Source organism: Saccostrea echinata, unplaced genomic scaffold, assembly GCF_033153115.1.
Source record: "Saccostrea echinata isolate AGI-Se365-2 ecotype Australia unplaced genomic scaffold, CSIRO_AGI_Sech_v1 ptg000022l, whole genome shotgun sequence".
Taxonomy (NCBI): Eukaryota; Metazoa; Mollusca; class Bivalvia; order Ostreida; family Ostreidae; genus Saccostrea; species Saccostrea echinata.
In genome coordinates, this window is record NW_026889771.1 from 8035731 (window position 1) to 8107819 (window position 72089).

At 32.9% G+C, this 72089-nt stretch overlaps 1 protein-coding gene and 1 long non-coding RNA gene across 3 annotated transcripts in view; both read left to right on the forward strand.

The window, feature by feature from the left end:
• Positions 1-8953, forward strand: part of LOC133190855 (N-acetylneuraminate lyase-like) — a 10964-nt gene extending 2011 nt beyond the window's left edge. The window contains exons 2-11 of the mRNA XM_061326540.1: positions 1401-1465; positions 3039-3109; positions 3248-3335; positions 3427-3481; positions 3614-3689; positions 3814-3906; positions 4032-4177; positions 4422-4547; positions 8549-8588; positions 8757-8953. Coding sequence (XP_061182524.1) covers positions 1401-1465; positions 3039-3109; positions 3248-3335; positions 3427-3481; positions 3614-3689; positions 3814-3906; positions 4032-4177; positions 4422-4547; positions 8549-8588; positions 8757-8902 — 906 coding nt within the window. The 3' untranslated portion in view covers positions 8903-8953. The remainder of the gene's footprint in view (positions 1-1400; positions 1466-3038; positions 3110-3247; positions 3336-3426; positions 3482-3613; positions 3690-3813; positions 3907-4031; positions 4178-4421; positions 4548-8548; positions 8589-8756) is intronic.
• A 17754-nt stretch (positions 8954-26707) lies between these two features.
• Positions 26708-53413, forward strand: LOC133190333 (uncharacterized). 2 transcript variants are annotated; one of them, XR_009721588.1, is made up of 6 exons: positions 26708-26781; positions 29594-29689; positions 35960-36064; positions 36278-36375; positions 49123-49195; positions 51114-53413. It is a non-coding gene; the product is annotated as an uncharacterized LOC133190333 (long non-coding RNA). The 2 variants fall into 2 exon arrangements; XR_009721589.1 differs by having other exon boundaries at positions 26741-26774.
• The last annotated feature ends 18676 nt before the right edge of the window (positions 53414-72089 follow it).

A 72089-nucleotide genomic window follows, 5' to 3' on the forward strand; every position in this document is an offset into this window, starting at 1 on the left:
AACTTCCTGTTTATCCGTGCGTCTGTCCGTACCACACATAACAAACTTTGGTCGCAATTTTCTCAGCAACTACTCATCACAGGTGCTTGAAATTTTAACACACTCTTTGTTAGGCATGCCATATGGTGGGATTCATTTTTGTACAAATCCGATGTTAACTTCCTGTTTATCCGTGCGTCTGTCTGTATTATACATAACACATTTTGGTCGTAGTTTTCTCAGCAACTACTCATTGCAGATGCTTGAAATTTTAACACACTCTTTGTTTAGGCATGCCATATGGTGGGATTCATTTTTGTACAAATCCGATGTTAACTTCCTGTTTATCCGTGCGTCTGTCTGTATTATACATAACAAATTTTGGTCGTAGTTTTCTCAGCAACTACTCATTGCAGATGCTTGAAATTTTAGCACAATCTTTGTTAAGCCTTGCCATATAATGGGATTCATTTTTGGAACAAATCCGATGTCAACTTCCTGTTTATCCATGCGTCTGTCCATACCATACGTAGCAAATTTTAGTTGTAGTTTTCTCAGCAACTACTCATCGCAGATGCTTGAAATTTTAGCACAATCTTTGTTTAGGCATGCCATATGTTGGGATTCAGTTTTTACAAATCCGATTTCAATTTCCTGATTATCACTGTGTTTGTCCATAACATAACTTGTGTATTCACATCAGAGCGGGGGTATTATTAGTGAGCATTGGCTCACAGACTTCTTGTTTTGTTTCCCCTCCACACCCCTGGCCTTTACGTGAAAACACAACGCATGCATTGTGCTATAATATATAAATTTATATAAAAATCATATAGCTACTAATCAATATCTTTCAAAAACTAAAGAACATTTCCTGAAATTTCATCTACTAGAAAAGCAAGATTATCGGGCGATGATATTTTAAACCTCCCAATATCCGAAATTAAATGACTTCAAGTCAAGCAAAAAAAAAAAACACAAACAAACAAACCAAAAAACAAAAACAACAAACAAACAAAATCATGGGTATATAATGGAGTATCTTGTATAGCTAAGACTACACATGTGTTCCATATCCTTTTTTTAAAATACATTGTGAAAAAATACTACCTAGATAACGACACTTATATTTATAAGATGTGGGTATTTGCCTCTATTTTAAGGATGAAGAACGTTTGTTTTCTTTGAGATAGTTTCTGAAAGCCTAGAAATTCTTGTCATTTAAAATTTTGTAATTGATGGTGGTTATCAAGCAATTGTTCGGGTTCTTTTGTTAGGAAATAAAAGGATATAGAACACAAATGAAATTGATTTTTTTCAAACCTGCAGTACTTTATGAATAAGTATAACTTTATGAGAAATTGTTCCACATCCTTTTGTTACCAATGGTTTTTTTTAATAAAAAAAATTTTTTGTTGCAGATGTTTAAGAATTTCAAGGTGGTTGGATCTGTTGCTGCACCATTTACTCCCTTTCACAGTAATGGGTAAGAAAAAAATTAACGGCATCAGTAAAATTATTGAATTCCTTATGCAAACTAACTAGTCCTAGAAAATGTTGATTTCTGTCTCAAAATTTGATTTTGTTATCTAGAAAGACACAGAATATGTCCGGGGTATCAGTTCATCTGGGTCTGTGATGAAATCGACAAGGAGCACTGAGTGTTGGTTATAAATCTCTTTGGGTTCCTGTTGCTCAGATATATCAGAATAGGTTTAAGAAAAATGAGTGGAAGAAATCAGCTGGTCCCAAGACGAAAATAAAAAAAAAAAAGTTACTTTGAAATCACAAAATTTTTGAATTCATGTTCTCCACGAATGGTTTAAATCGTAACCAAGACAACTAAGCATTTGATCTAATCACCACAAACAAACAATCGAAAATTTAGTCCCGCGAACATGATTGATTTTACAGATTTTATTTTTCAGGCAAACTTACGTATATGAATTACGTATATGAATTTTTTTAATGCTGAAATTTTCAATGGTTGTATGGCTGTATGGTTATACGTTCATCGAACGGAGATAAATTTATACCTTATATAGTGTCAGCATCTTGCGTGTAGACAATACAATTTGCGTGGCAGCGCGTTTTCTAGAACAGCAGTATATGTGTGTCTTCTTTTTAAAAAAGAAACATGATATGAAAATACTATGTACCATATGTACATAAGAGTTGAAAGACAATATAATAATACATAATTATCGTGCAAACAAAATAGTAATACGGCATATGGCATTACATTTTTAATGACCATTCTGGTTTATTTTTCTCCCTTCTAAACACCTTTATTATTTTCCATGGCCTCAAGTTTGTTTGTTTGTTTGTTTGTTTTTTGTTTTTGTTTTTTTTTGTTTATTATTATTATTATTACTATTATTATTATTATTATTATTTTGGTACCTGCTTCGCATCCCATTTTTTATGTGTTTTCTTGAAGAAACTAGAAAATCTGATCATGGAAGACTATGGAACATTAAAATAAAAGATTTCCACTTGCAAGTTTGCTATGTTTAAACATAATTTATGCAATTGGTGTGTATGTGTGAGTGTGTGTGTGTGTGTTTAGATTCATTAAATTTAAATTCTATGAAACATAACTGATCATTATTTTATTTCCTTAAATGTTATCAAAGAATGCATTAAGGAGACTTGCTAAAAAAAAAATGGACACATGGATAGGTATATGTAAATGATGCAGATATCAAATTTCTAAAATATTAAGACATTGCAAAATTTTCAATGGTGTTCAAAATTCTTAAGTTTTGTCTTTCCTCTTTTAAATTATTGCGATTTTAATTTCAATCACTTTACAGAGAATATTTGAAAAATCTAAGAAAAAACTAAACTTAATGTTGCCAAACTTATTTATTTTTCTTAGTATCTTTGTTTCTTAGTAATTTTAATATCTGTTTTCGTGATTTTTCAAAAATGTTCTTTTGTAGCAAGTGATCTTATCTTTGACAGTTCCCTTTGTTATATAGTTCTGAAATAATGTAACAAATGTGCTTAATTCATGATAGATTCTGAAAGTAATTTATTAATCAAAAATATTTTAGAGATATCAACTATGACAAATTTGGGGAGTATGTGGAATACTTGACAAATCATCATTTTCAATACGCTTTTGGTAAGTAGCATTTTTCTTAAAAACGTATATAATTGTATTATAATATGCTTATAATTATATGAGTGCTTTCAATAAGTAGATGATATTAGTGCAATGTATACGTTTTACATTCTTGAGTTACATCACTTTTCAAAACAGTGAATGGGACTTTAGCGGAGGGAATGTCTATGACATTAGAAGAAAGAAAAAAAGTAGCTGAAGCGTGGATGAAAGCATCTAAAGGAAAGTAGGTACTGAATGTCACGTGACATCGATAAATTTTAGTTTGCTTTATTCTGGAATACAGAATCATTATGTTTTTTTTTCTTGTATGATAGACTGAAAATTATTCTGCATGTTGGAACCAGCAATATCAAAGATTCCCAAGAATTAGTAAGTTTTAATCGTTATTTCAATGTTTATTCAATATCAAATGCAAAACTTTCATTTCACAAGTACAACTGTGAACATTATATGTCATGACAGATATATTCAGATGAATGATATGACTACTTTTCTATGTAGGCTAAACATGCCAGCACTCTAGGAGTAGAAGCGATAGCATCTCTATGTCCTTCATTCTTCAAACCTGCCAATGAAGGTTAAGTGCTGCTTACTAATTATAAACTAAATTGGTTATTTCTTTCCTTCTATTTTATTAAAGAGATATAATTTTCAATTAATGAATAATGGCCGATGACTGTTTACTGTTTATGTTTAATTAGAAATACTAGTGGACTGTATGTGTGATATTGCCAGTGCTGCTCCAAATGTACCTTTCTTCTACTACTGCATCAACTTTGTCACTGGGATATACTGTAAGTAAAAAATGAGATTGTTAAGTGGGTCTCATGGCTTTCACAACAGACTGCACCCACAAAATGCATAAGCCAAGCCATTATCAATTTCTTCAAAAATGATTTTAAAGGAACATTATTTGCAGTGAATCCTTCAAAATTTCTCTCGCTGGCTAAAGAGAGAATACCGAATTTGGTCGGTCTGAAGCATTCATCTAGGGAACTGCCAAACGCATATAACTGTACTCTTGTGGATCCTAAACGTTTTCAAGTCTTAATGGGAACCGATTCAGTATGTATACCATTAATTCCTAGATAAAGTTATATCTGTATTTAAACACACGATTATACTTACATATGAAAATATGCCCCTTTTTCTTGATTCCTTACCAAACATGCATTCAAACTACATCATCGATTATAACACATCTCATAAACAATAAATTTCCATTCATTTCGATACACACTTTTTTATATTTTTATTATTGTTTCTTGAAATCTTTATTATTCATAATTTAAATGTATATTTTTAACAGCAATTTTTGCCCTACTTCACGCTAGGCATCGACGTTCCTGTGACAGCACCATACATGGGAACCTTATTCTACAAATTAAAAACAGCGTATGATACGGGAGACGTGAAAACAGCAGAAGCTATACAAGTTAGTTTTTGGTTAAATTGATTTTGTTGGGAAAGTGTGGCTTGTCAAAAAATCCTGTTCCATTATGTACACAAAAACTCCCAACCCAATCAAAGGGATAAACCTTCAAAATTTGGTTTATATCAACTGAGGTACCCCAACTGTACCCATTGCTTAGTAAGTGCAAATACAGTGAAAGCAAACAGAAGACAGAACACTGTGTCGCAAAACTTGGTCCCTAGGATGCTTTTCTGGGTCATGTACATTCCAAAACATCAATGATTACCAAATTAACGTGAACCTACAAAAACCCTAAAGAATCGGTTAAAAGCAGCACGGATATTCATTAAGTGTCCACATTAATATCGATATAAATGGTAATGTGTAAGCAATACGTGATTGGAATTCCTGGACCTGGAGATGATAGACGAAAACAGGTTCTTGCTTCATGTTACAGATGAACGAGTTAGATTGTGGTGACATAGGGTATACATACTAGTACCCAGGGACATCAGATCACCCTTTGGATAATGCTCACTTATTGTGCATCTCACATTAGGCCATTCCAAGTTTTTTCTATGTTTAGCACCCGCGTGCGCCTTGGTTTTTGATACCCCATATGAGAAAAAACAAACAAAATCAGGAGTCCTGAAATTGAATATTCTGGTCGAAATTACTGAAATCTGTCAATTTCTCAAGATATTTGTCTACAATATAGGAACATATTAGGAACATTGTAAACACTGAATACCTTGATTTTGCTGAAGAATAGTTTTTTCTCCGAGAAAAATAGATTAATGAAATCAAATCCTTTGAGTGACGTCATTTTTATGACTATAAGTCTGTGTTTTATTTTTTGATTTGTGTGTTTTTTGCGAATAGGTAGGTAGGTTTTTGAAAGATGGGTGGACGCTAAACAGAGAAAAAACTTGGAATGGCCTTATTGCAAGTTGCATGTACTAACAACAAAATCTGTGTACATGTATATAGATGCACGAGAATGCAGATACCATAGTTTTCGGTACGTACCCACCACATTCAGAATGATGCCAAAACCCGTTTGCTACTGTCGTGTCGCCCTTTTGGGTGATCGCACTTATTTTGGGAATTTGTCTAGCTCGCTCGCTTGTGAGAGACCCTTAGTTATAATGATTCCGCTTTTCAGCCACCAGGTCCAGATTAGGTTTGGTTGCACTGTAATACGGAAAAGCAAAGCGTGGATCAAATTAAAAACGATGTTACTTTATTCACGTCTCCAACTATAGAATATACAACAGTCACCAGGCACAATAAAATAAATCATTATGAGTTGCTCGTAGCATTACAAACAAGTGTGCCCTAACCTACCTAACATCTGGTGACTCATAGAGTGATTAAACAATATTAAAAAGACTCACTCTATATAATAAAAATCTAGACAATGTAATTTCCAACTGAAATACTAAAGCTCATACTTTTGTTTACACTGGATACATTTAAATTTACCTCCCTCGACTGGAGAGTTTGATAATAATAATAGAGCCAAACAAACAAAGGCATTATATTTCCGGTATAAAACCAATAGAAAGTAAAACGTGCCTAACTATAAAACTACACTCTACATAGGACTACAACTACCAAAATACAACAAAAATCATAAGAACACACATCAAATATAAATGCCCTGATCTCAATATAATACTTTAAAAATAGATTTCTATTTTAATGAAAACTCAAATTTTGTAAACTAAAGCTCAAATTTTTGTAAACTCTAGAAATTAATTGCAAATGTTAATAACTAATTAATTAACCTCTTCTTTATAAGTTTTAGAAAAATAACTTAACCAAATAAAACATTTTTACCATACCTGTAATAAGGAAAAGCAAAGCGTGGATCAAATTAGAAACGATGTTACTTTATTCACGTCTCCGACTAGAATGGCCGAGTATCGGGCGCAATTCCATTCGGAGACCCACGCTTGCCGTAAATTATTTTGTCCAATCAAATTAGTTTTTCTTTGTTAATTTGTATCAATAATAGCCGAAATATCGTATTTTGAAAAATCACGTGACATGAACTGACCATTACCTGAGTATTTGACCTGCCACTTAACAAGTTAATCCCCTAACAATAGGTTAATGGATTCTACTTCGTTTGATAGTGTTTTTGACACTAGACAAAAAAGATAAAAGAACCCATAAATAAATGTACAAAAAAACACATCACCTATCTACAAATTACTGCTGTTCTCTTTTTCCAGAAAAATTACATAATTGTATGGCTAAAGGCTTAAACAGTTTACTAATCCCTCATGCCAAATATTCTGAGTAACACATATTATTTATTTTAGACAATTACCTGTACTTATTTTTTTCTTCAAAGACATTCCTTCTTTTTCATCAAATAAAATACTATTACCAAATTTCTATACATATATCTCAAATTGTAACAGGAAATAAAATAAAGACTTTACTATATAATTCCTATAAGACGAGAATACCAAAATGTTATGTTAAAATATCCACATACATTAATCTTAACCCAAATTGAAATATTAATCGACTAAAATTCAAAGTGAACTTTTATCTTTAATCATAACTGTCCTTTCTGACATATTTCATTTTGTCAAATAAAATCTGCAACATGACTATTTCCCCCCTTGCTACCATTGCTTTCGTCCCTGAAAGCTCAAATTTTCCTCATGGAAAGAAAAATAGTTAATTTGAAAGATATCCAAGGCATCAATTACATACACTCGACAAAAAAATTATTACACTGTTTTTCTTCTTCTTCTTTTTTGTTTGTTTTATGCAATATATCACATGTTTAAAAACTACAACTAAACCTATGGATAAAAAAATATATAGAAAAAAAATATATACATGTATATACATAAAGGCAATATTGATACCCATATATGTGTTCATTTTGAATCCCTGAGATTTTTCAATACTTTATTACTTATAAGTGGGAAAAACGAACAAACAAATATCGTAAAATAGTCATCCAATATTAAAGAGTAAAAAAAAACAAAACCAAAAAAAAAGAAAACAAAAAAAACAATGAGGTCCCTGTAATAAAAAATTCATACAATAAATGGAAAAAGAAAAAAAATTATTGAGTTGTGCGATTCAATGCAATGTTGACAACAGAACATAGAAAAAAAAATTAAAACCATACAAAAGGAATTCATGTTGCAGATTTTATTTGACAAAATGAAATATGTCAGAAAGGACACTACTGTCCGCTATAAGACTTGAGATAAAATAAGCCATCTTGTCAACATATAAACTTTGGAGGCCAATACATAATAAGGGCATTTAGTAAAATAGATACAATGTATTGCAATTGTATTACTGAATCAATATTAAATTTTGATAAGTATAAAAGAAGTTTTATTTCCTTATTTCTAGAGTGTTAGACGGTAGCTCAGTCAGTAGAGCACTCGCACCATGATCGGAAGGTCGTGAGTTCGAATCTAAGTCGATGAAAGTCGATAAAAAAAATGGGTAGCAACTGTTCCTTAGCCATGCGCTCGGCACTTTGAAGTGAAAGTTGCGGGTCCTTCGGATGAGACCTTAAAAATCTAGGCCCCGTGTCACGACAGGCGTTGGCACGATAAAGATCCCTCCCTGCTCAATGGCCCTGAGTGCCGAGAAAAGGACCAAGTTTGAAGCCCTTCACCGGTATATGGTGACGTCTCAATATGAGTGAAAAATTCTCAAATGGGACGTAAACAACATACAATTAATCAATCAATCTAGAGTATTATGTAAAGAAATTTACATAATGAATGGCAAATCATATGAAAACACACTACTCAGAAGAATTGTGGATGGGGACACTTTTCTTTCTGTGTATATTTCGTAGGAATTTCAAATTAGTTTTAAAATTTTCATTTTTTAAAAATTTCTTTCGTTCTATTTTTAAGAGATACTCTCAGACCTTATCTAGTACTTTTTTCACTGTCCTCTGTACAAGTTCGTGAAATAGGACATCAGCTAGTATATAATTCAGTATTATCTATTTCATTTTTTTACAGGCTCGCATATTTGAACTGAATAATATACGTGGAGATTATGGTGATTATTTACATTTATATTCTATGAATAAGACATTTGGCAATCTTGTAAGCATTATGTAACTATACAAAGCACCCTTTGTATTATCATTAGTTTTAAAAAAATTTAAAAAAAAAAAATTGAAATATTGATTGTCTAGATTGTTTAAAAAATCTATTTTTGGAACAGGAGCCGGAGTAGAGATAGCCAAGGCCATGTTTGGTATCATAAGTGGAATCGACATAGGTCCAGTGAGACTGCCAATCACACGACTTACAGTAGACAAATTCAACATGCTTAAGAAAGATCTGACAGCCTTTGGTCCTGCAGAATAAAACGACAATTAACGAGCATTACATTTTTCCCCTATATTCATTTGTATTCAGTTCATGTATTTGATTCTATTGTAATATATGTTGAATATAAGACGCAGTGTTTTCTGAAAGATTAAAAGGCATTTTTCAAGAACATATAAGAAGTCTATATACATATACATGTACATGTCTTTGACCATGAAATATCAAGTGAATAAATTGTATTATAAAATGTGTCTGTAAGTCAACGTTATTTCTTTTGAATTTAAAAAAATTGTTAAATGCTTTAGAAATTTCGATTCTTTATAGGATAAATAAATAGGATTTCAAATCTGACTCAGGAATGAAAAGAAACCGGGACATTTTTAACTTTATTAGGTCATCTGAGTCACTCAGGTGACCTATTGCTTTCTGTTTTCGCCCGCCGTCGTTCGTCGTCCGTAAACTTTTGAACATTTTCAGCTTCTTCTCTTGAACCAGTGAACCAATTTCAACCAATTTTCGCAGATAGCATCTATGGGTGAAGGGGAACAAACATTGTGAAATTCATGGCCCCTGCCTCTGGGGCCTGAGGGGTGGGGCTTAAACCATAAAAAATTATTACAATCTTAGAAAAAGTCTTCTTCTTTACACCTGAATTGTAATAAACATTGAGACCTCTACCAAAATTGTGAAATTCATGGTCCCACGGTCAGGGATTTTGATGATAGGGCGGGGCTCTGTTGATTATATACTGAAAATGCATTAATTCTTTAAAAACCTTCTCTGCTCCTGGGTATTAAGCAAACAAACAAATTGCTAGTTATGAAGCAAGGGTGCCTCTCCTTAATTGTGAATTTCGTGGCCCCTGGATCAGGCCAAGGGGTTCTGATGTAAGGACAGGACTCTAGTGATTATAGTGAAAATGCAGTAATTCTTTGAATATTTTCTCTGCTACTGGGTATTAAGCCGATGAACTAAGTGTTTAGTTATGATTAGCAAGGGTGTCTCTTCCAAAATTGTGAATTTCATGGCCCCTGATCAGGAGTTCTGGTATTTAGGCGGGGTTCCATTGATCATATGGCGAAAATGCATTAATGCTTTGAAAATCTCCTCCTCTGCTCCTGGGTATTAAGCAAACTACTAGTAACTAAATACAATAATATAAATGTATTTTGTTTGTTTGTATGTTGTTTAACGTCCCTCTCGAGAATTATTCACTCATATGGAGACGCCACCACTTGCCGGTGGAGAGCTGCAAATTTTGTCCTATACTCGGCACTTACGGCCATTGAGCAGTGAGGGATCTTTTTCGTGCCAGCACCTACTGCGACACGGGACCTCGGTTTATACGGTCTCATCCGAAAGACAGGTCTCCACGTCCCACAGTGGGATTCGAACCCGCGACGTAAGGATCAACTCCTTACTTCGCGACTATAGAGCAGACGCTCTAACCACTGCGCCACACAGGCGACTAATATAAATGTAAATGTATGAATATAAGTAAATGTGCCTCTTCTCTGCTCCTTGGTATATAGGAGACAAACAGAATTCAAAATTGTAATGTGAAGCTAATGAGAGTTACTCTCCTTTACTCAATTGTATTAATCAAGAAATATTTGTATATAATTTAATTAACAGGTTATTTGATTGAATGAGAATACAAGAAAGAATGTTATATATATAGAAACAAAATAAAAATGAATGTTTGGTTTAAATGGGCAAAGCATGCTTAAAGTCGGATTCTTGCCTGTAAAGCATTATAAAAGATTGACATAGAGATTATTTATGTAGCAAAAATAGCCAATTGTACAGAGCGTATGTGTATACTGTGGTGCCCTGATTGACAATTGACGAGTTATTGTCAGGTAATCATGGAGACCATAGATTAGTTGGTAAAAGCCTGTATAAAGTTGTTTTATACTTTATCAAAGTGACCAAGTAATCACAGAGAGCCAAGGTGACTAGGGGACGTGGAAATTGTGAAAAAGTGGCAAATAGCCACTTTGTATAGCCAAGTGGTGAGTGCTGGTAACAAATACATGTATTATCAAGTTGTTTGTATACCCAAGAGGCAAGTGTTGGTACCAAGTGTAATCAAGTGGTAAGTAGCTAAGTTGTTTGTGTAGCCAAGAGGCATCACCTCGAGTAAATATACAGACAGCAGATATTTCTTTTCGTGTGCTTAATTATATAGTACTATAGGCAAGTGACAAAAACATATCTGTATATATTAAATACCTTACACAATAGGCAAGTGTTCATTGTATTTGTATATTTTGCATTCATTATCATACTTGTAAGACTTGGACAAACCAAGTACGATCCCAAGGAGATCGTTCGGGCCTCGCATGTTACAATAGGCAAGGGTATTTTTATCAGACTTTCGAAATTCTTGGGCAACTTAGCTTCATCTTTCAGTTAATTTTGCTTTAGGCTATACTTTTATGGATCCTTTACAGTGTTGTAAGTGTTGTATTATACTCAGGTGACAGTTAAGGCGCATGGGCCTCTTGTATTTTATATCATTAATGTGTACCACGATAAACGAGGCCACCAATAAAACTGTTCTCATTCACATCTCTACATTACTAGTAACCAGAGTAACCGTATTGATTTAAGTTTTAAAACTTCACATACACTCAGTTTTCATTTTAAATAAGTGTCTACAAACAGAAAGAAATATAAAATAATAAAACGAACACTTTACCAAATGCATAAGATATTCCACAAGAATACCTAGAAATGAAACATCTCATTCTTTATGGGATTGACATGGATTAAAAAAAACTCCATTCCTTTTCCACTCCTCCGTCAGTTAAAATATTATCGTAATTTTAGTATATTTCAATAGAAAACAACATGTTTCCCTTTCTTTCCTTCTTTTCCCCAACATGTTTACCTTTTTCTCCCTTACTTATACCCTCCAATTCCTTTTCCCACGCCTTCCATCCCCACCTCTCACCTTCAATCTCCTTTCTTCAGTCTCTCCTAAAATTGTCTGACACAACCTGTCGTCAAAATAAATTTTATATTCATTAATAAATTAAAACTTGAAAACTTTCGAAGTAAAGAAAACCTAAACAAGGTGAAAAGCACACACAGTGGACATTCAATGGGCTGTGGGTGGTGGTAAATAAGCTTGTGTTTGAGTATTTTAATTATGTCACCTGAGTTACTATTGCTATTTGTTTTTGTCCGTCGCCGTCCCCCGTGAGTCCCATTTGAACATTTTCATCTTCTCTGGAACCGCTGAATCAATTTCTACCAATTTTGACATAATTATATCATCTATGAGTAAAGGGGAATAAAAAGTGTTAATTTCATAGATTCAGAGGGATGAGGCAAAAAACATGGAAATTGATGCAATCTTTTGAAATCCTGGACATCAAGCAGTCAAACTGTTGACATGATTGTAATAACATTGAACCCCTACCATAATTGTAAATTCATGGCCCCTGAGTCAGGGGATCTAATATTAGAGAGGGATCTATAATCATATAGTGAAAATAAATTAATTCTTTAAAATCTTCTTACCTTTTCCTGTATATTTAGACGACAAACTAATTGCATAGTTATGATAAGCAGGGGTGTCTCTTCCAAAATTGTGAAACTCATGCCCACAGCGGTCAGGGCTCAATTGATATTGTGGGGATTTGTTTCCTACTTTGAAAGGAAATTTTCATATGTTATTCACATATGATGATTATTCGCTGTAAATAATACATTGATAACTTTATTGAATAAATAACAAGAAGTCTGTGAGCCAATGCTCACTAATAATACCCCCGTTCTGATGTGAATACACAAGTTCAGTTACGGACAAACACAGTGATAATCAGGAAATTGACATTGGATTAGTAAAAAATGAATCCCAACATATGGCATGCCTAAACAAACATTGTGTTAAGATTTCAAGCACCTGCGATAAGTAGTTGCTGAGAAAACTGCGACCAAAATTTGTTATGTATGGTACAGACAGATGCAGGGATAAACAGGAAGTTGACATCAGATTTGTACCAAAATGAATCCCATTATATGGCATGCCTAAACAAGATTGTGCTAAAATTGCAAGCATCTGCAATGAGTAGTTGCTGAGAAAACTACGACCAAAATTTGTTATGTATGGTATGGACAGACGCACGGATAAACAGGAAGTTTACATCCGATTTGTACAAAAATGAATCCCACCATATGGCATGGCATGCCTAAACAAAGATTGTGCTAAAATTTCAAGCATATACGATGAGTAGTTGCTAAGAAAAATACGACCAAAATTTGTTATATATGATACGGACAGACACACGAATAAACAGGAAGTTGACATCGGATTTGTACAAAAATGATGAATCCCAACGTATGGCATGCCTAAACAAAGAGTGTGTTAAAATGTCAAGCACTTGGGATGAGTAGTTGCTGAGAAAACTGCGACCAAAGTTTGTTATGTATGGTACGGTTAGACGCACGAATAAACAGGATGTTGACAACGGATTAGTACAAAAATGAATCCCACCATATGGCATGCCTAAACAAAGAGTGTGTTAAAATTTCAAGCATCTGCGATGAGTAGTTGCTGAAAAAACTACGACCAAAATTTGTTATCTATGGTACGGACAGACGCACGGATAAACAGGAAGTTGACATCCGATTTGTACAAAAATGAATCCCACCATATGGCATGCCTAAACAAAGAGTGTGTTAAAATTTCAAGCATCCGGAATGAGTAGTTGCTGAGAAAACTGCGACCAAAGTTTGCTATGTATGGTACGGACAGACGCACGGATAAACAGGAAGTTGACATCAGATTTGTACAAAAATGAATCCCACCATATGGCATGCCTAAACAAAGATTGTTCTCAAATTTCAAGCATCTGCGATGAGTAGTTCCTGAGAAAACTCCGACTAAAATTTGTTATGTATGATACGGACAGACGCACGAAAAAACAGGAAGTTGACATCGAATTCGTACAAAAATGAATCCCACCATATGGCATGCCTAAACAAACATTGTGCTAAAATTACAAGCATCTGCAATAAGTAGTTGCTGAGAAAACTGCGACCAAAATTTGTTACGGACAGACAGACAGACAGACGGACGGACGGGCGGACGGGCAGACAGACAGACGGACAGACAGACAGACAGACACACAAGTGTAAAACAGTATACCCCCCCCCTCTCCTTCGGAGCGGGGGTATAATTATACATGTATAAGATTTTTTATAATATATAATGTAACAGGCTGGCCTAAATATATTTTTATTTTCACTGAAGATATTTTACACAGGAACTCCATATGTTCTTTATAATTGATCATTAAATATCATCACAAACTTATAAACAAATCAAGTTTTGATGCACAAAACTGTGTTGGTCCCCTTGTCAATACACATAATATCTTGTTAGGGTCCCATGAGTGGTTGGAGATACCTTAGTATAAAGTTCTATGTATCTATAGCCAAAATAGGCTTTAAAGGGGAATAACTCTTAAAAACAAAGAGTGCTGTATCAGTAATAAATAAACAGAGATTAACAGTAATTACATTATGTATGAGAGATTGTCAGTAATTCACTTGTCAGGAATTGCATTGACAGGAATTATGGGTGTCAGGAATTAAAATGTCAGGAATTCTGTTGTCAATAAATTAGTTGTCAGAAATTCATAAAATGCTAGGATTCTAGGTTGCCAAGTTATGAAAAAAAATCTTTATGCTGAATAACAATTAGAACTTGTCTTTATAAAAATTATGATCTTGGTTTGCAGAATTCATCATACCTAATAAGTCACTTAATGCAGATTTGAATTATTACGCCAAGTGAACTATTTGATGATGTCAAACAATGGCGGCCTACATGCACTTACTGTAGATGTCATAATAATTACCGTATGGTTTAACTTACTAGTATAAGATCACTGAAACTCCTGTAAGTGCATTCTTATATTAATTGACAATAGATTCTTGAAGCATAACATAAAAATTTAAGATCATAACCTTGTCAGGTAAATAGTACTGAAAGACATAAGCATATAACAAAGAAAAACATGTGGGGCCGACACAACGGTATAATCAATAAATAATGACAAACAATTGCATGATTTATGGCAAATTCTGATGCTGAAACAATGTACAAATAAAATCTAACCCCCCCCCCCTTTTATCTAATTGACTATTACACTAATACAAAAGAACTTCTGTAGTTTTTAGTGGTCAGGTAGACTTATAAAAGATAAATAGAATTGAGACAAAAATACCTTGAACATGTTGAATGTTATTCAAAGATCAAGAAAGGCCTTTGTGTGAGGGATCGTGTGTGTACCGTTTTATTTGTTCGAGCACTATTGTGTTAATAAGTCTGGTGATAGTGACAAAGAGGAGTGAACTAGCACTTGCAAAAAGGCAAGTAAATAGATCTACTTTATGAGGTGTTCCTGAGTACTAGAATATGTATTTTGTTGATCTTCGATCGCCCTTTTTTCTTGTTTTCGGGCAACATATCATCTATCAATTTATTTTGTTTCATTATACATTTCTATGCATCATTTACAGAGTTGCATTATACTCAGGTGACCGTTAAGGCCCTTCTACCCTAAGTCTGTAGTAGGCACAGAAGATGAAAATTCCTCTTTTACTCCCTCTCTCTCTTTTTGAAAAAAAAAATCAGAATGAGTTGTATGATAAATTATAAACACAACCAGATAGATGTCTAACAAGGGAAAATAAGGAATGTCGATCGATACCCTCTGCTGTCTAGAATTATCAACAACATTAAACTCAACATAGTTTAATTTAAATAGCTTACATCAGTTTTAGACGAATGAGCCCATTGGGTACTGATTGCAGGGCGACGGACAGGATATATCTCACAAAAGGGTTTGAGTAATAATCCGTTCTAGACACCTTTTATCGGTGTAAGCATATATTGTAATTACTTCAGGATTTATTGAGAATTTGTATGTGCAATCATACTTCTTCGGAGGAAAGTTATAAATAGATCTGAATATTGACATTATAATGATATATATTTTTTGTGACAATATTTGCTAAAAATATGCAATTTTCATGACAAGAATATGCTAACATCTCATTCGAACCAGTGAGAAAAACTTTTTTTTTTTATTTACAAACATTGAGGGTGGACAAGGAATACAAAATATGATGTTTCTATGTCAGGATGAATTGCTATTGTAAATTTTGCATTTACCTCCCGGCCCTAGTAAATTCAAAATTTACATGATACTATTATCATCTTCGCACTTATTGCCAGACAACTTTAAAATTGTTCCTCCATTTGCTGTTCTTATTTATCTCATAATCAAATTAAATTAATTACCAAATGGGGACTACCCACTAAGATTGTTCATTATAAGTTTTGGATCAATGAAGGTTGACTATGATCTATTTTTGGCTTACGGGGAATCAAAAGTTAAACCGATAGAAGGAATGTAACGAAAAATGCAGTGTGGACGTCTGGGTTAGGAAAGATTGTCAGACGTATCTGACTTATCTTTACGCAGGTCATGAGAGAAAAGATGAAGAGTTACGGTAATGTAGCATTAACGCCTTTTTGAGTTCGAGGGATATTATATAAATAGTGCACGTTTTTGAGGGTAACAGTTGAAATTGACACCCCAAGGAAAACCATTGTCAACCGACGCGTCAGCGGAGGTTGACAATGGTTTTCCGAGGGGTGTCAATTTCAACTGTTACCCTCAAAAACGTGCACTATTTATTTTATTATACTGAATGTCTTATTGATTTCGGATGTCATAAAAAAAATTCGGAGATCGTCGTTAACCCTTTCGACGCCAAATATAATTACGTATATAACGTCATGGATGCCGTTCTATGACGTCAATTGAGACGTAAAATAATTGCTTCAGGAAAAATCGTCAAATTGATAATGAAACAAGCACCTGTTAAACCAAGGTAATAGAACTTTATAGTTTTCAATGAAAATGTGTATAATAAAGTCATAATTTTATTCATTCCAGTAATTTTTAATCGCCATAAGTAAATTTAGCCAATATTTATCGTGTAGCTAGCATGTGCAAGGAAAGCCTTTAAATATAACAAAAGAGAGTTTAATCCTAATATATGACTGTCGTCTTGAAAAGGGTCCTTCAATAGCCTGGTCCTTTCTGAATGCAAATACATGTATGAATAACTTTTTAAAGAATATCTGATTTTTTCCCCAGTATTTTATGAGCATTTTAGTACTCACTGAGAACATAATAACGTCGCGTGCGTCAAATTCAGTTTCTAAACATTCTTAAAATTATTTAAACAATTTTAATCGTTTTGACACATAAAAACAAGAACATACTTGATTTTTTTCTTTTTAGCCACTAGGGTTCATACTTCTAGAGGCAGATCCAGTTATTTCGTAAGGGAGGAGGAAGGGGGTCTAGAATTCTAGGATCTGGAAACGATTAATATTCAATCGAAAAAATAATAGAATTCCACACAAGGTTTTTTTTTATAGTTAAGGACAGATGATACAAACAAGAAAAAAATGGATGCCTGGATTGGAATATATTTTTTGACCTATTTTGGTTCTAAATGATTAGAATATTAAATTTCTAAAACATTAAGAAATTGTAAACTTTCTACGATGTTCAGAAGTCCACTTTTTTCAACTATCCTAATTTTTGTATACAAATTTTTGTCACTTTAAATCCAACTATTGTGAAATTTTAAAAGAAAAATGAAAATCTATGCGGTTAAACTTTTTCAGTTTACTTATATAAACACGACTTTAGTTGTTATTTTCAAGATTTTTGATAAAATTAGTTTGTATCATCTGTCCTTAATACTCTAGCTCAATTAATAAAGTATACAAAGCACTTGTAACGTTAACCTCCAACCCCCCCACCCCCACCCCCCCCCAAAAAAAAAAATACACAGATGCCCCTTAGAGAAATAAGAAATCCAACCCAAACAAGGGCACCGCGCATAAAGCGGACCATCCCCTCACCAAAAAAGCAAATCGATACCGATATAAAAAATTATCAATTTCAGTTAAAAGCACGCATTTATCCCCCCAACCCACAATCGTATTACTTTCCCCCCTCTATCTTTTGTTAAGAGAAGATAATAACACCCAAGGATTTTCTGTATCACGGATGGAATCTAAAGGAAAATTAATTCAGATGAATTTATGATATGTGAATTTTTTTTTCTTACGTTTATTCTGTTCATAAGAAGTCAAAATAAAAAAAATTGCTCTACTTCCAAGCGGATATTGTTGAAAAAAAAATACATTGATAAAATATTTTTATTAAGTTTCCGTTGTTCATACAATTCAATTTCTTCGCCTGTCTTAGATATAGAATAGAAACATAAAAAAGAGGCACATAATGATGTCAAAGGATTTTTTTGTGAAAGGTTATTCCATTCATGAAAATTGAAACTATTAGTCAATTTTTTAGTTTTTTCCAAGTAAATGAAACTGTATCAAAAGTGGTCTTATTTTTCTTTTCTCTGTGCTCTTGACGCTTATCGCTTGGACACAACAATCGTACATCATTTCTTAAAACGACCGAAATTGAAATCTCAAAAAGAAAACATATGCAAATTGGTTTCTGTAAAATAGATTCCCAATACCGCAGAACATTAACTTAAAATATTGGAAATATAGTACTTACATTTACGCCATTTCCATCTCATTTGATGATCGATAATGATATGGGGGTACAATTCGACACGGACGTCTGAGAAAACATTGGATTGAAAATTAAGTTTGAGGCTGGTTTTCAAATCACTTAAGCTGACTTCATAGACAAAGTATTAATGTATGATTCAAAAGACAAATACATGTAGTTTCAATTCCCGAATAGTTTGAAAATGATGTAGATAAGAAATTTCAATCCAATATCAAACGTTAGAGATGTATTCTTTCATGGGACGGCCATATGATTATAAGAGGGGAAGGGGGGGGGGGTAAATTTATTTATGTCCATGCCTTCACAATACAGATTACATTGTATATTTATTTCAAGGATGTCAAGAGATTTATCTTATTTAAGTCTTCTTCATCGAAAAACGGTTGACAAGCAAAAACAGGAAAAGGGGGAGGGGGCTGTCCAAACTCAAAAACTTTCTGCTAAAACCCCCTCTCCCTCCAGGATCAAATGGTCGTCCTTATTATTTCTTAAATTAATTTCGGAATAGTTTGACATTTATATAAATCAGAGTTTTCTGTCCAATATTTTTGTTTTATGATTATTGTTTAAAGCCGATAATAATCAATCATAAAACAAAAACATTGGACAGAAAACTCTAGCTGATTTATATAAATTTCAAACTATTCCGAAATTGACATTATATGTCTTCTGAATCTATCACTAACATAGACTCAGTGCGTACAAGAGTAGCTGAGGTGGATTGAAAATGAATTTCGAAGTAGAATTTCAATCCCATGTTTTCTCAGACGCATTGTTTTGACTCTAACAGATGGAAATGACGTAAGCAGTTTCCAATTCGCGATCTAACTATAAAATGCTGGACATAGAAATATAGCCGTCAGTCACGTGTCATGGTTAAGCTTATTAAAGCTCGACATTTCAATCCAGGAAAAATAAAATTCGTTGTAGCATATTGCGCTTGATCTGAAATGACATTTCTCGATTCCTGGAATTGATAAAATCTCGCGAGAAATTAATTACTAATATGTTTATAGCGATTGTCTGGTTTCCAACTCAGAGGTACGAAAAGTTCTAAAATTAAAAAAAGAAGATATATATAAGAGAGTTGTACTGCTCTTGGCTCTTTTCTATATATGCACATTTAACGGAGCTGGGCTTTTCTGAGCAAAGTGAAATACATGTACAGTTGCATTAAATCTGAAATTGAAACTTACGAGACTTTAATTTATTTTTACGCAGTTGGGGCCATCTATTCATCTTCCTCAGTGCCATCAGCTATTACATCTTAGCTTTTCATACTTCGATGGAATTAAATGTACATATAATTAAATAATACGTCCAACACACGTTTATATTTTTTTGTATACGGCGATGCAGTTAAGCAATATCCATTTAATGTTTGAAACTCCATCGTTCTACTCGACTCTCTTCATAGGCGACTTAGCTATTTTCCTAGTTATTATTTTAAAAATACCACTTTCTCGGAATCTGAAATTACAGAACATGACTTGTATTTTTGCCTGTTACCACAAGATTGGATTAAAAACGTTTTTTCTCTAAAAGCAGAGAGGTGTCTGTGTGTAAGGGTTTGCGTGTGTCCTTTTTCCTCAAGGTAATGTACAAGTCAACGGAATTTTCAGAAAATGTCGAGATATCTGGGGTGTCGAGATATCAGAGTTGAAGCTTGACTTCCAAGCATTGCTAATTTACTTTAAAATAAAACTAAAAAAAAAAAAAATCTTTCTTACATAGTTCACGGTCATCAAAGTTTTGCACGAATCTCCGGGTTTTTTTTTTTGTTTGTTTGTTCTTTTTTTTTTTTTTTTGGTTTTGTTTTGTTTTGTTTTGTGTTTTTTGGTCTGCTCAAAAAATCATCGTTGCTTGAATTTTTATCTTTCCCATAATGTGTAGATTCCTTGAGTGTCTTCCGATTGGTGTGACGTGGTTGATGATTTTGAACATTTTTATAACATCTGAATGACACCCATAACCACTTGTTACATGTAAAAATATTTTTTCCTTCTAGATCAATGATTTATTCTCAAAAGATATCGCCATATGAACATTTATCAGAAGTTCAGTCATACTTTCTTTACAGCCTAATCTATTGTTTCTTTTGTTTCATACATATTTTCAAGTATAAAATCACTGACGATGTAATTGTTATTTTCTTCAACACTGAGTATAATGCTCTTGAAGATCCATTATTTAATTTTTATTTTTTAGCAATATTTATTTATTTTTTTTCAAAAATTTATGCTTCCATCCTCCATCTAATTCTGTGTTAATTTAGTATAGAATTATTTATATAGGGGTTGTTTGTACCCTCCCCTCCTCATTTGTTGTAATAGCTTCAAATACCCCATGTTACCAGTATTTATATCCGGAAAAGATGGGGTCTCTTTTTCAGATTGAACTTTTCACGGTTGCCTTTTTATTAGGAAATTTTTTTGCTTGTCAATTATCTCTACCCCCCCCCCTCCCCCACCACCACCCAACACTCATTTGGAAATCGACGCTACACCCTGTCTAATCGTGTATATCAATATGATTAACTAGGGAATAAAATGGCTAAATACATTTTATAAGGTTTTATTCAGAATAAATATTATAAAGAACCACTTATACTATAAAGAACACCTCTCTCTCTCTCTCTCTCTCTCTGGAAAAAAATATATATGTATGTAGGCTACGTATCACCGAAGAAAATAAAAAAAAAACTTACCGGCAACAATGAAACATAAAATTACTAACGGAAAGTGCGCCATACTTTATTTACAATGCTAGCTTACTCCGGAACTGACGTCATTATTTAACGTCAACGTAAGAAATATGACGTCTTATTTAGACCAGTACCTATGTAAAAAATTAAGACATATATACTTGTATCAAAATATAGCTATCATTGTGTTTAATTACACGTAAAGTATATGGTTAATAAAAGAAAAAGTAAAACATTTATTAAAAACGACATTTTTGTCGGTTTGGCGTTGACACAGTAAACGACATTTATGTCGCTTTGGCGTGGAAAGGGTTAAGTTCACGCTTAGAAAGCTTTCAAACTCCCTGCTTCAATTTTGTCAATAAGAAAGCTTCGGAAAAGATTTACCAACCTCTCTATTGTTTGTTTGCTACCTAAAAAGTCCTTAATCATCTAAAGTTTGCACTCGCAAGGATGTTTCGTCTGTCGTTTGTTGTTTTCAAGTTAGCTACATCGGACGCAAGCTTTTATTGACGTCGTTTATTCGGCTTCTTTCAAACGCACAACCGACGTTTTGAGAATTCTACGGTGAACCGTACGCGCATGATTTGAACGCATGTGATATTTTCGTAATGTTACCCGTTGTCAAGCATGTTGCTAACGCTGAGGGTAACATTACGGATTGTTAAATGCGTCTAAACCAATCAGATTTTAGTATTTAACATGAAAGTATAATAAGAAAATATTTTATTAAAAACTTTTCTCTGTAGCCTGGGCGCGGTTAAGATCTGGTATTGATCGTTAAAATCTGCGATTTCTTTTGACAGCCTGGTAACGGTTTATGAACAAATCGAAAACAATTAAGATAATAAAGTTTTAGGAATTATATTTTGATGATAAAATTCACAGGTTAAATTATAAATAAGATACAGTAAATATATATGGTCACGCCATGGTCACTTGCTAGATCGTGTCTAAAACGTCTAAAAAACCACTTTATTTTCGGGTCAGTTCACAACGTTTCTGATAAAAATATTCAGTGCTATACTTTAGTATTAAATTTCCAATAAAATCTCACAATACCTTAACACAATTCATGAGTCCTGGTAGTGAACACTCAAAATTATAAAACACTGAAGTTTCCAAAAACAAGCCAAGAGTCAAGTGCTAACGTTTTAGACCATTAGGCCTATATGACGTAAACAACCACAACCACGCAACGCGACCAACTGGGTATATACATTTATGATTTTAAAAACTTTGTTGAAAGATAAAGGGGCAAGGAGAAATTACAGTTGTATTAATTTTACACAAGCGATTTCATGTCAAACAAAATCTGCGAAACAACTTGATTTTTTTTTCCAAATTGGCCTAAATCGTAATCATTTTAAGATGGTTCATCCTAGTGTCAAAAGCAGAAAGCGGGGTATTATTACTGCACTATTGATAATTGCTTCTGATTTTTTTTTTAATTTAAACGAATATTTTTTTGTTTGATTCAAACTATGTCTCTGTCTTCATTTAAAAAAAAACAAACCTCCACAGAAATATATTGTCTTTTAAAACAAGGCATACACTCCAGATGATGGTCATTTATGTGGTAAAAGTGAGCATTTCATTCAGATCTTTATTGTGTTTTAGTTGTACAACTCATCAGAATATCAAAGATGAACTCAAAATTTTAACATACTGTTAATAAAAATGGCACTGGTTCACTGGTTGAGTGGATATGAATAAGTAGTATATATATACAAAGCGTACAAATTATTAAGATTTCTGCAAATATCAACTTCTTATCTTTATCTGTTGCAAAATGAATATTTGCTGCCAGAGTTTCCATTAACGAGGATATTTGAAAAGTGCTTGGATTTTTAAAAAAATTTCAGATTTGCTTTGAATATTTTTAAGCAAAATAATGATCTGAATAAATCGATTTTTTTTGTTTTAAATGTACTTTAATGTAAGGATATTCTGGTTTTAGGGCGCACAGAAATTCTCGTATTTATTATTTGGTATCAGAGTTCCATCAACTGTTGAAAAAATTAATTCATCACAGAACTGGATTTTACAAAGGTCACACAATAAGGTAATACACACACACACACACACACACATACCCTTACACACACACACACACACACACACACACACACACACACACATATATATATATATATATATATATATATATATATATATATATATATATATATATATATATATATATCATCATCATCATCATACTTCTTGGTGTGATTTGTTTTGCAGTATAATACTTTTTTGTTTTACGATAGATTATCAGAGATGTCCTCCAGCGTGGAGCCCTCACAACTAACAACAAAGAAGAAAGTAAACTTTGCTCGCTTGTCCCGTGTCGTTATTGATCTTTTTGCACGGATAATGAGAGATATTCTTCTCTTCTATTATCCCCATCCTGAAGATTTACAAAAGAAAATAAAAGAAACTAATTTAGAGTATAAATTTAGAAATGACTTGGACAGAATTTTGAATGGTGATGGATATGAAAAATGCGACGTTTCTCTTCTCCACAAATTGATCAGAACTACATGCCATATTATTCCACCTACAATCACAAGCAGACGCAGAGGTTGGGGTGGGGATAAAATTCCGTCCAGAGAATGTACCACATTGGGTGATGAAATAGAGAGAATGAGAATTATACGAAATAGAATATGTGGTCACATTCATAAAACAGAAATAGAAGACAATGAATTGGAAAAGTACATGGATATATCTTACGACATATGTCAGAGAATGAAAGGTTCCTATGGAACAAAAGATTATGTAAAGGAATTGGAAACAATCAAAACCTGTAGAATGGAAGATGATATGCTAGTTACACTGATAGAAAAGGTTAAGGAAGATATTGAAAGGAACGAAGAGTTGCACAATTATGTCAGAGAAGAATCAAGTAATTCTCTCTCTCTCTCTCTCTCTCTCTCTCTCTCTTATACTGATATTTGAATAGAATTTAATAATTTCAGAAAAAATCAATGATAAGGTGGACAGGTTATTAAAGGAAGTGGAAAAAATAAAAAGTAAGTTTGCAGTAAAAACACTAAGCATAATTTCCTAATTCTGAGTATTTAAACTTAGAGATTAGATTTCGCGTTTTTAATAATGAATTTTATAAAGTGATTTTTTTATAAGGTGAGCAGGTGACAAGAAGCATAAATTATTTTGTTCGAAACAAGGAAGGTCGAATTACATCTCTGACTGATTTTGGATGGGAGGTCATCAGAAAAAATTCTGGTACAAGATCGATATATATGTATTCTTATCAACTAAAAATGTGTTCTAAATTTTATGTTTACAATTTTACAATTTGTTTAGTTATATATAACGTGTTCTAAAATTTTGTGCATATATATATATATATATATATATATATATATATATATATATATATATATATATATATATATATATATATATATATATATATATATGACATATGGCTTTAGGAGACCAAGGAGGATATATTTTCTGGCTTAGGGAGACCACTGGATTAAGGCGACCTTTTTCGGTCTCCCTATTATTTTGACCTCATCAGTATTGCAAATGTCTTTTTATAGATAAATAAACAGTCTGCCATTAAATATTATTAATCTTTAACTCTGTTATTTAACATTCAAAAGTTGTCTAATTCCTATCATCTTCCCTAAAAAAGAAAAGAATGTATAACCTACGTATAATTTCAAAGGATAATTTTTCTGCATTTTGGAGACCATGAAAAACATGCAATTAAACAAAAAATCTAGCATATATATTTTTTCCGCTTTTGATATGTTCAAATGAGTGTTTCTTTAACTTAGTTTTCCACTTTTTATGTTAAAAACCAAAAAAGGAAAAATATTGTAAATTTATGGACCATGTTTTGAATTCTTAGCAAGTGCTTTCCGTCATTTGTTCCGAATGCCATCGGAATGCCTCTTCAGTTTTCAGAAAATGACCTCTGAACACCATGAATGTTGAGAAATTTGGGTAAGTAACTAAAATGATACAGTAATAAGTTGTAATTAAGAATACGCAAGACAAACATTCGTGTTTTTTTTTTTGTTTTTGTTTTGTTTTTTTGCCTAGTAATTTAGCTTTTAAGAGAAAAAGTATGATTTTAAATAATCATTAGACTATAGTTCGGTATATAAAATCCTGAAGGAAATTCGAAATAAAGTTAAATGATAGGCCCCTATATTTTTAATTCTTTTATGCAAGTCCACAAACAAATTGCAGAAAATATTTAAAGATTAGGCCGAACGTAGAAAAAAATAGTCTCGCAAGTTGACGCAGCTATGTCGAGCTTAAAAATTTAAATTAAACTTTCTGTAAACATCATGCAGGACATGATCATCATGATATAGTATAAATGAAACAGACCCTGTAAGAAAAAAATAGCTGTAATTTAATAATTATTTATTAATATAATGTGGTCCTCTGCTGTTAAAATACATATGCAGTAAAAAAAGGGTGAAGCAGATTTGATACAATACATGGCTGAAGGAACGTACGAAATGAAATTTAGGTATACTATAGAAAACATTGCTCCTTTATGTTTGGACCCCCTCAATAATAACCTCTGATGATCTATTTTTTACTTTTGCTTTTGGCCCCCCTAAATAATAACCTCTGGTAATGTATTTTTCTTTTGCTTATTAAGAAATTTTTAGTTTGTAGCCTCCCCCAACCTGAAACTGAAAAATGTTGTTTGGTTGTGCTCACCCCCCCCCCCTCTCCAACTAAATTACGTACGGGCCTATTCTCCATCCCTGAGGTTTTCTTTCACCAAAGAAAGATTAATTGGTAACAGTTCAGATATATAGCAATACTTACGGAAGGGAATATTCTCGTTTAATTATGAAGATGTGACAGTAACTAAATGTTACACAGTGAGTGTAACATTTATTTAATATTATTGTAACAGTTAATGTTTACAAATAGTGAAATACTGATACTATGAAATTTTAATGGATATATAGAAAATATACAAGTACAACCATTATTGTAAACCACATACACGAAAAGCTTTTTTTTTTCCAAGCAATTGGAAATTCTTTACAAATCATTATCGCAGCCTAGTTCCCTTCATTATTTTCAGCAGTTCAGTGACGGAGATAAAATGATCATTTGGGGTTTATACCCCCCCCCCCCACCAAATGAAACTAAAAAATGTTTGGTTTTGGTCCCCTTCAACTGAAATTGATTCCTACTTACCATGCTTACAGGCTTAACTATGAAGATGTGACAGGGAGTGTAAAAACAATAATTGTTCAGACGGATACATAAGCTGATATAAATATCAAATTTTAATGGATAGATAGAAATTAATATACAATTACAACCATTTATTATAAACTACATAAAGATAATTTTTCAAGCAATTTGAAATTCTTCATTTTTTAAGATAATATTGTATTTCGTATATATATGTTTATAGGTTTATTCGTATCAACAAATCTGTGTACGAGTTAATAACGCACCCTGGGTTCCCTGCATTTTCAGTGACAGAGATCCAGATATAAGAATGCAGGGAAACAAGCCTTGTTACAAGGTTTGAGGTTTGTTTATTTTATATTTTAATTTACACTTTTTTAAAATTATTATGCAAAACTCTGTGTGCAGATGAATATTTACATTTTAATGTTATAAGTCGTTTTGTGGTTCATTTATTTGCGGTGACTGTCCCACGTGTGTTTACCTGTTTACATTCACCTACTGACAAAATATACCTTCTGTAATCATGACTGTTGTAATCTTGTTTTTATGTTAGTTTACCATATGTAACTTGACTGTTGTATAGATTTATAGCGATCACTGCAAGCTTTTAATATTTAAGTGAAGAGAAATTTCAGACTATCAATCACAGGCACTTGTTTCATATACGGTGCACCCCTACTTATTTTTACCACAAGGTATCTAACTCAATTTTAGGCACCCTGCTTCAAGCTCGTATTTTGTTCATATATCAATCATTAACCTACTTTAAAATGACATTGTTCGCTTCATGAGACTTTTTTCTTGTCAAATAAATCGTTTCAGACATCTCTGGTCGAGACTCTTTATTGTAGAGCACTCATTTATTCCTCGAAAATTACCTCGATACATTGTTAAATTTAAGACTTTAGATGGGATACAACTTCCAGTTGGGGTAGAATAAAACCAGAGACTTCCAAGTATTCCATTCCGAGGTCTCTGGTTTTATCCTTCATTTATAACCCCAACCGCAAATTTGTTTTGAAAATTACCTTGATACATCTTAAGACTTTAGATGATACAAATTTCATTTTTTTCACAGGTCACAGGGTTTCAACTTAAAAAATAAAAATTCTCACCGTTAAGATATGTTGGAAATTTTAGCGTGATATGTTGATAATTTGCCAAATTATTATGTAATAAAAGGGACTTTATATGATCATCCGGCGCTGTCACTTTAGTTCAGTCTTCACAACAATTCTTTTTCAGCACATGCCCTTCGGGCATGTAGACCTATCATTTTTACCCAGTGCATTCAAATTTGTACATGCCCTACTCAAAATTCTTACATTTACCAGTATTGTGCTACAAAAAAAAAACATTAGGTATAAAGGTTTTATATTAATTTTTTCAGCATTGTATTTCTCCGTGACTGTACCACGTGTGTTTATTCACCGTGATTGCCATTTTCTAAAGCGTTTTTGTTCATTAATAACTTTTGAGTTGCATGCTGGTCATTTGTTGGCAGGTTTAGCTGAACTGAATTTCAGAAATGGGATCATGACTGTAGTGCCACAGTATGTGGCATCGATGAACGTCTCGTAATTTAGCAAGAAACTTCGAGAAAACAAATAGGTTAAACTAAACACTTCAATGATTAGATTGACAATCATTTGACAGGTCGTATCGAGAATGTAGACAGGCAATCCATCTAAGACATTACATATAGCAACGTTTACAGGAATAATGGGGGTAGGACAGAATAAATGGCAAGTAAAGATCGTACAATGAAAGAAGATTCACATATGCCCTCTTCGGACATGTAATTTGACAATTTTTACATGCCCAGCTGCAAATTTAACAGGTCCCTGGCATTGGACTCCCAGGTTATTTGGAAGACTGTTAGTTTAGTTTCATGAGGTCCGACAACATTGTTTCTCAATGTCTGCTCCCTCTACCCCATACACTTATCTTGATAAAATTATATAAATTATATTATTAATTACCCTGGTATATAAATTGTATAAACCGGTCTTGTTATAAATTATATAAACTGGTCTTGTTTATATAATTTTACAATGTCATAAACAGCTGCTTAAGTGCATATAATATTGTATTAAATGGATTTATATATAGGATTAGGGAAAGATCCTCACTTGATTATGCCAGCATATTTTGCTCGTAGGAGTTTATTATCTACCACACATGATCAATGTCACTTTTGGACGTGAATGACTTTTGACACCCTAACTTCAGTTCAAATCAACGTTAACTTTATGTGACGTCTTTCTGAATCTTTTTTGGCATGTAACTTGGGTAAAAACAATTAAAGTACTCTCGATGCATTTGATTTCTCTAAACCCGTTTAAACATTTCCTAGGTCTATACCAGTTTTTGCAGGGGCGAAACTATATAGAAGTTGGAAAAGAAACCTATCCCCTTTTTGACGTATTTGGTTTTCAAGGGGTGAAAATTTTCAATGTTACACTCAACTACATGCAACATTTATTATATTATACTGAATGTTTTATACAAATACAAATAATAGTGAACCTTGAGCGCATAAATCTGCGCAGTCACTATTTTTTGGAATATCACCCGTCGTCAAGCAATGTTGACTGTTGCGACACTGGAGGGCGTGGCTTCATTATTCAGTGGGTAATAGTGCTTTTTAACAAATGTTTCTTGACGAATCAGATTGATTCATTTAATATACCTGAAAGTACAATATTAATTAATTGTCATCATTTTCCTATATTAGCTTTTTACTGGTAATGGTTTTGAAATGATAGGAACATGCACTGTTCAAAAAGTCTTAAAATGTTGTTTTGGCTCAATTTCTTTGTTAGATTACTGTGTTGAACTAAGGCAGGTCAATTAAAGTAACATGATCCAATAGATTCCATGTACATTTAGTACTGTAAAGTAGACAAATTTATTGTTCTCACAAATATTTCTCAAATATTGATTTAAGTTGGTCTCCTGAAGGATGTATTAATGCAATTGGTCTGCTTAAGGTATATTATAGACATGCATATTTTATTTTGAATTTGTATTATGTCAATCATTAGAAATATATGGATCTTAATTAAAAAACATTGTTTTTATTAGAATTTAAGATATGTATAATAGGCATATATTCTTCATGCTTTTCCATAATTAAGTCCTTTTTTACAGGGTCTCTGCTAGAATCATGTGGACCCCAGTGTAACACATCTATGGAAAGAGAGAAAATCTCAGCTCAAGGGTCAACATGTCTTTATTCCAAGAAAGGTAAATTGATAATTTTTTTCTGCTAAAATACTCTTTTATAAATTATAATATCAATGCAAAAGAATGAACAAACAACATACCTAACAACATTTTGAAAATGAAAGTGCAATAACAGTTAATAATTATGATCAATTGAATGAATGTTAGGCCAACTTTTTTTTATATTCTGTTTTACGGGAGCGCCAACCCTAATTTGGGCTAAAATGAAATAAAAATAAAAGTCCCCAATTCAAGTTTTATTTTTATTTCTCCCGCCGATAGTTTATTTATAGTCTCTGAAAAAATAAAAGAAATATAAATAACCTTTTTACAAGCCTTTCAAAATGCGATTTGTCATTGGCTGAGGTAAATAGATTCATCCAATCACAGTATTCGTTGCGTGAAGAGTCACTGCACAGCATAGCGCCAAAATGTCAGAATCGGAGGGTTTCACGTGTTTTTAAATAGTCAGTTTAAAAAGTGACGTGTCAATGTTATATATTAGAAAAAGTATAAATTTTAATGAAAGATTGAATGAAATAGACGAATCAGTGATCTTGATCAAATGTCATGCGGAGGGCCACGTGGAAATCGAAGTTCTGTCAACCGCTTGTTTTGAAAGGTTCTGAGTACGTATTATCTTTGACAATTGCTTCAATACATTGAAATACGTCTTGAAGATTTTTTAAACTTAATTTTAAGACAGAAATGTTTTCTTTTACAAGTAACGACAGAACACTAGAACTATGTAGAACTCTTAGAAAGTGGCGTGACTGAGGAAATTCGAGTCACAACTTTCACTCGTTTTATGACAAATATTGGAATTCAGAATTACCTACGAAGATATATCAGTATATATGCTTGATGCTTGATTGATACAAGACATTATCTCCTTTTTTATTGCTTTATGGAATTTTGCGTGCTATGTAACAAATTAATGTACATTGATTGTTCAGCGTATTCATATCAGCTGATGTAGTGTATATGTATAGCTCTTGTTTAGTAAAACAACTTTTTTTTACCACTAGGGAAAAGTATTGTTGTAAATGATACGCCCTTACAAATATTATTTCAATTCAAGACCTGGTTTCTTTTTTCATTCAACAGTTGTGGATTAGAACCATTTTCAACAATTAAATTTTTAAATTCTGCAGTAAACAGAATATTGTCATGTGTATTTTACATGTGTATACTATGGGAAAGATGTGTATTTTCTACAATTATATTGAAAGTTAGCATGCTCAGAAAGAAAACATAAGGATAAAAAGATATATATACTACAGATTGAGGAAGTTTGAATATGTTTTCAATAGAGATATTGTGGTACGTTTTTTCAACCTACGTATATATTAATTGAAAGTGCGTTGAAAAAAAAATATTATACAACTTTTCTTTTTTTCATGTCTCATGTGCACTTCTGTGAATTAATTTATTTTAGCTGATCCATTGAATGTCTCACTGTATTTTCTACATAACTTTGCCAGAACTAGTCCAAAATCCTCAGATCTTGTAATTTGCTGAATACCGAAAAATAAAAGATTCTGAAAAGTTTATGAGGGGTGTGACAGAAGTCCTATAGGTTTACTGTGGTGACAATATGATATTTGACATTTGAGAGAAGACTATAGATTTGTATGTTTGATTTGCATTAATGTTAGAAACTGCAAGCTTTATACTAGAAATGCACCCCTGCTCCAAATATCTAAGAGAAAGTTAAATTTAAAATAGTTCATTGATCCATTAACAGTACCAATTCTGTGTTTTGTGTACATAAGTTTTTCAAATAGCACTGTTTTTCTAACAAATTAAGGTCATACAAATAAAATTCCAACCTTAATTAAAAATAAAAAAAATTATTGCATTTTTTCATTTTATTTTTATTTTTATGACCGACTGCTTAAATTCCGAGCTTTTATTTTTATTTTTATTTCGACCCCCCGACTCAAATTTTTGAAAAAAATTCCCGTAAAACAGAAAATAAAAAAATGTTGGCCTTAATAATCCAATCAAAGTCCTTGTTGTATATCATTTTTGCTAGGGCTGTGTATTGAGCAAAAAAAAAAAAAAAAAAGAAGACATTTTTTAATGCGATATGCAATATATTGGATTCTTTAACAATTCTGTCAAAAAAGTCTTATAAATCATTATGCATGAATTTTATAAAAATAATAATTGTTTTGCAACTCATTTTTAATTTTTTGTCTCACTGTCTTTAAAAATTACACTTCAAATTCAAACTTTTCTTGACTGTAAAATCAACATGCTAAGTAAAGTTGTCTATGTATTTTTATGATTTTGTAATAATCATCTAAGATGTGCTACCTCCTTAACGATTATATCATTTTTGATCAGTTTTAATTCAAAACAGTTAAATATAATCTTTGGTGATTGAAATTCCCAACTTTTTCACAGAATTACATAAAAAAACTGCCTGCCCAAAATGTATTGGAATTAAGTTATTTTTTGGATACGATATATTCATTAATCTAGATATGTATCAATATATTTGGTGCAGCCCTAATTATTGCTGGTTCATAAATAACTAAAAAATAAACAAATGCCAAATGTTGGCATGGTTGGCATTGCAACTGTATCTTACACATTCAAATCAGGCCATTCTTACAAGTTTTGAAACATGTTGGATTCTTCACTAGTGCCGCTACTACAGAGAAGACAGCTTGTTTATAAACTGTGTCATTCAAAGTTTCAGTATATATATGAGAAACACAACAAATCTGAATGCTTAGCCATTACACTAAATGATGAATCTACTTTATTGTGTTATTTATTGACATTTGACAATCATGATTTATAAATCATTTTGAAATTTTTAAAAACAAATTAAAGCAATTCCCATCAATTCCTCCCTAGACAAATATATTAATGATAATTTTTACAGCAATACCTTGCTGTAAATTTCAATTCAAGTGATTTGATTTTTGATTTTTTTTTTGTTTGTTTGTTTGTACATTTATGGTTAATTTATCCTTAGAAAAAAATTAATAAGAAAGTAATTTTATTAAAATTTTATAACTTAAATAATGTCTAGATTCATGTATTGAATCATAAAATTGTTTTGAGAGATGTATCGTATCATAATGTCTGTGTATTATCCAAACCCAATATACCTACATATCACGATGTATCATTTCAGCATTTATTTGTTAGTGTTGTTTGATTTGTTTTGTATATGCCCTTTCCTGCTCAGAAAGCAGAAAGCAGAAGTTCTTGCTTCATAATTGTCACTCAAGACCTGAAACTGTATTAGAAATCTGTATGACGTGTGAAATTTCATATCTGTTTTGACATAGTTGTTAATTTGTATAACAAAATGCAATAATACAACACAATTGATTTAATAGCATTAATTTTTGTATCAGCAAAAAAAAAAAATATATATTTTCCCTACCTACTGACCCAAGTGTTTAAAGACTCAATCGGCAATGCCAAACCAACAATTTTTTAATTGTGGCCTTATCCACTGATGTTTCTTTTGTTCTGATTCTTAGTTTCTTTTGTTCTGATTTTTTGTTCATTGAAAAAAATTGACGCCTTTTCTTTAATTCCTTAATTTTCAAGTTGAAGAGTGCATCCCGACAATCAGTTATGATGTTACAGTGCCCACTGTCCAATCCGACAACTGTGCAATCCAGCACACTGGACTTTCCGACCATTAAAACTTAAATATTTTATTCCCAAAAATTTCTTTATAATATATATAGAATAAAACACTGTATATTCCGACCACTGTACATTCCGAATTCTGGTGCTTTTTGTCGACAAGACTAGAAAATTACCTTATGATTTTACCTGGGTAATTCGACATAATTATACATTTGTACCATAATTAGTCACTAGTTCCATTTGGGCACAAGCTTGGTCTACTTAGTAGTTAATTACATGTATTAGTTTGATGGTGTTTATATAAACAATAAATGAACTGTGTTTGAATTTAAAAATTAGGCAATCAGTACTCTTCGTTGTTATCAATTTTATTCTCGCATTGACAAAATAGCATCCACGCGATAGAAAATAAAAAGGAGTACCTGATATTTAGATTGCCTTTACCTAACAGAATAAATAAGATTTTTTGCTTGAAATTGAAATCAAACATGCAGTCAGAGTCCTTTAAAGTCATGTCTCCCTAAAAAATGAGTACAGCAAACTACTGTATAACATGTAGACAACACACAATTTGAAGACAGCATCTTGTCTAATAGAAAATGTTTCATTTCCGGGTTAATATACACTGAATTAAGTGAGACTGTGCACATAAAAGATTTGCAGGAAGCAAAAAACTTCCACTTTAAGTAGACCCATTAAATTTTAAAATGTTAATGTTGTTTGATAAAAATTAAATCGCAATAACAATGTTTTAGAGGTACGTCCCATTTGTTTGAAAAGTCACGAGAGGGTATTAATAGCACAGTCTATCTTGAGAAGTTAACAATGCAGAAAAAATCGGAGAGAAATGTAGTGTAGAAAAAAAAATAAAACCACTGTTTACAGAAGGTAGACAAAATATTTAATATCTACTGTTAGTAAGTAAAATGCTAAAAATTAAATTGCAACAACTCGAAGTGATTGGCAGTTCCATCTGTTTTGCACGTTTAAAAGAAATTATCGTATATTACTACAGAGTTTACTAGTGCTGTAACAAATGATGTGTCTCAAAGAAATGTTAATCAGCCGAAGGTATATTTTATACAACAAAGAAACACACACACACACACACACACTTTGACAATTAAATACACATGTACTCTAAACCTAACGAAAAATGTTTTTTTTTTCTGTATGAAGTCACCTGACATTTATCATAATGCTCAGAAATATTCAACACTGGGTAATCCGACACACTGTCTAATCTGACATTGATTTTATTCCCCTTCAACATGTTGGATAAGACAGGTTTCACAGTATATCAATGACGTAATGTATGCAATATATAAATAACTGTCCCACCTGCCTGCTAATGTGGAAACAAAACTTCCCTCCATAACAAAAGAGTGCACCAATGGAGATCATTCGGCAAACCTCGGCTGATTCCGTCACCTTCATCAAACGTTTGATGAGGTACGAATCGGCCGAGGTGTGCCGAGTGCAATGGAGATAATCTCGAAACTTGTGTAGTAAGATCAACTCCTAACAATGCACCACTTTTCAGCATTTATATTCATTGCTTAAGGGTTTATTCTTACTAATGAAATAAGTTGTGGTGATGCCTATATTTACTGTAAGACATTTGTAATAATGAAGCATTTGTGAGATGTACCCTTTATCAGTTATTTACAAACAAGGCATTTGAAGAGGATGAGCACAGTGCATTTTTTTTATCTGAAGTTAAGGTGATTTTAAGCAAAAAACATTTCTTGTCCATATTTAGAAAGCAAAATATTTTGACTTAGTTTAAAGTTTTATAAACCCATTAAACTTGTTAAAAAATTAAGTATGTAAACTAAATTTTGAATAAAGAGTTGGTCCTCTGTGTAAAACTTGCTCTGTGAGCAAGTTGGAATTACAATGCCTTTCACGATTCCTTCACAAAAAATGGGGTGATGACCCACAATATTAATAAATGTAGATTAAACATCCTATTTATGTCAGTTATTGTATTAAATGAGCTTTCAACCATTTTATGCTTTATGGTTTTAAATAATATTTTATATTTCATAAATTAGACAGTGAAATTTGCAAAAAAAAAAAAAAAAATTATTGATTTTTAAACTGTTGTTACATTTAGGAATGTGGGTATATGTACATATCCTGTTCAAGTCTTTGTGTATCACATTATATCATGATATACTTCAGACAAATTAGTACACCCGTAGTTTTGAATACAATTCATACATTGATTTCATTTGCCGCAATGGTCTCTTTAATATTGCAATAATGCATTTGGTCTTCCTAATGCATGTATAATGCAGGTACTGTATATACTCTATGTCCAACTTATAGGTGAGTCATAAAAAGATTAGTATTTTGAAACCAGGTTAAAACATCAGAGCATTGATTTGAAATTGTCAATTGATTCTGGCAAAAAGTTGTACCGATTTATAAGCGGGTCAATAGCAAATCCCTCCAAAATAACCTCAAAATATACAACTGATTTATAGGCAGACCACCTTATAGGCGAGTATATACAGTATAGTTTTTGTTGAATTTTGCTAACAGCAAAACACTATGAATAATGAATTTTGGAAAAAAAGATTATTAAGTTTAATGATGCATGTATGTAGTATAGAAATATTGTTCATATGCCTGTACATGGTACAAATATGCATTTTACAGAGTGTACATATGCCAGAATCATATGGACCGCAGACTGGCCCTGGTGATTCCGTTAAGAAAAAAGAGGAAAAATCAGTGCTTGTGCTTATTGGTCATTGGACAAAGGTAAATAGATTTATTTCATGAAACTAGACATGTAAATTACTAGGATATTAAAATATCACAATTAAAATACATGTACTGATTTATGTATATATGGATATCAGTTGGTCTCCTTGATGCAGTTATATGCATTTGTTATCCCTTTTAAGTGGATCTTTTAAATATTATGCAGTTTATTTAGAAGCTCTTTATTATCTGCACTGTTCACTTTTACAGGGTGTATGCCAGAATTTTTTGAAGAACAGTCTGAATCTGACATGGAAAAAATGAAGAAAAACAGCCTTCCTGTTTATAAATCTACATTCTGACAAAGGGTAATTTTGTTTAGTTCAATTAGAAGTGCACATTTAATTTCAGTTGCTTTCCTTAATGATATATTATAGCATTTTTATTCCCTTATGAACAATATGTATACTTGTAAAGCATGTATCACAAAATCTTCTGCAAACAAAGTTTTGGGTGTATATTGCTTGTTGCTTAACGTCCCTCTTGAGAATTTTTCACTCATATGGAGACGCCACCACTTGCTGGTGGAGAGCTGCAAATTTTTGTCCTATACTCAGCACTTACGGCCATTGAGCATTGAGGGATCTTTATCGAGCCAGCACCTACTGTGACACGGGACCTCAGTTAATACGTCTGTCTCATCTGAAGAACGGGTCTCCACATTCCACAGTGGGATTCAAACTCGCTATGTAAGGATCAGCTTCTTTCTCCGCGACTCTAGAGTAGACGCTCTAACCACTGCATCTGCTCTACTTTGGCAACTTTGGGTGTATATAAGCATGGTTGTATATTAGCATAGGAATCATCATGTCCATCTGTCTGTTCATGTGTTTGGCCACTTGTGTGACTAGCTTTTTTGTTCCAATTCTGGCTGAGATAAATTGATTTAGGTCATCTAAATACAAACAAATTAAGGGAAATTACTATGGTATTGGGATGAACATTTTGGAATACTGTCTCATTGTTCCATTGTAGTTGGTCTCTTTAATGTTGTAATAATGCATCTGGTCTTCCTAATGTATGGCATACACTGTATGCATGTATAATGTTGTTAAAGTTGGATGAATGTAAAACAGTTCTTGCGTGATGACAAAGGTAAATAGATTTAGTTCATGTAACTAAACATGTAAATTACTAGGGTATTAAAATCTCTCGTTTTGAATACTGATTTACATGTGGAGAGTAGTTGGTCTCCTTAATGCAGTAATAATACATTTGATCTTCCTTATGCATACTGCATATTTATTTTTATATAAATTTAATGGCTGACATGTATGAGGGTTGATCCAAAAGTTTGTTGAATTTCTTCATATTTTATTTATTTATTAGTGAAAGAGGTTGAATACTGATTTAGATGTGGATAGTAGTTGGTCTCCTTAATGCAGTAATAATACATTTGGTCTTCCTTATGCATACTGTATATTATATAAATTTATTGACTGACATGTACGAGGGTTGATCCAAAAGTTCGAGGAATTTCTTCATATTTTTAGGTCACCTGAGTAACTCAGGTGACCTATTGCTATCCGTTTTCGTCCGTCGTCGTGCGACGTACATTAACATTTGAACATTTTTAGCTTCTTCTCTGAAACCGCTCAACCAATTTCAACCAAATTTGGTATATAGCATCTTTGGGTGAAGGGAGAGGGCAAACAAACATTATTTTAAAGATTGCCTTAGCATGTTGTTTATTCTGTGCATTTATAGCAATTAATATTAAAATCGTCCAGACCTGTTAAAACCCATGGATGTCCACAAAAATGTTACTCAAATCAAATTTCATGTTAAAATTCGAAGTAAATATAAATACCTGTGTAATTGTATAATGGTGTAACAAATGTTTAAGAATGCCATATTTAAATTTCAAAAATTGCTCTAAATGTGCATGAGATAAATATCTAAATGCTGTGAAGAAGCACTGTGCTACAATTACCATATTAAAGAAGTGATTTAAATGAAATCTTGTTTCTAAAAAACCTGTAGAAAATTTAAAGAAAATTAGAAATCACGATTCTTACCCCAAAACCATCAGATGGTATGAAAGCCTTCAAACAATGTGTTTTACATAATTCGCATTTCCAAAAACTGTGATCATTAATTTGCCGACCTATTATTGTATGTTCTAATGAAGGAGAATTCATGTGCAAACTTCTACATGAGAAGAATAAAAGTATTGCCGTGTCCTGCAAGAAAACAAAATCACATTATATTATCAATTGCAGATGGTGTCTACGTCTTTCAACTAATTTTGCAACGGCAAGAGTATCTTCTATGTAGTAACTGTTTTGAACCAAGACATCCTACTGACAACTAAGTCCATGATACAGAGCTTTCTACTGCCTTGTTTAGAATTTTACATGTCGAGAAATTTATGGTCAGTGTAATGACCTTGTTTGCAAATCTAAATCTTCATTACGTCGAGTTTAGACTTGCATGTGAATTTCATGGTCCCTGTCCCCCTGGGGCCTGAGGGGCGGGGCTAAAACCACCAAAAGTAATGCAATCTTTAAAAATCTTCTTCTTTACTCCTGGACATCAAGCAGTCAAACTGTTCGCATCATTGTAATAAGCATTGAGCCCTCTACCAAAATTTTGAAATTCATGGCCCCAGGATCAGGGGTTCTGGTGCTAGGATGGGGCAATATAGATCATATAGTGAAAGTGCATTATTTCTTTGAAAATCTTATTCTCTGCTCCTGGGTATTAAATAAAGTAACTAAGTACATAGTTATGAAAAGCAAGACTGCCTCTTCCAAAATTGTGAATTTCATGGCCCCAGGGTCAGGGGTTCTGGTGTTAGGGCGGGGCTCTATTGATTATATAGTGAAAATGCATTAATTCTTTGAAAATCTTCTTCTCTGCTCCTGGGTATTAAATAAAGTAACTAAGTTCATAGTTATGATGAGGAAGAGGGCCTCTTCCAAAATTTTGAATTTCATGGCTCCAGGGTCAGGGGTTCTGGTGTTAGGGCGGGGCTCTATTGATTATATAGTGAAAATGCATTAATTCTTTGAAAATCTTCTTCTCTGCTCCTGGGTATTAAATAAAGTAACTAAGTACATAGTTATGACGAGGAAGAGGGCCTCTTCCAAAATTGTGAATTTCATGGCCCCAGGGTCAGGGGTTCTGGTGTTAGGGCGGGGCTATATTGATTATATAGTGAAAATGCATTAATTCTTTGAAAATCTTCTTCTCTGCCCCTGGGTATTATTTAAACAAACTAAGTACATTGTTTTGATATTCAAGATTGCCTCTTCCAAAATTGTGAATTTCATAGCCCCAGGGTCAAGGGTTATGGTGAAAAAGGGGGAGGGACTCTATTGATTATATAGTGAAAAAGCAAAATTTCTTTGAAAATACTCTTTTCTGCTTCTGGTTAAAAAGCAAAGAAGCTAAGCATATAGTTATGATGAGCATGATTGCTTCTTCCAGAGTAGTGAATTGCATGACCCCTGGGTCAGATGTGCTGGTGTAATGGTGGGGCTCTTGATGATATAGTGAAAATGCATTAATTCTGTTAAATAATCCTGTCTGCTCCTTAGTGTTAATCAGATAAACAAAGTGATTACTTACATGTATGATGAGCAAACTTCTGGTCCCAGGGTGAGAGGCTCTGGTGTTTCTAGGTGGGGGGGGGGGGGGGGGGGCTCTATTGATAATATAGTGAATCTGTAGTAAAAAATGCATTATTTCTTTGAAAATCTTCTCTGCACCTGGGCATATCAGAGGCAAAACAAGTAAAAGTTTTCATAAAGATTTTTGAACATCTGGCTTCGGGGCCACCAACGTATAAAATCTCAGCTCAAATCTCAACCTCAAATCTTAGATTTCTGCCTCAGCTGAGATTTTCCTAAAACATCATGCCACCAACATCTCTGAGATTCGATCATCTCACGTAAGCTGAGATTTGAGAAAAATCTTGGACTTATTCTCGTTGTTATATACGACCTTTTTTTCTGAAAATGCATGAATTTGTTGAATCAATGATTGAATTTACCTTTTAGTCAGTTATTTATGCAATATTTTAGTGAATATCACGAAAAAACACATCCCACACTTCCTTCGTCTTTTATTTGTTGTTTCGAGTCATTCAACAAAGAGGATTCCATTTCGACATTTGCGACAATTTTCATTGAACCCCCCGTAAAAAATCCCTACAGAAGAATAACACAAAAACATATCTAAACTTTGTAGTCTTGGTTCGTCTGTCGACATAAACACACAAAAACATACACCGAGGCGTCACTTCCACCATTGTGACGTTACATGTAGCAGGTAGGCGGATCAAGACTATATTACCCAGACTGATTAAAAGAAATTTTTCTTTGTTTGTAATATATGTTAGATATATCTGTATAATTCTTAATTCTCCATAGCAAAAAAAAAAAAAAAAAAAAATATGAGTCATAGGGACTATTTAAATTTAGAATAAACCTGAGCGAATTTTTTTTCTAGCAGATCCACAAAAAAAAAAATGCTCAGTAGGCCTATATCATGTAAATTTCTCACATGCTGTAATAAATTTCGCGAGTATACCATAATTGTGGAAAAACAGCAAACATATCCAGGAGCAGGTAACATACGCATGCTTAGTTTTACAGGATTTAATTTATCAAGGAAATTTCTCGAGGAACTGTTTAATTGTCGGTGAATTTCAGCTCATATCCCCCCAGAAGGAAGAAAAACCGGCTGAAATTTGAACTAAGGGCATGTATAGGGAAGCGGCAAACTAACACATCGCATTTTTCTACGATCCCCTGTGACAAAATGTCTCGGAAAGTCTTCTTTTTTTTTTTTTAGATAAATAATAAACAATGAATATAGCACCATTTGACAAATAATCATCGTTACATTGAAAACCCAAATCAATCTCGCATACGCTCATTGAGTAATGAGAAACTGATTAATTTCTAATTGTATCGTAAATAAAAGTTTCACTGCGTAATGATGTAATTTTTAAAAAAAAAAAAAGAACCTACGGATCATACTTTTTTGCTTCAAAATGTAAGTTGTCGTACTAAAAAGTACTGTTTGTTAAAAAAGAATCTATTCTTGCAAGTACTATAGCTAGCAAGTACATTTGAATAGATGCAGTCCTTCTTGTGATTTATACATGTATTTCAGAATGGTCATAAGTCAAGTTTATTCTTATAAATAATATAAATGGTCAAGGATTTAAGTATGCACAATACATTGTGAGTATAAAGTCGATCCAAATTCTCAATCAAGAATTTTATAGATTTAATTAAGAACCAAATTAGACAGACTGCTATCATCTGTAATAAATAAATGGCGATTTACATATTATTTCGTAAGAACAGAAGAATTTGTACATGAAATTCTAGACAGATTTCTTTTAATATTTCGTATAATATTTACCTTAATAAATAGTAAAATATAACTTCCTGGGGAAAAAAATACGGGACCGAGGAGTTTTGATATTTTATCTAATCATATTTCCTTTTCTGATATACATGAACATTGTGAATTACATGTAATAAAAATGTCTTGTCACAAATAGCTCATTTAAATATGAATTAAATTAATTATATTAATTCCTGTACGAATGAAGATATAAATGTTATGTACGAACGTGCCACTAGAATATTCTATTCTTTATTTTTTTCTTTATTTATTATTTTCTTTTGGTAAAGTTTAAAGTGCTTGATTCCATGCGTGGACAATATTAATATAATAAGAATATTTACATGCGCGTAATTAACCCCCCCCCCCCCTTTCACAGGATAATCAAGTTTTGGGAGAAATTAACATCCTTTCTGTGCTTGTATGTTAATTTCGTGTATTTATTGATTAAAATGTGCACTGTCACAACATTTGCGATCATTGTACCATAAAAAAAAATTGTGAGATTTTGTTTGAGACTGGTATACATCAATCTCAAGATTTTCTGAGAAATCTCAGAATTTTTTCTCAGCTGAGTCGGAAAAAACGTTGGTGGCACGCATGTTTGAGAAAAATCTCAGACGTGAGAATCACTGTAAATAATGTACTTGAAAGGTTAATAGTATAAGAGAATTATGCAAGGTTTTTTATCGTATAATACAAAAAGTACTTTCATAGTTTTAATGATCAGGTAGACTTGTAAGTAATAGATGAATAAAATTGAGACAAAAATAACTTGTCTTATTCAATGTTCATCAAAGACCAAAAGAGTCCAATGTAAGAGATTTTCAACAAGGAATTAAAATACCGGGTAGTACAGAAGCACTAATAGTTTGTTAATAACTGTATGGTGATAGTGATAAATGGGGAACAGATTAGAACCTAATTTATGAACTGTTCATGAACACTAGACTAATTATTTTGTTGATCCTGATCACCCTATTTTTCTTGCTTTTGGGCAACAAAGCTTCACCTTTCAGTTCATTTTATACTCTGTGGATCCTCTTAATTGTTGTATTATAATCAGATGACCGTTAAGGCCCTTGGGCCTCTTGTATTTACTTATTAGTGAAATTGGTTGAATACTGATTTACATGTGGAGAGTAGTTGGTCTCCTTAATGCAGTAATAATACATTTGGTCTTCCTTATGCATACTGCATATTATATAAATTTAATGACTGACATGTATGAGGGTTGATCCAAAAGTTTGTTGAATTTCTTCATATTTTATTTATTTATTAGTGAAAGTGGTTAAATACTGATTTACATGTGGATAGTAGTTGGTCTCCTTAATGCAGTAATAATACATTTGGTCTCCCTTATGCATACTGTATATTAATAAAATTTAATGACTGACATGTACGAGGGTTGATTCGAAAGTTCATGGAATTTCTTCATTTTTTATTTATTTATTAGTGTAAGTGGTTGAAAATTACAAATAAGAATTATATAGACACTTGTTGAATTTTTTTAATAAACAATATTTTAAATATTTATGATAGTAACTCTATGGCAGTTGCCATAGCAAAGGATGTTTGAAAATGCAGGGGAGACATTTACTCGTTCATTATCATTTTAATTCTTAATACGTGAAATAAGAAAAATCCTGCACTAAGTGGCAAATAAAACGAAAATTTTGTCATAATTACGATTGCTTGACCACTAATATACCTTTCTGTGAGAGTTTTACTGATTTAACTTGATATTTAGATTATTAGTTGATGATTTCTTGTTCATATTTTAATTGTTAGAGAACATCACATTTTGGTCAAGTTATAAGTTTTGTTAAAATCTTGGGAACACTCTGACTTAAAGGGGTATACTACTGATACAGGCTGGAGAAAAATGCATTAAGCAACTGATTTACCAGTGGCATTAGAAATTTAAGAAAAACAGAACTTCCATGGAGGTTGATTAAAGGTGTGGCCGCCTTTTGGAGGGTCTGTTTTTCTCATAGACAAATTAAGAGCCATTCTCTGTAATGACTTGAACTTTTATATAGGAGCTGTGGCACGCATAGTCTCAGAATTTCTCCAAACTCTCTATGATAAAAGTCTTTGATACCGTAAACTCAAATCGGGCAAAAATTGGTTGCTACGTGTCACGGTTACCATAGCAACATGTCCTAAAGTTTGAAAAATGGCATTTTTCAACATCTTCAGAGTCCCACAGTTAACGTTTGCAGCAAAGCAAACAAGTGGCAATGACTGTTTCTGAAAGTTGAAGGCCTGGTGTCTTAAATGCATGATAAACATGTTTGGTAAATCATCTATAACATACGTTACTATGGAAACAAAGTATTCAAAAGTAATAATTTTGTTCATTTAAATTTATAATGTCATACACTGAAGAATAAAAACTATTATAGGTTGAAATGCAAGCAAATAATTGAGAAGAGATCATTGTAACATATACCAAGGACAAAATATGATGTTTCTTATAGGTTGGCAATGGTTGCCATGGTTTTAATACCACGAAGGGATTTTAAATTTACTTTCCTAGTGTTTTAATCTTATCCTATCTTTTTAAAAAGCATATTTCTATACAACTGATGATCAATTTTTAAAGGCCTTGGTGTGACCTTAATTTTCACATTTCAAAAAATTCAATTTCAATTCTTTAAATAGTGCGTTGCTATGGAAATAAAGCAAAAAAATATGCATAAAAATCTGAAAAATACTCTGTTTCCTTGGATACGTACCGTTGTATGTAGATTCCCGAAACTTTAATGATTGATATATGTGAACAACTAACCTGACTTTAAATTTTGACTATCACCCAATCTCTAACTGGATGCAAAAAGCTGGCACATAGGGTCTAATATTGACAAAAAATTAACAAAATCGAACATTTTCTCTTCTTGGTAACCATAGCAACAGTGTTGTATTTTTCAACAACCTTTATCAATATATGATATTCAACTTTAGTTCTACGAGATAAATACTATTCAGGGTGATTCAAATAATATTTTTCTTGATTAAAAGGTTAGTAAATTCCTAAAGCAGCAAAAAAATATCACATTAAACAACTAGTACGTTGTTTCCATGGTTACACTGCAAAGCAACAATTAATCTCAATTTTTCTTATGTTGTCGGTGTTGCAAGGTCCTAAGGATGCATATGTGCCAGTCATGAATTTTATTGTTTTTCCTCACGATAGTAGCATTAACCCAATCATAGCAACAGATTTTGCATGGTGACACTGTGTTACCATGGCAACCATGAAAATTATTTTTAGAATAATATTGCCAATACCTAATTACATGAGGTCAAATATTTTTTATTGTTTTTCTTACGTTGTTGATTGAGTTTGATCATGTAACATCTTTCATTTGTGAATATTGAGCGTTTTTCAGCATTTTTCAGCATCTAAAACGTATTTCAAATGTACCCATGGTTACCATTACTTAGAGATAAATTCTAAATAGTTTCTTTATAGCATAAGTGGAAACAAGGTGTCATGTTTTTAGGAGAATGGTTTGTTTGTTTTTCTTAGTCTTTATTAAGGCTTAATAAAGATTCAAAGTAGCTGAAAATCTCAATTTTTTCAACTTTTCTGGCTGTTACCATGGCAACCAAGACCCATAGCAACGGAATTTTATTTGATATATGTTTCTGGTGTCAAGTTGTAATAATAGGCAAAGTTTTATCAAAATCGGTGACCATGCGTGGCAAAGAAGTTCAAGTGGTTACAGAGAATCGCTATTAAGCGTTGATGGACGTTGACCGCTGACGTACTGTGCTTGACTTTGCCTCTGAAATTGGAACACCATATGCAAAGAAGGGGAGTATTTTTGAAATATGAGTGTAATATTAAGATAAGTTGATCCGTGTGAGAGGATACCAAGGCTTTTCTTGAGAGAGAAAAGGAGAAAAAGGCAGAATATTCTGTAGAATTACTTAGTCGAATTGAACATGAGGGTGAGATGCTCCTATAACGCTCCTATAATGTGACATGACATACTTAACTTGACGTTACGTAGAAGTCTCCCCCTGATTTTACAACTATCAATGTTCAGAAAGCTCGTGTGACCTTATTGGTAATTGGAACATGGTGAAAATATCCAGTATTGTTGCATAAAGACTCCATATTATAAATATGCCTATTGTTTGCTTTCATCAAATCACAATAAAATTTTAGAGATAATTAAATTTCACAAACTTTTGGATCAACCGTCGTATTAGAAAAAAGATGGATCTATTAGATTGAACAGGTTATAATTCACCTGAGTCATTTAAATTACTTATTGCTATCTGTGTTTGTTCAGTCATCATGTTTCAAGTGTTGTCTGTAAACTATTGAACATTTTCAGCTTCTTTTCTGGAACCAGTTTCAACTAATTTCTCAGTTGAAGTATACAGACATAATATAGAAGTGATTTTATTGACTTTCTCAATCTATCCTGAATTTAAAAATGTAAATATAAGCATTTGATTGTAAATATTGAACATTTAGCATCTCATAACCAGAGTTGGAAATTACTGACTGCCCGAGGTAGTCTGTTTTTCAGGTAGGCAGGGACAAACTTTAGATTAACCTCGGTGGTCGAGGTCATTTAAACAGCTACTTCCTGTTTTCCATTTTTTTTTTCAGGGTATAGTAAGTCTATAGAAAATAAGTAAAATATAGTATATCAAAGGAACACTTTTAGTTAAAAATTTGAGTTGACCTTAGGACCAATATTGGTTTCAGTCTTTAGAAAAAGCTTATCGATGTATGTTCCGATCACTGACTTTAGGCCACATGTGTGTAGTTTCTTGTTTCTCATGTATTGCTTTAGTTCTACGTTAATGGTAATCTAACAACCAAGCTTTATGACAAATGAGATGGCTTTAACTTTTCAATTGTCAACTTCCCTTACTTATTTAGCAATATACCTTCATCACCTGCATACAGGGTTTATATCTCTCAGTTGATTTGATACGAAAGAGCATCCTCTATGTTTGAAATTTTTTTAAAACGAGGTAAGTTATTGACAAATAAGTTGCTGAAACAAGAATATCAGCAGTCTTGTTTAAAGTTATCATTTTGTAAATTCTATGGTCGATACAATGACTTTGTCAGCAAATACAATTTATCATTAAGTCAAATGCTGAGTGACGTTTTTCATACTTATTGTTAGGCCATTATTTACACACTGAATTATCGATGGATTTTTCCATTGTTTCCCAGTTGTGACAAGGAGCACATGGCGTGTGTGACCGGTCTGCAGGGGATGCTTACTCCTCCATGGCACCTGATCCCACCTCTGATGTTTTGGAGGTCCGTGTTTGCTCTGCTCCTATTTTGTATTTTTTGATGGGCTTTTGAGCTTGAATACTGTTTGTTATCTCGATATATTTCATTCTAGTCAACTGTGTGTTCATATGATCCTACCTCTGTCAGTATTTACAGAATTATACATCCTTTGTATGAGAGTCATTCTTGATGTCTGACTGAGTAATGGCAATGGGACATAAAACCTTAACTGACCTTACCACATTCTTTTCTAATCTGAAAACCCTCATGCATTTTTAGCATAACATATCGCCAATGCACACATTTTTCCCAAGGAATGAACTGCATCTACTCTGCATAGAACAGTATCTCTCCCACTGGCACAACAGTACTATTACATGTCATTATGTTCTTGAAAGGAAAACACAGCAGTTATTGCTCAGCAAGATTCTTTTTCCTGACACCTGCAGTATCGAGTAACACAAAGTGAATGATTAGTGTCCTCGAACAAAGTGTGCTTACAATGAGGTATAGTTCCGGTTGATTGCATTTAGTTAAAGAGAATTTATGATCTGCATTTCTGTAGATGTCTTTTATATCAACACCAAACATGCATTTAAGGAAGAAAATATAAGTAAAATGCAAAAGCCTGTATAAAAAAATCAAAGTGCAAGGACAAGTGCACTTAAGGAATGCTTAATGGGCCCTTTTTCAGTGCTGTATTACTTTAGAATATATTACCAAATTGTTCTCTTTTAGTAATAGTTAAACACAAGTGGACATTTCTAATTAAAATCACGCTAAAACATCAATCAGCATGGATTTGAAACAAATGAAGTTTTTTAAATGCCTATAGATCCGGAAAGTCATATCAAACCCATTTTGAGTTTCAATCGTTTATTTAAATCAAGGGAAGGAGGCATTTAAATCTTAAATCAGACACTTGAACAATCTGATGGTGGATCATTGACAGGCACATTTGCCGAATGATACTTCTTGCGCTATTTTACCCGAGAAAAAAATTGAATGAAGTTGTATAGATGCCTGTATCCATAGTGATCAAACTATGAAATTGGTATGCTTGCATTTGAAATAATGCAATAAGTATTAACATTAGTTCCTTTATATTTTAAAATGAAAAAAGGTGTATTTGGGTGGCTTTCAATACTGGTACCATTGTCTTGCTTGAATGTTAAAAATGTTTGACACTTTTATTTATGATGACATTTTAACGACACTAAACTCTCTTAACCCTTCTGTGTTCCTAACCCTCCCGTTTTCCTAAAACCAAATACATGTACATACAAACTTCTCTATGCGGCATGACTTTGATATAATGATACAAAACGTGGCTATGCTTTACAGTGAGCATCTTTGAGGAATGTTTACCTGGGTAGAACTCACGTGACTACCGGTATTTTAAATAATTTATTCCATGGGTGGGTTCAACATAGCTAGATCATACAGGTAAATCTAAGCTCTTACTTGCTATAGGAAAAACATTGAACTTTTCATACATTTTTTTAATATTTTAAGTACAAGCCTAATCTTGTACAAATTTCCTACTTTCACACAAGTTTTATAAATGTATAATGCATTTTTTGTCAATCACACAAGTTTGTACAACGTTAGGCTGACAATAAACAAAAGCTTTGAAATGAATGACTGTCCTCAATTTACTATAGAGAATCACGAATGTTGGCTGACCCCTACCACATTGTATGGCTTTGTTCTTTGTATATTCATGAATTTCAGCAATAAAATTTGTTGAATTTAGGGTTTAGATATCAATTAATGATCTGAGATGGAAAATTAAGCTTAATTTGATTCTTCATTATTTCACATTTTACTGGGGCCCATAAGTGCACTCGTTCTTTAGTGTTTATACAGGTAAAAAGTTTGAAAAAATAAAAATGTGCCAACAAATGGATTCGAACCAGGACACTAAAAATGTTCATGGTGAGAGTCTGCGGTCTACCATTCAGGGCTATGCTGACTATGAGGACATTTGTAATAAATATAAACCAGTAAGATAGAAATAGGTTTTCACGTTTTTTGTAGTTTTTTTTTTTTATATAAATCTAAAGCAGGGGTACGTGCCCCTAAAAAAACCTTGTTTTAAATAATTGCTTAAATCAAAATCTATCAAAATTTCATAATTTAATTTAGGGGCAGGCAAAGGGTGATTATATTGCATCTATCGGGTATAAATTTTCTTATCAGAAAATTGTAGAGATATGCAAGGTTAATTAATGACAACATTTATTTTTCATTTTTGCCTAATACTTTTATGATTTTCACTAATAAATTGATGATTGAAAAAAGCCTTTAATATGACTGCTGATTTTATCTCCATCTGTTAATTTTTAACACCTTTTCTCCTGATTATAGGAGATAGAGAACAGATTATGATTTCTAACATTTACTGTTACAGATCATTTCCTTGAGATAGGTGGAACCAACAGTCAAATCCAGACACCTTTAAGAAAAGTAAAAATCTGACTCAGGTAAAAAAAAAAATCATTTACAGTTTTATCAATTAGTAATTTTTACCTTAATTAACTGGACAAATCTCATTTGACGATATACAGGTCAAGAATGAAGAGTTTAAAGCCTAGTAGGGATTTTGGTCAATCATAACAGGTAATCTGCAGCCCCTATTGGGAATTTTACACTCATATGGAGACGCCACCACTTGCCAGTGGAAAGCTGCAAATTCTGTCCTATACTCTGCACTCACAGCCATTGAGCAGTGAGGGTCCTTTTTCCTGCCAGCACCTACTGCGACATGGGACCTCAGTTTATAAGGTCTCATCCGAAGGACTGGTGTCCACATCCCACAGTGGGATTCAAACCTGTGATGTAAGGATCAATTCCTTACTTCGTGACTCTAGAGCAGACGCTTTAACCATGGCGCCACGCTTGTGACTAGCTCAGTTTTAAAGAAATCATTCAAGATATTTTTTATCAAACTTAATATGCTGTAAGATTAGTAAGACCTATTCAACTATTTCAAAAATTTTTGACCTTTCCTGTGACCTTGACCTCACTTTTCTTTAATTTGCATCTTGCATGGTTTTAAACCATTTAAGATATTGTTATCTAAGGCTATGCATCTATACATAATTTGGTGAGAACTTATCATCTATTCATTTTTTTTAAAATTTTTATTTCAATTTTAAAGAAACTTTTCAAGATATTCTCATCAAACTTCATATACTAACACAAAATTTCATGTTGCATTACTATACACTCGGCGGGGCATTCATGGCCTATGGACATATTTCTAGTGTAATTTGCTATTTCTGTTGTTTACTTTCGGTCAGTAAGTGCCCCCAAAGGGCAAGCCCCAGTCCTATTTTCTTTTCCAGGGTTGCAACAGCGCCCCCTAAAAAAACAAGTTGCACCATCCAATCAAATCTTGTTTTGTGCTGCTTTATGCCAATGAAATTAAGGCTGGACAGCATATGTATTATATTCTGACCAATGGGGTTGCCGTATTTTCAAATAATTAGGATAGACTTACCACTTCAGCATTCCTTTCATCACTGAAGTGATATGCATGCTCAAAAATTGACTAAGTTTCATTTTTGTGTCAACTGCAGAGCAGAACGACACTTAGAGATCACTTTACCTGGTGTCTATCTGTCCGTCTGTCACACCTTATATCTCCAAAATTTTTAGAGGCAGGGTTTTGATAATTAGCATTTATATATGTTTTTGAGCTCATGATACTATACTTTGAAACTGTATGAAATTCAGTTACCACAAACTTATTTAAATACTATGAAAATACATTGGGATCAGTATTCTACAATGAATCGTATTGACTGACAAAGTGACAAAGTAAAGACAGTCTGAAATCTCTTTCCTCCGAGGATTGTTGGAAGCACCTGCATGTGTATTAATAAAATGATAAATAGTTATTCATCATAATTTCAATTTAATTATTCATTTGAGGACTGGGGAACTATATATTTTGATTGCCAGATTCTATCCCAGTCTTTTACTTTTGGATCCTTTTTTTTCCTTGCAGGCAAATGCATGAACCTCCATGCTAATATTAAATTAATAGCTGACCACTCTTAGATTTATTTACCTCTTTAATGAAGATACCTAGCAGGCGACATATACATTCCTTGAAGCACTCTAGTTCCTATTTTATTTTCACTAATGTAATGATTATTGAAAAAAGACTAAGGTGCTCTATAGTGATCAGTCTATTCATTCATCTGTCTGTCAAATACACATATCCCTTGTTCAGAATACAGGTGACTCTAAATACTTCAAACTTTATATTTTTTAATAAGGTACATGTAGCTGCTTTGGAACATCTGAAAGGTCTATTACATTATCGCTAGTTTTACTAGTTTTCTTCATGTAAGTTGAATATATTTCAAACTTTTAAATTTTTATTTTTGCCAGGTAAGAAAGAAATTCAGGAGTTCTTAAATTGCCCTCAGAGTTCTTGGATTGCATCAAACTGCTAAAAGACCTCAACAAAAACAGTGTCTTGAAAAAAAATGAAAATATTCAGTGAAAAAAAAATTATGAGAGAAAAAGCCACTAAAAATCTTCAAGCCTTTGAGCTGAAATCTGGAAGTCAATCTGTGGACTTTACTGGTATGTCTTACAAATTAAGTCATCATTTGTGTATAATAAATACACTTAACTGTAAACACTTGTTAAAATGTATATAATTTTTAGATATAATTTGTAGCTCACAGACATCAATAGTTTCATGTAATTTAAGTGATAATGAAAATTTCCTGTTGTCTGGCTAGATTAGAAACTATATATTATTGTCCAATTTTGGATATTGTGAAATAATTCATTTAGTAAAATTGGGTATGCATACATGTGTGTACACTTACATGTAAATTAATTGTTATAGCAAATTTAATCTATCATTAAGTTGAATGTTGACTAATGTTTTTCATCAAAATTGTTTACACTGAATTGTTTGTGGATTTTTCCATTTGCCCAATCATGTCAAGGAGCACATGGCAGAAAATGCTTTCTCCTCCATAGCACTTGGTGTTATTAGAGGTCTGTGTTTGCTCTGCTCCAATTTTGTATTGTTTCAATGGACTTTAAAGCTTGATCACTTTTGGTAATCTTCATATTTTATATACTATTAGAGTACTTGAAGAGAACTGTAAAGATTTAACATACAGTATAATGCATGTATATTGCACTTTAAGTAGAGTGTATGTGGTTTAGAAATGTAATTCATCTCATAGTGCATTGAATTTGTTGAAAATTAGAAACTTTATTGAAATTGTTTTAGAATAATGTTAGATTGCAGATTTTTTTAAATCATGCAAGTAAGATATTGCTAAATATTCTTAAGCTTTTCTGGACAGTCTAGATGAGTTCTTGCTATATGCCTAGCATTGTCATCCCAGTTAAAATTTAAGGAGCAAGGTTTATTCCTAAGCTCTAACTGGACAAACTTGCATGGATTAAAGCACATTAACAGATTTACTTCAGATGCTTGACCTGATCAACATTTTCTTCATGTGTTTTTTGTTTTTGTTTGTTTGTTGTTTAACATCCCTCTCAAGAATTTTTCATCCATATGGAGATGCCACTACTTACTGGTGGAGAGCTGCAAAATTTGACCTATACTTAGCACTCAGGGTCATTGAGCAATAAGGGATCTTTTTTGTGCCCACATCAACTGCGAGGTGGGACCTCGGTTTATACGGTCGAATCTGAAGGACTGGTCCCCACATCCCCAGTGGATCTGAACCTGAGACTTAAGGATTAAATCCTTACTTGCGACTGTAGATTACACACTCTAGCCTTTGCGCAACATGGGGGACTCCACAAGAGTAAGTGTTTTGAGCAGTCCTATTCTCATGTAATTATAAACTGTATGTTGAACAAACCTGCAAAGATGATGTATGTTAATGTTTCAGGGTACCAATCCTTGATTTGACTTAGATTTTCTGGATTAATGACCAGTTTTTTAGAGAAGGTTCATTCAAAGTAACAATATACTCTTTGGTGATCAGTAAACATAGATGATGCATCCTGCTTCTGATGCTGGGTGTAACATACATTTTCAGGGTTATTGAGCAGTTAAATCTAACCCAGAACAACTTGCATAGATTTTGGATTCAGGTGATATACATTACCAGAGTGTTTGTTGAGTGAGACTTTGCCTTACTAGTGGATAACATTTATAGAAGTGAGCTTTGTATTCTTTGATTATACCATCAGTGCCAACTACCATACATTTTATATAATAGATGTAGCTGTTGTTCAACTGAATATGATAAAACTGTGGATGAAAATAATTTGATTTTTGTACCTTTGAATGTATTGAATTAATTTGTAAAAGCTGTTATGATACAAAGTTTGATATTTTATCAAAGTTTTTAGCATATGCAATCAATAAATGTATCAACATTTTTATTTTATTATACTTTTTACCCTGCAAACTTCTTAAAAACAGAATAGTAATGATCCATTCAACTGATACTAGGTTAGTGTCACACTGTACTTGTATATCATGTATATTGAACTGTAAATGAGAAACATCTAAATATGTCAAATCACAGCATGAATCATTGGATTATGTAAGAAGTGCACTATCTTGTGCTTTGGTATGGTATTAATAATAAATGTTAAACTATCATTTTTTTTTCAAATTAACAAAGGATATGCTTGAGTGACTGTATTTTGACTAGCAGTAAAAATAAAATGATTTTGAAGCATTTGAATTATTTTGATTCATGGTCTCTGCAAGTTTAATGATAGCAAATATGTATATTGAACATGGCATCTACATATTGCTATACTGGATCTTAATCACAACATTGAAATTTTATGTAGTACATGTACTCTTGGTTTCAACTGGTCAAACATATTCTTAAATCACATAGAATTTAAACAAATATAGGTATGATTCAGAACTTCATTAATTAGTTGGAAAGTGAATGCACTCAATGACTATATGGTTTAAAAGAAGCTGGGTATAAATAGCAGGAAAAACTACTTGATTTCCACTGTGAACTTTGTGTCCTCAACAAAACAATATGGAGTATACTATACTTGGTCTAAAGAATAAGTCTAATCTATGTCTGCATGTCTATGCATTCACTTTCAGGTTAAACTGTATTGGACATTGAGAGTTTGTTTGTTGTTTAACGTCCCTCTCGAGAATTTTTCACTCATATGGAGACGCCATCACTTGCCGGTGGAGAGCTGCAAATGACCTATGCTCGGCACACAGGGCCAATGAGCAGTGAAGGATCTTTTTCATGCCAGTATCTACTGTGACACTGGACCTTGGTTTGTACGAAGGACCGGTCTCCACGTCCCACAGTGGGATTCAAACATGTGACATAAGGATCAACTCCTAACACGGCAACTCTAGAGCATAGGCTCTTACCACTGCAACATGTGGGCGACAGCATTGAGAGTTAATTTTGGATATCAGAACAAGCTACTCTGGGCTTATACTCTCTATATATTGATTGATTGATTGATTGTATGTTGTTTAGCGTCCCTCTCGGGATTTTTTCACTCGTATAGAGACGCCACCACATGCCAGTGGAAAGCTGCAAATTTTGTCCTATACTCAGCACTTACAGCCATTGAGCAGTGAAGGGATTTTTTCGTGCCAGCACCTACTGTGACACGGGACCTCGATTTATGCGGTCTCATCCGAAGGATCGGTCTCCCCAGCCAACTGTGGGATTTGAACCTGCGATGTAAGGATCAACTCCTTACTTCTCTACTCTAGAGCAGACGCTCTAACCACTGCGCCAGGGGGGCAACTACTCTCTATATAAGTCACTTGTGCAATGACTTTAGTTTTATATTCAAGATTTTGTACTGATCATGTTGAGTCACATTAACACAAATATCTTTCTGCTGAGCTTGACCAATGACCATCCGCAACTATTCTGGTTGGAAACAATATGTTAATTAATCCATAATCAGTGAAATTACTATGAAAGAAAAATGGTCTACTTAAACCACAAGTTACATGTATAAAAGTATACACTGGTCTCCTTAAGTCATATGAGAGAAACATAAAATATTAGGGAGACCATTTTTTTCATATATTTTTAGGAGGCATTTATAATGAAAAAATAAAGCAAGAGTCGACTAAATGGTGTTCTATAGAACATTGATCTGGTATTTCTTTTTAGAAAAAAGCAAATTTAAAAAATCTGTATATTGTCTCCTTAAGCCATATATAATGTTCTGGTCTCCCTAGTCCTTAAATCAGAGTTATATATATATATATATATATATATATATATATATATAATTCAAAATTCTTTATTTTTAAAATTTTTGTTTCTTTATCAAGAATCAGATTTCAAAAACACAGAAATTAGAGAAAAATCCAGGTTCATCATAAATGAAATAGCAGGAGACATCTGTGGACGAGATGGTTGCATGAATTTACAAAAATTGGAAATTCATTTTGGGAATATATTCCAGTCTTCGTTCAAATCTAAAATGGGAACAAAATTGCTTCACTATCTACATGGAGAGACTGATAAATTTACTATATATATTACTGTAAGCTTCCTTGGCACCCTGTCCAATGCCAATAGCTTACCGAGTTCCATTCCGTGTAACTTCAGTGAATTAATTTTTATCAGGACTACTCATCTGTCAAATGCATAAAGAAAAAGGGGGGGGGGGTTATCCTCCGCCAGTCCCCTGTATTTATATACTCTTCATATTGTACTTCAGATCTTTGTAAATCATAACCAAGTTCCATTTCCCGTTTCAAATATTTCATTTAATAAAGATTTCAATGAAATATATAACAAAACAGTCATGTTCAACTATGAGTATAAATCCTGTAGACAACGCCCATCTCGTATGTATAATAATTAAGTTATAATAAATTTGACATCTTTGGCCTAATAAAATAAAGTGGATTGCGGTGTTCGTGCGGTGGAGAAATTAAATGCTACTCTGTACTAAAGTTTACATTGTTTTTATCAAATTGTACTGAATAATTACTGTCAGCGATGTTGATGACGTGATATGATGATGAAACTGACGTTCGCTCCTCATATATATAACCTTCTGAAATGGTCACGTGATCAAAATAAACCAATGAATAATTGTCCTTTCTTGAGCCCCTCGGAACTACTTTACGTACATTTCATGTAATACAAAGAAAATAATATCGCTAAAAATGTCCTTTTTACATTTAAGGTAACAGCTATAAATCCTAATTGGTATGCATAATAAAATAAGTTCAACAAACAATCTATAATAAAACGGACACGCACAATCCACGGCGTTATAATACAGAACAATAATACGCACACATCAGTCTTATGCTACACATTCAAGTTCCAAATCATTTCATCAAATAAAACATTATTAAATCACAATTCTGCAACAAAGTAACATTCAAGTATCAATTATAAGTATTTGATGACACAGACAGTGTTATTTTGATCTTAACAGTTGTAAAACGATAATGTTTATGTCACGTGACTATTTTCTTCGTAAGAAAGATGGCAGGCGCCCAATTTACAACATGTGTGATAATGCCAAAATAAGTAAGTAAATTACAGTCGTAATATGGTAGATAATGATGAAAAACTGACATATAATATCTTAGTATCACTGTCCCTTACTGTCTGTTTAACAATATCTCACTAGACCGTCTAGTAAAACAATAACAACATTTGTTTACATAACAACGTCGAAGTGCAATGTGTATTGCATCAATAATCTAAGTAAACGAAAAGGTAGTTAATGGACATAAACAATAAATCATTTCTAATAAAATTTACAACTGGATGCTACTTTACATCACTGTAATAAAATCCACAAGCCTGTGAATAATAGGTAATATTCTAAAGTCCACCCCCATACATATTACATGGTGACAAACCACTATAATATAACAATAAGCTGAAATCCACCCCCCTTACATTACATAATAGAGTATCAAGTCCTATAATATTACAATACCAAAGGCAATCAAAAGAAAGTAATGCTGACAGGAAATGAATCAAAAATAGCAAAATATAGAAAATGCAAACAAAAAAGACATCAGTCCATCGAAAAACCTGTATGTATTGAAGAATTTGATTGGCAGTTATTTATTCCGAATCAAGCGTCAGAGAATGCGGAGATCAGTAAAATACCTTTCCCAAGTGATAAGTCCACAGATGGGAAAGAATCAGCGAACACTTCACATCAGGAGGTACAGTCATACCATTGCTCAATGCAACTTCAAAGCGATGATAGAAATTGGGATGATGACGAAAAAGTATTTGTGCTTGAAAGCCGACTTGAATCTTTTGAGGAAGATGAATTCATGGCTCTGTCTGAAAAGAAATTCCAAGACACAAGAGTGGATCAGAATAATACTCGTCCTCAAAGGTATTATAACCCCTTGAATTTAACCTCACAAAACTCTCCTGGAAATAACTACGGGAATGTCAACAGAAACATTCATGAAAAGGAAAAACCGTTTTCAAATCCCGAATTACACTTGGCGAAATACTCACTGGAGGTGAAGAAGAGGAGAGAAATTTCTCACGAAACATTCCCAAAGAGGAGGGATGAAAAACGTCAAACTGAGTCTTTAGAATCACCAGAAGAAATATCAAAATCTCTTTCTCATTTTTTAGAGAAGGTTCACAACTTTGAAAAAAGTTCAGAATCATTTGCTCTTGTGGTCGGGAAAACAGACATCGTACCTAAAATTGAGTCTCTGGCATTAATACCATGGTTGTGTGTCTTTGATTTTGATATGCACAGTAGGGAAGATGGACTGATGTCCGTATTAGAGGGCCACATCAGAACAGTCCATCCTTGTACCTGGAAAGATCGTCCACGGTTTTCGTTTTCATACACTTACTGGTGCCAATTACGAGGTAATTCCCAGGTCCCAGACACATGCATTAAAGCAGATGTGAAATCTTGCATGAAGCTGCTGAAGTCAGAGCTCGAGGAACATTTACAAACTCTATCTCAATACATCTCAAATAACACTATCTTGAAAGTTGTTCTTTTATGGCCTGAACGAGATGAAGATGTGCAGTTTATCCTTCGATTCTTGATGAACTGGAAGAAATTGTTGAACCATTACCAGATATATTTGTTATATATCCAAATATGCGGAATGAATCGCCTTACATGAATCAAATTGATCCAACACTCAAGTTAAAACTTCCCTATGGATCTTTTTATTCCTAATAGAGATTGTTCTATCTGACGTATCCGTATACGTATCCGTATCCGTATACGTATCGAGGTGAGGGAGGCATCTCGATCCCGATGTCTAAACTATTTACTATAATTTCCATCGTTATTTGTTTGGTTTTAAAGCAGCCCCATTCATTTAAGAATAGCATATGATATTTTTTTTCTAATAAAAAATGTATTAAGCTGCTGTAAACGTCTATCATTTCGCTGGAAAATTTCTTAAAAAATAGATGTATTTGTTTTCATTATATCATTTAAAACTTTAATTGCAATTTTGTTTAAAAACGTTTATCGGGATCCCCCTCTCTCTCCTTTAACATCAGGCATTTTATTGATTGATTCTGTAATTTACATTAGATGACATAAAATTAACCCCCCACCCCCGCCAACTCACACACACACACACACACACAGAGTAAAATGCAAAAGACGTTGTATCCACACAATCAATAAAACCGTGTAGCCGTTTTCTAAAGAGAATTAGCTTCCAGACCCTTACCAGTATATGCTTAAAAATGCCAGTTCATCCTCCCCCCTTCCCAGGGGGGGGGGGGGTTGAACTGGCACTTTTAAGCATATACTTTCATAGCGTCTGTTAACTTTCTTCATTCTTTTTTTTTTCAATGAACTAATTGACAAATACCTGTATGTCTCCCCTTCCTCTCCCGAGTTGAAATTGCTACTTTCGTGCCTATTCTCATACGGCTTGATTTTGCTTTATATTTTGTCCTTTCAGCAGTATAAACTTGAAAAGACTTCATGGCGACAAAAAATAGGTAATGAAATGAAACTGCAATTGTTAAATTTGATTTTTCCTTTTAGTTCTCTTGTTGTCGTACATGCGTATTATAATTCATGGTTTGATATAGAAACTGTTTCATAATAGGGTATTCATTATCTTAACTCTCTTTTTATAAGAAAGAAAAGAATTATTAGGCTAAAAAATGCCAAAACAATAGATTTATCTATTTCTTCTATGCTACCTTGTCCATCCAGCTGATTTTTATTTATTTATTCATTTATTTTTATTTATTTATTTATGCATTTTCGCCCAAAAGTGTGAGTCAATTCAACACGCAATTTACAGAATTGAAGAGAAGAGGCTGCTTCAACGTAGCAGAAAAATAAAAAACACAGAATAAAGGATAAAATTTATACAAAACATTTAATTGATAAAATGTCAGCATTTTTTCAGAGTTTTCCCTCTTGTACACAAAGAATTACAGTCATCTTAATTTCAATAAATAAATCATTAAGTAAACTTTAGTCAACATGTATATAAAGTAATGTATAAGACATAAAAAATTTTCTCCTTTTATCGACAATTGTTAATTCATCCCCGACAAAAACTGCGTGTAATTGCATCACTTTCGGAAATGGTAGTCTTCCTTAAGCTCTCTGGAATATCGGATACGGCTATAACCTAACAATTTAGGGAATTTAGGGTCTTCAACCCACCCCAGAATTGCCAGCTTTCCAAAGCTTTTCTGGAGAACTATGTCCATCAAATATAATCAAATGATATACAGAATTTTGATAATGATAATAAGAAAATAAGGATGGAAGTTTTCAGTGAACCCCCCCCCCCACACACACACACACAGAGTATGCAGTATGGTCAAGTTAATCTTTCACAGTTAATGTATCCGTAATTATTTTTGTGGAAAAGAGAAACTCAGGACTTAATATCCATAACCCCCCCCCACACACACACACACACTCCCAGTAATAGGTTTTTTAAAGGTTTGATTAATTTCTACACCTTTTTTGTCAAAGTTTTGCAAAGGTGACTTGGTATTTTTTGGTTTCTCCATGCCTTGGCCCAGCTTCCACCTTCTCCACTTTGTTGATCAATTTTAAGTGTCTGCTTGATGTATACAAACTTATACTCATCTAGAATGTTTGATCTCTGACAACTCGTACAGTTAAACTTTTTGAACCTTTTTTTATTTTTAAACAAATCAATAAAAATATACTTACTTTTTTACTAATTTTATTTTTTTTCAAATCCTTCCATAAAATGATAGGTGTGAACAGCAACTTGATACGTTTTAGTAGAAATATTACTATATATCTTATTTTCCAATGAATGAGGTTAAAATCAAACAAGAAACGATGGAAATGTTACCCAACGGTTAAATCATCGGGATCGAGATGCCTCTCTCACCTCGATACGTATACGGATACGTATACGGATACGTCAGATAGAACAATCTCTATTAGAGATTGTTCTATCTGACGTATCCGTATACGTATCCGTATCCGTATACGTATCGAAGTATGAGAGGCATCTCGATCCCGATGATTTAACCGTTGGGTAACATTTCCATCGTTTCTTGTTTGATTTTAACCTCATTCATTGGAAAATAAGATATATAGTAATATTTCTAATAGAGATTGTTCTATCTGACGTATCCGTATAAGTATCCGTATACGTATCGAGGTGAGAGAGGCATCTCGATCCCGATGTCTAAACTATTTACTATAATTTCCATCATTATTTGTTTGGTTTTAAAGCAGAAAACAGCCCCATTCATTTAAGAATAGCATATGGTATTTTTTCTAACAAAAAATGTATTAACCTGCTGTAAAAGTTTGTTATTTCGCCGGAAAATTTAAAAAAAAAGATAATAAAATTCAATAAATTTGTATTTGTTTTCATTATTTTGTTTAAAACTTTAATTGCAATTTTGTTTAAAAACATTTATCGGGATCCCCCTCTCTCCCTCTTAACATCAGGACATTTTATTGATTGATTCTGTAATTTACATTAGATGACATAAAAGTTAACCCCCTCACTCACACACTAAATGCAAAAGATGTTGATATCCAAACAATCAATAAAACCGTGTAGCAGTTTTCTAAAGAGAATTTGCTTCCAGACCCTTACCAGTAAATGCTTAAAAATGCCAGTCCCCCCCCCCCCCCCTCCTCGGGAACACACACAAACTTTCATAGCGTCTGTTGACTTTCTTCATTTTTTTTCAATGAACTATTTGACAAATACCTGTATGTCTCCCCTTCCCCTCCCCAGTTGAAATTGCTACTTTCGGGCCTATTCTTATACGGCTTGATTTTGTTTTATATTTTGTCCTTTCAGCAGTAATAACTTGAAAAGACTTGATGGCGACAAAAATAGGTAATGAAATGAAAATTCAATTGTTAAATTTGATTTTTCTTTTTAGTTCTCATGTTGTCGTACATGTGTATTATAATTCATGGTTTGATATAGAAACTGTTTCAAAATAGGGTATTCATTATCTTAACTCTTTTTATAAGAAAGAAAAGAACATTAGACTAAAAAAAATGCCAAAACAATAGATTTATCTATTTCTTCTATGCTACCTTGTCCATCCAGCTGATTTTTATTTATTTATATTTATATTTTTATTTATTTATGCATTTTGGCCCAGATTGGGACAAGTGTGAGGCAATTCAACACGCAGTTCATAGAACTTCAATGTAGCAGAGAAATAAAAAAAAAAACCCACACAGAATAAAGGATAAAATTTATACAAAACATTTAATTGATAGAATATCAGCATTTTTTCAGAGTTTTGATCCCGCTTGTACACAAAGAATTACAGTCATCTTAATTTCAATAAATGAATCATTTAAGTAAACTTTAGTCAACATGTATATAAAGTAATGTATAAGACATAAAATATTTTCTCCGTTTATCTCCTTTTATCGACAATTGTTAATTCATCCCCGACAAAAACTGCGTGTAATTGCATCACTTTCGGAAATCGTAGTCCTTTCTCAAGCTCTCTGGAATTTCGGATTTAGGGATTTTAGAGTCTTCAAACCACCCCAGAATTGTCAGTTTTCCAAAGCTTTTCTGGAGAACTATGTCCATCAAATATAATCAAATAATATACAGAATGTTGATAATGATAAAAAAGAAAATGAGGATGGAAATTTTCAGTGACCTCCCCCCCCCCCCCCCCACAAACACACACACAGAGTATGCAGTATGGTCACCTTTTTATTGTCAAAGTTTTAATAAGGTGACTTGCCTTTTTTAGTTTCTCCCTGCCTCGGCCCAGCTTCCCCCTTCTCCACTTTGTTAATCAATTTTAAGTGTCTGCTTGATGTAGACAAACTTATACTCATCTAGAATGTTTGATCTCTGACACCTCGTACAGTTAAACTTTGTTAACTCAAACCCTTGGATATATCGAAGTTTTAATTGGTCCAATCAAGTTTGAGATAACGAGCTTTGACTGTATGCATTATGGGGAATATGTCTTGTACTGGTAAAGGTTACTTCTAGAATGAAACAATAAAATATCCTGATATTGTGTGTGTGTGTGTGTGAGAGAGAGAGAGAGAGTCCCTTTTTGAACCTTTTTTAAATTTTTTAATAATTTAATAAAAATATACGTATTTTTTTTACTAATTTTTTTTTAAAATCCTTCCATAAAATGATAGGTGTGAACAGCAACTTGATACGTTTCATTAGAAATATTACTATATATCTTATTTTCCAATGAATGAGGTTAAAATCAAACAAGAAACGATGGAAATGTTACCCAACGGTTAAATCATCGGGATCGAGATGTCTCTCATACTTCGATACGTATACGGATACGTCAGATAGAACAATCTCTATTTGAAAACAAATTTGAACATTGTCAAGCCAAAACAAAACTTGAAAGCTAGATATCGTTTGCCTACATACGACAAAACCAATGATCCAGGAATCGATGAATATACAGCTTCTCACTTGCAAGAAGATTTAAATATACTCTACCTTAATGATGTCCATAGGTCACATTATGATGTTTATGACATAAAGGAAGAAGGAGAAAATTTCCTACGTGGGGGAACTCTCCGATGGTTTGTATACTATGAAAGTGGTGACGGTGGTTTATTTGATGTAAAAAGGGATCAAATGGATAAAATTCTTCATGACATCAGAAATGTATACATCAATCGCTCACTGTCAGCTATCGTAGAAGTGTATCATTCTCCGGGTGCTGGAGGTACAACCCTTTCACAGCGTATTTTGTGGGAATTGCACAAGGAAGTCCCCTGTGTTCAAGTAAAATCAAATTTTCAGTCCACCACCTCTGATATTGTGGATCATATTAAATTGCTTTTTGAGAAAACAAACCTTCCCATTCTGATTTTGCTTGATGGTCGAGATGATTCGGAAGTGAGACATTTGTACAAACAACTGAAGCTATCGTCTGTTTCTGTTATAGTTTTGCATGTTCAACGACTTCGACAAGAATTGAAATTAGAAACGGGCAAGTACTGGGTAAAAGGTCACGTTTCAAAACGTGAAGCAACCCAATTCTGCATTAGATACTTGGAGTTCTGTGACACAGACGAAAAGAAGGAAAACTTGGTGTCAATTACCGACGATGTAGGTAACGTCAACTTCATCAAGTGTATGAATTTGGGCTGACAACTTTTGCTCATGAATACAAAGGTGTTGATGCATATGTTAAAGGCTATTTGCATCTTCTTCCAGAAGAGCGACTTGACGCAACCCAGAAATTACTCGGCTATTTGTCACTTGTTTATTTTTATGGCCAGATGTCTGTGCCATGTGAATTGTTTTCGAAGCTTCTCAATAAACGGAAGGGAATTACATTTGATGATCTACCATTTGCCGTTCGCCAGTTAGTTGTAAGAAGTAGCAATCATCAACACATCGGATTCATAAGGATTTGTCACCAAATTGTTGCCAAAGAAATACTTGAACAAATACTTACAAGAAACGCCCCAAAGCTTGAAAAGCCATCGAGTCAAAATTTAAGCGAAAAAGCGTGTGAAAAATTGGCAGATTTTGGTGTTGAATTTATAAAAGACATGAAGGCAAAAAACGAAGGGGTTAAGATACCTTGGGGCAGAAACATCATTGTCGAAATTCTGGGGAAAACATTTCTTCATAGAGATGCACATGATATTGATGAGTACAACTTTCAGAAAAGGAAACCAAAGTTTTCCAGATTCTTCACGGATATTAAAACGCATACTTCAAAACATGATCGAGTTAAGATAATGGAAAATCTGACATCTTGTTTCCCACAAAATCCAAATTATCATGCACATCTTGGACGTATGTACACTCTATACTTTCCGGGAGAAGAAGATGAAATAGCGGAAAAGCACTTTAAAAAAGCAATATCTTTGTGTGAAAAAGAACAAAGAAGTGTTGGGAAAGGAAACAATAGTACATTCAAAGAGCAATGTACTCACTCGTCGGTGTATCATATGTATGGTATGCATTTTTATCACCGAATATGTGGGTTGACAAGAGATTCAAACGAAACTATGTCCAACATGTATCATCAAAATATTGAAACTGTTCTAGAGTATGCAAGAAACGCCTGTTTACATTTTGAAACAGCACGCGAAAATTCATTTCCAGGTCTCGGGGAACTATATGGTCTAACAGGTGAAATTATGGTCCGAACTGAAGTGTGTAACTTTATCAACAAAAATTTAGAAATGCGTTTGACGGATTTTATCAAATCGCCCATGTCTACGGTTGTGGTTTTTGTTAGAGAAAGTATGGTGCATATATGTGATCTGATCACGCAATGCTATAGCACCTCTGATGAAGATGAAATCCCTTTCTCGATGTCTCGCTTTGTAATTCTTTACAAGGAGCTATTCCAAGGTCAAGAAATGGCCCAGATATGTTCCTTCGATGGACCTTTAGATTATACAAGAAGGCGACATCTTGTCACTCAAATCAAACTCAAGTTCGACAAGTATAATATCCTGTCACTCAACAACCAAACGCCATCTAAAGATATCCATGACATCGTGTCCAATCTTGAAGAAAATTTTATGGACTTGGAAATCAAAGGACCAAGCGAAGTAAGCAAAGGACCTTTTGAATCGGATTTTAAAGACTGGTTTAATGCTATCCGTCTGGAACAATTCGATGAGGACTACGAATTAGAGAGTGTAATGAGAAGAGTAAACCAATGGCACGAACTTATGAACACTGCCACTTCAAAATTCTATATGTTTGTCATGTGTTCTTAATTAACTTTATCAAAAAAGGACACAAAGCGTTTCATTGAAGCGAAAGATATGCTTGACGAGGTAAAAAAGTATAAAAATCATTTTATGAAGCCCAATAAACCAAGAGAGTGGCTAGGTGTTGGCTCGGGAATAAACGTTTGATACCTGGCTTATTCCTAAAACGGAGAGATGATTCCAGTTTTAACGAAATTGAACTTGATTGCAATATTGCTGTAAGACCCATGTATTTTGTAGGCACAATTTCAGGAAGTAACAAACGACCTCTTTGTGGCTTTATTTCTCTTGATGTCTGCAATAATTCTCAATTCGATGTGTTTTTGTTCCTGTTAGAACAAAAGAAAAGTTGGTTGGATCCACATATTCAAATCAAAGAGTGGAATTTATTTTAGGGTTCAATGCTTCTCATGGTTTTATGGCTTATAACGTCAAAAGGTTGGAGAGGTTGGTCTGTAAAAATTGCCAAAGAAAGATTGAGTTTGTAACAGATCAGATAATTGCAACATGTAAGTGCGGCAATACCGTGCAAAAAGTCAATGCAGAAGATGTGTTCTATCCTTAATTCCATTAGAGAACGATCGCAGCAAAAATGTAAACAAACTGATGCTTTTAATTGTTCATTGATGAGCCTTTCCATATGGAACGCCATGGCTGCCTTATGTTAGATAATTTTATTATATGCTGTGGTTCTATTATTATATGCTATGGATTCATAATTATTAGCTGTGGTTCTTTTATTATATGCTGTGGTTCTGTTATTATATACTGTTGGTTCATAATTATATGCCGTTGTTCTAATATTATGCTGTGGATTCCTAATTATATGATGTGGGTTCATAATTATATGCTGTGGTTTCATTATTATATGCTGTGTGTTCACAATTATATGCTATGGGTTTATAGTTATATACTGTTGGTTTATTATTATATGTTGTGGATTCATAATTAGTAGTAAAAAAGTGACTCCCATCAAGCCAAGAGATCCGACACTAATTTAGTGTCTCGGTGATTTGAATACAGGCCAAGCAATAAGTAAAATTTCCAGTTAACTGATTATAATTAGTTATATAAGTCCACCATCATAAGGAATCCACTTATATATAATTTAATATCGTATATTCATTTTATTTGTTTTATTATATACCGGTAAGTTCTTTTTAAGTTGTAGAACCGGTTAGGGAATTTCCCAAGGTCATGCAATATTTATATAATAAACATAGATGAAAGTTGTCTGTGTAAATAAATATGCAAGAATGCTATAATTTGTTAACTGTCTCTGACTATGTCAGTATATGATCTGGTTGATTACATTGCAATTGACCAGTATGTGATGCTTTATTAACTTTTATTTAATTTTTGAACTTGTTAGGAGATTTCCTAAACTCCTATGTTTTTATATGCTATAAATGGTTTGTCTTGGAATATTTCTTTGAGTTCGGGATCTCTTGATAGTGTGTGCCAGTATTTCAATAATTTCTTTTTGATATTGCAAATGGCAGGGTTGTACTTTGTAACCATGACCAATGGTATATCAGAAATACTGTTAAATTTCTTTTTTGGATTTAAATGCTCTCTTTTGTAATTTTCCAGAACATTGTTTTATTGAATTGTTAATCTCATTTTCAGTATATCCTCTTTTCAATAGAGAAACTTTGAACTTCTCGACAGCATTGTAAAAAAATATTAGAATCGCTTGTATTGCGTAAATGACGAATGCTTTCGCCTTTTATGATTCCCTTGAAAACTGAAGGGTTATGTGAACTATTGCGTTCCAGATACTTGAAAGTATAATTAGGTTTATGAAGGTGTTGACACTAAGAGTCCCTTCTAATTCAAACCTTTCTCCCTTAAATAGGGTGATGTCAAGGAAGTTCATTTCTTTGACAGAAATTTCATATGTGAATTTTAAAAGAGGATGATGTGAATTTGCTATTCGGAAAAATTGATGAATTTCATCCATTTCCCCCTTGATAAATTATTAATCCATTATCTTGATATCGACCCTGATAAACAATATTTTGTTGAGGTACGATTTTAGCTTTATTGTGCCCTAATAATTTAATGTTTTCAAAAAGTTTTGAAACTGGCTTAAATATTAGTTGACTTTATGACTGTGGTAAATCAGGAAAGAATATGGCATGAAAGAGTACCATTCTGGAAATATGACATCATAATTTGATGCATTTCTCTATTTTAAACAGAAAAAGCCTCAAAATGTCCCATTTCAAGGGTTATTTTCCTTAAGAAAATAGTGTCCACAGCCGTCGCCCACCTTTATTTTCGGATATGTTGTGTAAAATTCTTTGAAAAATCACACATCCCAAAATCTTTGTGGGCGATGCCTGTGGACAAAATTATCTGAAAGAAAATTCAATTGAAAATTGGTGTCTTCTGCAACTTTTTAAGAAAAGTACAAAAAAATACAAGTTTATGACGTCACAATTAGCATTTAGAAGGTCATGTGAGAAAAATGATTTGTGTGATCTTTCTGCATGTACTTTCAATGATTCAGAAAGCATGCGTTTTAATTTTTTTTAAATCACTTTCATTTTTAAGAAAAATACAGGGTAAGATTTGTATTGAAACCATACCTTGTTCTTTGTTTAGAATTTCCGAAGTGAGTTCATACATTCAGTAAAAAAGTGACTCCCATCAAGCCACGAACCCCGTTTTCACTACTTAGATCCGACACTAAATGTTTCGGCGGTGTGAATACAGGCCAAGCAATAAATAAAAATTAAATTTTCCAATTAACTGATTAAAATCAGTTATATAAGCCCTCCATCATCAGAAATCCACTTATGTATACTACTATTGTACATTCATTTTATTTATTTCATTATATACCTGTAAATTTAAATCTTAATAATACCTTTTCAATCAATCTTGAGGAATCTGCCGCCATTTCGTTTTAGGGACATTTATAATAAGAACCACTGCATATAATTCAATTATACCACAACATAATTATGAAACCACAACATATAATTATGAACCCACAGCATAAAATAAAAGACCCACAGCATATAATTATGAACCCACGCATATAATAAAACACCTAACATAAGGCAGCCATGGCTGTATACATGCATGTAATTCTTAAAAATGTTTGTCCAACCAGCCTCAATATGGCTGAAATATTGCCGACTCAGCGTTAAACAATATCAATCAACCAACCCGCCTCTAATGTCGTCAAAACTTTATGTGTGTGTGTATATATATATATATATATATATATATATATATATATATATATATATATATATATATATATATATATATATATCTTAGTAAGAAAAAAATTGCAAATTCAAAAATACTCCTCTGAAGATTCAAATCACAAATATTCTGATACATAGAAAATGCTCATTATATACAGGATTTTAAATCATTTGTACATGTATATGATTGATAATCATGTCAGTGTTTTTGTTTTATTAGGATAAATTGGAAAGTACTTACTTTATTTTTTTGTAATTATTTAAAAATTTATTACAAATACAACACAATCTTACAATTAAATGATGATATAGCCCAAGTTTTCTTTGTATAGATAAAAGATGTTTTATGAAGGTCATGATAACTTGCTGTTACTTAAGAACACTTTACATATCTTCCCAATTTAAAATGCATTACTTTTGTTTTATATATTCTCTCTTTATTTCAATGTAATAGTCGTTTAATCCGATGCGCCTTTTGGCTTAAAGAATAACAACTAAAACTAAAAACCCCAATTTAAGTAACTTATTTTTTTTTATTTTTTTGTGTTTGTTTGTTTGTTTTTTTAAATGCTTGGGAATATTTTCTTAATCGCTAACAGAAAAATTCGATACAATATAACATACATAGAGGATATTCAATGTTTTGTAGATGAATATGGAATTTATTTCACGAGTGGGACAGGATTTTTTGATATTTTCACGAGTGCGAAGCACGAGTGAAAATATCAAAAAATCCTGTCTCACGAGTGAAATAAATTCCATATTCATCTACAAAACATTGAATTTTCTATTTATTACATTTTCTTTGATTTTCCCTTTGCCTCTGTCTTTTCTTTACACAATGTCATAGGCTTGACGTCATAGTTGAGTGGATGAGACGTCATAGCTTAGCAGTTGTGAGATTGAAAACATTACATAGCATGGATTTTAGCACCATATTTGAGAAGAAATTTGCAGTTTTAGCTCTAGCTCTATCTTATGACAGGCCAGAGATTATTTTTTACTTACTTCGATATCCTTTCACACTGTGAGAGAATATCGTTTTGGTATCCTTTCACACTGTGAGAGAATATCACTTTTATTCAATAAATAAATCACAGTATTTCACTGTTGAAAATGTAATAAAATACAAAATTCAATGTAAAATGAAACAAACGTAACGTTATTCACAAAACAAATGATTTTTTGGCCCCTTAAAAGAATTGCAGCAATTTGAATTCGTTTTGATGAATTAATGGCGTCAGTGAAAGTTTTTTCCTATGATTAATTTGAATCCCATATAGGTGCTTTTTAAAGGTAGACAGATATGATAACGTAGGTCACAAAAATTAGAATTTTCAATTTCATAGACTTTAATGGAGATGTTAATTTTTTGTACTTGTAGAAAACAAAAGATACAAATGTATTTTTCTTACAAACCATTATATTTCCAACAAGAATTCTGTAATTTGAACATGGAAAGCATCAAAGATTATGGGGTTTCATAGCAATAGATTTTTTTAATTCACTGTACTTTTTGTGACAATGAGATATTTCATTTTTTTTTCATCTTATTAGCACTAATCTGGAAACTGCTTTTTAATACAATATTTTTCATATCATACTTCTGCGATTTGAATTTATGAAATATATTAGCTAAGATTATATTTGACCTACAAAGATGCAATTTTTTATGTAAATTTTCATTTCTTATCGATGTTTTAGATGCATTTTATGCTATATAGAGTTATATACGAATGTTTTAAAATCTTTATGTATATTTGACGACGAAATGAATACATTTTCACAATTTCAGATTATTTATAAGCTTTTTATGTTTTATTTTGATAAATAAAATCCGCAACAATTCTATGTACTCTGTCACCTTTTTATATCTTTAAAATTTATTATTTCTATTATATGTAGTGAAAATGTGAGACGTCAAGTAGTGGCGTTTTCTCGGGTATTAGCTTTTTCAACATTTCAACAGAGGCAAGAACGAGTGTCCCAAGGCTCAGTCAACCTTTATGCTGGCGTCACACTGTCCCGAAATTGGTACCAGATGGTCATACGAATATGGAATTTTGAATTGACATTGACCCCGAATTTGGTCAACATCCTAATCAACAGCCGAAGCAAGTACAATACATACAGAAGGTTCTACGATGACACCCAAGCCTCAAACGAAGGCAACTCGAAAATGTGAATTTCATCAAGTAGTTTGCCACAGGACACATGAAGGCCTTACAACGAATACAAGACGTCGTATTTAGAGCCTAATGTGTTCAAACTAGGCAAAAAAGGCAACATCAGACCTTTCAATGGTGTAAAAAAAAAATTCAGCCGACTGCATGTATTTATTTATAGACTTCGTTCATTTTTGGTCTTTCATTTCTCAAGTTAATATTTAAGTAATATGGGACTTAACATTCTGAAAACTTTTTAAAGTTTATAAATGTTAGATCTTTATTTTATTTTGAAGTTAAAAAAAGCAAGAATTTATTAGTCCATACACATTCTTATTTAATAACAATGCAATATATAGAAATTATTTATTATCACTGTGTTTGTATCCCTGTATTTGTTTTACCCTCACTGCTTTGTGGGAAAATTAACATTACCACTTTGTCTTGCCCCGGCACTGAACCAGCCTTTAAGGTAAAGTATTGGACCGGGTTCATGTATCTTCTTATTTTCGTGCACTCATAGATTCCAGTACTAGTATTTCATGCCCTCTCAGGCTAAACATACAGAAATTCTTTGTCATTATTCCATGATCCTGGATGACATCCTGGTTCTATCTCTTCACGTCAATCGCGTTTGTTTTGAGTGGCTGGATATCTCGGTCTGAAAAGATTTCGAAGGATAACATAAATTGTGGTGACATTTCTTCATATATTATTCTCATAATCAGAGAAACTTGTCAGAATCGGTCAGGACGACAATGAAAATGGAAAAAGAAGCCGTTTCTTACAGTCACTGAGTCAATCTTCCAGGGACATGTGTCCAGCACATTATTGCCATCCATAGCAACACAGTAGTATTGAAATTGCTATTTTTTTTTTTTATCAAACTGCTCAGTAATTGCAGTCCATACTTAAGTTGTAGTAAGACTTATCACCTCAGCTGCAAACTGGGCTTTGATGACATCAGAGAAGATGGTGTTCAAACCCATTTTGAAGTTGTTAGACAGGCTTGGATATATAATTGTCATCACCAGACCATGTATCCTTGAGTGATGGACAGCTTGAGACAGGAGGGAGAGACTTTTCTGTGTACCGTGTGTCCTCTTTCTCTAGTTTGTCTTTAATTGTCCTTTGCAGAACCTCATCGCAAAGGCCTCTGGAAAATCTTGTGTCGTTGTAGAAGATCCCCTCATCTTCTGTCTTTAGATTCTTATGCGGTTTGCTATACCGTTTTTTGTTTGTTTGTTTGTTTTTTGTCATACACCCATTTCATGACCGACATGGACCTCGTTTTCCTGCTTTTGCGCCTGTCTTAAAAAATAAAAGCAAATCAAAATAAGTACATTTGGTGGGATAGCAAGAAATGATTAAGTAAAAAATACAATTTTAACTGGCGGTAGAGGTGCTGAGTCTCTAAGAGTTGCTCATCCTGTTTCCTGAGATGCAGTTCTACTGCCTATTTTTTTCCTGGTTGTTTCGTCATAAAAGTATGCCATTAAGCACAACTAAATTTGAATAGCTGTAATCGAAGCTTTAGGAATTATTGCGCCTATACTCTGTCGAGTTGTTCACGATTGGCTGAGCATGAGGCTTTTATTTGTATATCCACGTTACTATAGCACATGTACAACATCTGAACTGATCGAATTTGAATGTATTTGCCGACACCGTGGTCCCATCTATAGGTCATCGCACTATATAATGGCTACATGACGGCTCTGCCAGGGCTTCACGTAGTCGTGCTGCCTTCATTAGACAACAGAAAGCTTTCTTGTTTTTGTGGTTTTTTGTGGGTT